A 72089-nucleotide genomic window follows, 5' to 3' on the forward strand; every position below is an offset into this window, starting at 1 on the left:
CCCATATGCACATATATACACCCATGCACACGAATATGCATACAGGACACACACACACACACACACACACACACACACACACACACACACACCACATACACACACCACACACACACACACCACACACACACACACACCACACACACACACACACCACACACACACACACACCACACACACACACACACCACACACACACACACACCACACACACACACACCACACACACCACACACTGACACAAAGCTGCTTACCTAAGGAGATGCTCGTTATAACGATATGATAATCCTGGACACACCTCAGAAATACAGCTGTGGTGAGTGAGGCTCTTCATTGAATGAGAGGTACATGGCCCAGCACTGCATAAAAGTGGGTGTGCTGGAACCCCAGCACTACAATCCTTGGGGCTAGAAGTTCAAGATATGTTCTTTATCATATAGGAAGCCCAGAAAGCTGAGATCCTGTCTCAATCCGATAGAATAAAAATGAGGCTGGTTGCCTTGGGTGGTACTGGGCCGAGGAGTCTTTAGGAGGTAATTAGGGAACTTGGAGGGAGGAGGTAATTAGGTTACTTGGAGGGAATGGGTTAGCTCTTGGGGAGTGAGGCTGCCCTCCTAGGAGCAGACTATTAAAAAGCAGTCTGAGGCCACCCACCACCTACACTGTGGCCCAAGCCAATTTACATTCCTGGGACTTAGCCTATGTATTGATTGTTTTCCAAATGTATGCCTCTGGCCTTGACTGCACTCCAGATCAATACATCCCGTTGCTTACTTGATATGTATTGAATAAAGTTATGGAAGGTCATTGCTTTTGATCAAGCGCCTATGCTGGCCTCCCGTGGACCAGGCAGACCACAGATGGAGCCGTGCTGAACTCCTTCCATGTCACGAAACTGAGGCTAAGCAGTTACCTGACCTTCTAGGAAATCGGGAGACAGACATTTCCTCAACAGGCCAATCAATACAGCAAAGGAACTCCCTCCTTTTAATCCTCACACATTTAATCCTTTAATCCTCACCAAAAAGGCAACCTGAAGCAACCTGGTGCAGAAAGTGATTTTTCTATTGTCCTGTCCACCCCTCCTCCCCATCCCCGCCCCCCTCCACCGCCCTTATAAGGAAAGCTTTGACACAGCCAGTCTATGCTTTGTCCTTTGCTCCTGCCTTTCCCTCCCCTGCTTCTCTGGCTACGAAGGCAACTTCTTGGGTCTTGGGGTTTAGCCATGTGGTACAGTGCATGGCTAACATGGACAAAACCTGGGGTTCAGCCCTTAGCAACACACACACACACACACACACACACACACACACACACACACACACACACATACACACCCCGTCTGTTGCTCTGTCCATTAGAAAGTATTTGATCTTAGGGGATAAAGAGCTACCTGTTGTATGATCACAAGATACAGGCAATTAAAATTTTTAATAGGCTTACTTGCATTTTTTGCTTTCAGAGGAACTGCATCAGAGACCGGCCCCAGCGTCGCAACACATGCTAGATACGTGCTCTACCCCCAACCCTTCTACTTATAATTGAAAGCTGAAAACCATACCTTGGACGTTTCCATGTTCGCCTTCCCATTGGGCGGCACCAGCAACCCCCAGAATCTTAGCTCACTTCGCTGAGAGTAAGCTTGACCGGCTGCCTCTTCCTCAGCTTCCACAGCCACATGCGGCAGGCCTCCCACAGAGATCTGGATGCTCTCCCTGTCACTGATGTCACCATCATCTTGCACGTGGTGACAGACCCCACAGTCTCTTCTTAGTAATGCCCCCTTCCTCCTGCCTCTGCTTTTTTAGTTATCAGCCCAGAAAGTCAAATCGTGTCAGGCCACGAAAGCCATTTGTTGTTTCCGTTTGACTTAGGAACACCTTCAGAATGCGAAGCACATTCTTGGCCCTGCGTGACAGTGCTTTGTCCCTCTGACTTCCTCTGCTCCTTAGTTCCAGCCACGCTGGCCTCATTTCAGTTCTTCAGGTATTCCGTCCTTCTCCAGCCCTGCGGACTCTTTGTCTGTTTATGTGGTGGAGGTGGTAGAGGTGGTGGTTGAAGAAGTGGTGGGGAAGGTGGAAGTGGTGGTGGGGGCAGAGGAGGTGGTGGTGGTGATGGGGGTGGAGGGGGTGGAGTTGGTGGTGGAGGTGGTGGTGGGGGCATGGAGGTGGGGGGATGGGGTGGGGTGGATGGTAGTGGTGGTGGTGGTAGTGGTGGGGGTGGTGGAGGTATGGTGTGTGTGTGTGTGTGTGTGTGTGTGTGTGTGTGTGTGTGTGTGTGTGTGTGTGTGTGCTGGTGATTAGACCTCCCCAGCCACTGAATCTCCCAATTTTCATGGAAAGATCTTATCTTATTCTACTCTCTCATGGATCCAGTAAATCTCAGTTGAAATGCTCATCCCCCAGAAAGGCCTCTGCTGGTCTTCTTCTAGACATCACTTTCCTTTGAAGCATCCACCACAGTTCTTCAGTCTAATGCACCATTACTAATGGTTATTCACGTGACTACTTAGCAAGTGTCCCTCCAATATCCAGCCAGACATGTGCACACACGTGCATTTGAGACACTGCTGTGCACCACGACAGACCTGGAGCTGCACACAGACTGTTTGTCACAGAGTACCATAGATCTTTGATGAGTCAGTGTGACACAGACCAAGAGAAAGAGAGCTGAGAGAGTTCAAAGGAATAGGGATGGTCTCTGAGTTGCAGTGCAAGGAAGGCTTCAAGGAAGATAAAGGATTTGATGGAAGATTTGTAGGAAGGGAGTGCCCCTGTAGGTGTGGGTGGAGGGAGGGGCTGTCCAAATGGATGGGCAGTCCGGTTGGAGAAGCCCAGGTGGTGTCTGAGAACTGATGAGTAACCGGGATGTCTGGGGCAGAGAGCTACATGCAAAGGGGAAGTAGCAAGAGTGTGACCAGAGTGGGCTTTGAGACCTATTTTTAAATCCCCAGGAGAGTTAATGGGTGGCTAGGAGTCCTTCCCTAAGCAGGGGGTGGGTCCCTTTTCTTCATATGGTTTGGGAACAGATGTATTTTTTTTTAAACTAGTTCTCACGTATGAGGCAGGCAGTGGGCAACAATTAGCTCCTTCCTACTCCAGTATCTACCCTGGGTGCTTGAGTAGCAGGCTGGGGAGAACGAGGCGAGGCGGTGAGCAGCACGTCCTGTCAGCCTCTCCACTGGGAACTCTGGACAATATATAGGTGTTTGGGGGAACTGAGGCAGAATTCAATCAGTTTTCCATCGGGATTTTCAGTAGACCCCCCCTGGGTTCCTTCGCTAAGGTTAGTAAAACAAATCCCTTTAGCTACACGCGTGATGGGAAAGCATGTATGTTTCCTCTCAGCAGGGTTACAGGGGATGTTTGTGGAGGGCTCGCCACTCACTTTGCAAGGTGCTTTCTGTGGGTTGTTGCCTTCGTTTTCATGCCTGCCCTATCCAGGAAGCACAGAGATCTATGTCCTAGATAAAGGAAATAAAGTTCACCGGAATTAAGAAACTTGCCCCAAGGCAAACAGCTTATTAGCAGTGGAACTTGCATCTGTGTCCAGGTCTCGGTCTAACCCTTTACTGGAGACTTTCGTCCCCAAGATGCCAACTAGAGACAAGTGGCGATGAAAGGTAGGGAGAGGAAAGTCAGTCAGTATGAACACATTGGGGTGAGGCATGAGTGGAGAGGTAAAGCCACTGTTTTTGTGGTGCTGACAAGAAGTGTGGTCTTAACCAGAGATGGAGGGGTACGCACAATTAACAGGTCCCTGGTCAGGGTGTGGTCCTGCCTATCACTGACCCATCACTGTCTTCACACAGTCTGTCCTGCAAGGTGGTCTAATAAGTGGGCAGAAGTGTGTAAAACCTCTTTCCAGGAGGCAAGGTCCTCCTTGGGCTGGCATCAGGCTTCCTTCTCAGGAACTGAGAGTCCTGGGAAAGTTTTCGTTCTTTGGGGTCTGAGGTTTCAATAGCTGAAGTGGGGTGTGCAAGTGTTTCTTTAGGGCTGTATCCTCTCCTGCCCTGGTACTTACAACAGCCCAAAGCCTGTAATTATTTTTTCCAAGACATATTGGCACACTTAAATTGTGTGTGGGGTGTGTGTGTGTGTGTGTGTGTGTGTGTGTGTGTTGGAGGTCAGAGGTCTAAGAATCAAATTTCAGGCTGTCAGGCTTTGTGTGTATGCGATGGTTTTGGCGCCAGATGTATGCAAGGGGGCACAGTAAAGAAACTTCTGACATGACTGTTCCATGGTATGGTTATGTTTTTTTATTGTAGATCTGAGAGAGAGAACAGCCAGAGGCATCTGGAAGAGTCCAGAGCAGAGAAAGTAGACTGAGCATGGCCTGCAGACTGGACGTGGCCAGAGCTCTCTGCAAGGGACGGGAGAGTAGCATGGGAGAGAGGGTAGAGAAAGCACAGTGAGAGAAGCAAGGGCAGAGAATGTGGAGGATAGCCGGGTTATAGGAGGAGGAGGAGCTGGGGGGTGTGGAGAGCCCAGAGCTGGAGGGAGTTCAAGGCAGGGGAGGGGGTAAGCAGAGCTGGGGTGCTAGTGTGGACTCTGAACTGTGTAGCAGGCACTTATGACCCTGAGGGAGCCTGGAGGCCAGCATGTGCTTTGATATGCTAACAGGCACCACTGATGGCTGTGCAGCCCTAATTGCACTTCTGCCAGAGGTAGGGGAAAATGGCTTCTTTTGGCAGATAGGAGCCTGTTTCTTTTTGTATTTGATAACCTTGGGAGCCAGCTTCACAAGTTCCTGAGGAAGGCTGGCTTTTATCTACCTGCCAGAAAGGCTCCTCTAGTCCAGGCCGAGCTCACTTCTGGATAGTTGGACTGCCTTTTTTTTGGGGGGGGGGGTGGTTAGGGAATTGGAGTCTCCTTAGGGCCTGGCAGGTGGCAAGCTCCTTAACTGGCTGAGCTATCTTGTCCACCCAAGACAGTAAAAACAAAACAAACAAACAAAAACAACCAAGAAATTATAAATTCATAAGAAGTTGAAAAAAAAAAGTCCTCACTCAATTGTCCTGTGGCAATGTAACTATAATACAGATGTCAACTCAGGAACTGGTATAAGAACAATCTGGACTTATTCATCTCTCTGTGGCTTTACTGCGAGGTTACTTTCAAAACTGAGTGAGGCTGATGAAAGTGGGAACAGGGCTCTGGCAGGTCCTTCAGAGCCGTAGCTCCTGGGATGCTTTGAGTCTCTCTGACATTCCGGGACTGAAGAAGAGCAGACTTGTTGTTACTGTTAGAGCCCTAAGGATGTCATATTCCTCCAGGGAGCCCCGGAGCCCCTGCTGCTTTAAAACAGAAAGGCCTGGAGCAGCAGAGGCCGAAATGAAATCCCTGTCGTGAGAGGCTTGGTGAGGCTGCCATGCTCGGCTGTTTGGAAGCCTCTGACGTCCCCCGGGACTACCCCAGGCTTGGCTCAGCCGTCTGCCCTGCCTCTCTGCCCCTTTGTCCGTCTCTTGGCAGCTGAAGACGAGTGATAAGCATGGGAGATAGAGCACATCTGAGTTGGAATCGCTGCGTGCCCATCTGGAGGCCGGGGCTGTGAACCTGCCCGTCACTGGCAGCCAACCAGGCCCTTTTTTTTTTTCTTTTTTTTAAATCTGGAAAAACTGCCCTGAGGACAGCCGAGTGCCTCAGTGAACAATGGAGGGAAATGGAGGCCCGAGCTTCAGTGCTGGGACCCTGCCACCCACACTCCTTTGCACTGTTATTCCTGGCGAGACAGAGGTGTGGGAAGAGGAGCAGGCGAAGCTTGGGAACCAGGCGGAAGTGGAGGTCCAGTGACGTGAGGGAAATTGAAGATCGTTTTGCCTAGGTTTAGGGACTTAGTTACGAATGAGTCCGAGAGCGGCGTTAGTGGGTGTAGGAGGGTGGCTGTTAGAGCCTGTGTCTGGAACATCCCCGCTCAGGCTCCTGTGTGGAAGGCTGGTGCCCAGGGCAGCCATCCATGCTCAGAGGTGGGGCTCTGAGGAAGTGAGAGGATCAGGAGGGTTCAGACCTCAACAATGAAGCGATCCACTGAGAGAGGATTTTTGCATTTGATGGGGTATGGGGCATGATGGGAAGTGATGAGGCGGGGCCTCGCTGAAAGAGGTCCTTGGCGGTGTGCGCTGTGGGGACCATATCGTGTCCTTGCTCTTGTGACATTCTGACCACCTGTGAGGTAAGCTGCCTCGCCTCCTCCAGCACACACTCCCACGTCTGCCTCACCACAGGCCTGACAACAATGGAGCCAGCTGCCCTTGGGCTGAGTCCTTGAAACTGGGCCAAATAAATAACCCTCTCAAGTTGATTTCCTCGGGAACTTTGTCACAGTGACAGAAAGCTGACGCACAAAGTTGCCATTCTGGTAACAACAGCAGTCCTTCACCATCAGGCCAAACGGATCCACTTGGGGTGAGTGTCATCTCCACGTTAGCTCCCATGTGGATCTCAGGGACTCTGGAACCAATGAGAAGCTGAGCCTCATGACGAAGCAACAAGCACCCCTGGATTTGGGGTGTGGCTGTTAGAAGACACATTCCAGGGGACTTGGTCACTCATCTGTGGCCCTGTGACAGTAAGAAATTTGGTCAGACGGACAAGGTTGGTCCTTGGCCATACTGATTCCTGGCAACAGCAACCATTTCACCAGCTCCTGGGAAGGTCTCCTGTTATGCTTCTGCCTCCCCACCCCCCAAATTCCTGTGCTGAAGCTCTGACCCCCAATACTGCAGAATGTGACTTTATTTGGAAATAAGGTGGTTATAGATATAGTTAGATGAGTTCGTATTGGGGGGGGCGGTTTTGTTGTTTGTTTTGTATTTTGTTTTTTTCTTTTTTTCGCTGCACTGGAATGGATCTTACTATATTTATCTCAACTCTTCTTGCTTTTTCTAATATTTCTACAAACAAAGCCAAACATGTCCCATGTAATGTCTTGACGCATGGCATTAGTCTCTTCTTTCTGGAAATAGGCACAAAACCAGAACCGAACTCTACTCGTAGCCAGCATTTTCAGTGGATTCTTATAGTCTCAAAGGGATGAAGAAGCCCAATGGCACCAAAATACTGTCATATTCTCAGGAGACATTTTGCAGTTTTCCTCAGATTGTAGAGGCAAACAAAAGTAAGAGTTGCATTGTCTTCTGAGGAACAGCAGCTGTGACAGGAAGATGACCTAAGAACAAGAGGTCAGATAATCAAGTGTTGGAGAGGAAGCCTTCCCACTCAGAGGTGCCCTTCAGACCAAGACAATAAGAAACCTGCTCCTGCCCCCACCCCCTCACCGTCCACCCCCCATTCCTATCATGAACCCCTGGAGCTTCTGGCCCACCGCAAACCCTATTTGTGTAAAGGGCTGGCGGGTGTAGACATAGATCAGTTAATCCTGAAGAAATTGCTCAAGCGCCCAAGGTACGTCACCTACGTTGAGATCCTCTTGAGGTATGCTCTCTCTGAGTGAGCCAGAGCTTGGGCAAGTGGCTGCCAGGCTCATCAGAAGGCACGGAGACATTTCTCAAGAGTATCTCATCCCTGACTCAACTGAAGACCTTTGCACGATCTCCGCTTTTCCTGCTGTGAGGCAAGTGACTTTGTTACCAGTGGCAGGTGAGAGGGTATAAGGCGAGGTACGAGCTGTGGGACTTTGTCTGGAGCTGGGGCCTGCAGCTTTTTATACGTGGCACCAGGGTTAGAAACACAGAACGGAGCACTCAGATGATCCAGCCAGGATCTTCTAGCATCTTCCAGCCCTCACCACAGCTGCCCTGGCCTGCCTTGCTCTTAGCCTCATCCACAGCTGACTCTTGTCTCTTCAGAATGCATGAGGCAGAAGATAGGCAGGCAGGAGGTGGAGAGGGTGCAGGAGACTGCCTGAGGAGCTCAGATGCCCCTCACCAACCAGAGAACCGACCCTCATAAGGACCTTCGTGCTCCTGAGTGCCATGGAGTCACTGAAGAATCCCACAGGTGCCGCCTTGCACGCACTCAGACCCCTCCCATGTCTTAATTCTCACCCTTGTCACATCCCTATAGCCACCTGAGCCTTCTGCGTCTTTCTATTCCTTACCAGACCCCAGTTCCATTCCAGAAAAGTGAGGGTCCTGGCTGCCAGGTTCCTGGCCACCCCCAAAGACTTCCAGTCCTCGTTGAACAGTGCTAAAACAAACCATCTCTTACTGACACCGACAGCCTGGCCCGGCTTGGCTCTGGGGACCTACCCTACAACACGTTTGTGGAAGCTGCCTTACAGGAAAACCCGAGAAGCGAGGTGAGAAGAAAGCTGTTCTTGCCACAGCAACCAGGCAGAAGAGACTCTGGCTTGGCTACATTAGGTGAAGCAGAAACCAGCCTTGTCATAGGAGCTGGCAGCTGGCTCCTGGGCCCTGGCAGTCTCACCTGCACTTTCCAGGGGACATAAAGAGTTAAGGAGATGCATTTTCAGGAGACTGGAGCTTGGGTTTCAAGCTCTTGCAGAGCCCAGAGCTAGGGACTGTGTCCACTGTCAACACCACCACCAGACCAATAGCGAAGCAGATCAGGGGCCTCTGCCTCTCCTTGTCACTAAGCAACAGGCACAAAAGAGGCAGGATCTGGCTGAGGGCTACCTACGCCACCCACAGTCCCACCTCCCCCAGCTCCTGCCCAGCACAGCCAGGTGGGAGAACCTTCTCCACTCCGAAAACTTCAAGGTCCAATTACTACCAGCCTCAGGGTTTGGGGGGAAGGGAGTGGGACGCTGAAGAGACTTCCCTTGGAAACTGCAGAGTTGCCAAACGCTTCACTGAGGAACTGGGCTGATGACAAAGGCGAAGACTTGTGGGGAATGTGGGAGCATTGCCAGCTACTGTGATATCCACCTTTCTCTGTGAGTTCTTACAAGCCATGGGTGGACACTGCCTGACATCCTGCACCCCTCTCCCCATAGCTGTCACTAAAGGTTGCTGCACAGGGTCTTGGATAAATTTTCTAAATCAGACTCGAGGATATAAAAAGAAACTGAGTGACTGCAGCTTGTTCCTCCTTCCTACAATGTCCCCTCTTCTCCGATGGTTAGAGGCAGAGTCCCAAACAATTGCCTGTGTGAAGCCTTCTTATCTCAAAACCGTGCAGATAGGGAAGGGGAATGGGGTGAAAGCGGGAGGGAGGGAGGAATGGGAGGATGCACAGGATGGGATAGCAGTTGAGATGTAATGAGTGATTTTATTTTTCAATTAGAAAGAACAGTGCAGAGTTGGAGAAAGCTTTTTGTCTCATCAGATACCCGTAGCACATCCGTAAGTACCATGCGGCAGTGGACAGGCTAGGGGCTGCAGTCCCAAAGCCCCCTGACTAGAAAGCTAAGCGCGAGGCACTTCCTGGCAGCAGGAGCTGGCTTGAGGACTTCTTGGGCCTGGGTTTGTTGAGTACACTAGAGTTCATTAGACAAACTCCCAGGGCAGGGCAGGACCTACACAGAGAAACTGGAGATTAAAGTTTTTGTATCTATTTCCAGCCTTAGTCCATGAGCTACTGTGAGGGAGGGGACCACGCCTCATATGTACTCTTCTCCCTGTGTGTTTTGAATGGCACTTGTCACCTTGCGATGACAAAGGAGTAGAAAGACGTGAGGCAGGCTTGACCTTGTAGTTAGAACAAGCCATGAGGAAGAAACAAAACAGGAGATGGACCCACACGCTGTTATGAGCATAAATGTCAGGAATTGGGGCTGCAGAGATGGCTCAGTGGCTAAGAACACTCAGCACTCAATCGTGAGGACTGGAGTTCAAATCCCAGTACCTGTGTCTGACAGCTCACACTTGTAACTCCAAGGTACCTGATGCCTTCTTCTGGCCTCATTAGGCACCTCCACACATATGTGCACATACACTCACATATAAACATAAGTGAATAAAGGCAGAGCTCCCTCAGTTTCCCGTCAAGCCCCACTATGAGCTGGACATAATGACTCATACTGATGATCCTTGAGGCAGAAGAGGTTTCATGAGTTTAGGGCTAGCCTGGGCTACATAGTGAGTTATTAGGGAAGTCTGAGCTACAGAATGAGACCAAGTTCTCAAAACACAAAACAAGGGACACAGCTCATTGGTTTAGAATTCTTGCTGCTCATGCAGAGGCACAGAGGTCAGTCCCAGGTGTCCTTGCCAGGTGGCTCACGACCATCTGCAACTCCAGCTTCTAGTCTCCATGGATACCCACACACACACACACTGGGCATTCCCCCCCCCCACACCACACACAAGCGATGTGAATAAACAAAGCAAATCAAACAAAAGCCACTGCTGTTACAGGAAGCCTCTTGTAGGTGTGAAGTAATCCCAGGCTTCACTCCTGCTCTGTGAATGGCTTCCTAGCAGGTGTTCTGCCTGCTTTCGTCCATCCATGTCCCTCCTTGAGTCACTCCTGGGATCTACCAGCTGTCTTTTGCAGTCACTCGAGCATCCTAGGCTCATTAAAAATCTTTCCCTCGCTGCTTGCTTTTGCAAAATACCACATGCTCCTTCGAGCATAAAGAGACTTAAAGAGACTCCTGATAGCAGTATCAAAGTTGCTCGTGAATACTAGATAATTTATGAGTTTGTTCATATCCTTTGCTAAGCTCCAGATGACAGCTTGATATGCCATTATCAAACAAAACAAAGCCTGGTACCAGAGCAGATCTGGGCTCCTCCCCTCCAGCAAATGGGAGGGCAGCTGCTGCCAGGTGTGTTGAGAGAACAGGATCTAAAGTTCAGAGGTGGGGATCAGGCCACAGCATCATTCGTACTCTGCTGCTGATTGTGAGGGTGGCTAAGGCTTCGTTCTATGAAGCCAGGGTTTCCGTGGCCCCTTCCCAGAGCCTGCCCAGCAGTGCTACAGGCAGACCTTGGGCTAAGCAGTCATTGAGCATTCCCCGGAGTACAGCCTTGGATCCTGATAACTTTGGTATCAAAATCCCCATCAATTCAAAAGCTAGGGAGACCCCGCCCTGCCCCTCCACACTCTCCTTCCCACGTGGACTCTTTAGACATCTTATGACATCTTCACTCAGTGGCACTGGCAAGGTTAAATATCGAGATAAGGTTAATAGTAGCTCACGTTAATCATAGCCAAAACTGTGAGACACTGAAACTAGACTACATTTCCGTAGTCTAGATAATGCCTGCCTAGCCTGTTGGCTGGTTCTTCACACGTGTGTTTACTTTTTTTGTTGCCACTACTAACATATCTGACAAGAAGCCACTTCAGGAAGGGAGGGCTTGTTTGGCATAAGAAGGGATCCAGATGTCATGAGAAGGAAAGCATGTTAGCAAGAGCACAAAGGAGCTGGTGACATTATGGCACCTGTCAGAAAGCAGAAGTGACAAGAAGTGGTTCTGGGCTATTAATCCTCATGCTCCCCCACACCCCAGTGATCTACCTCCTCCAATGAGATCCCATGCCCTAAAGGTTCCACAACCTGGATAGAAATGGGGGACCAGGTGTCCACACACATCTGCCCGTGAAAGACAGTTTACGAGTGTCTGTTTAATCTTTGCAATAAACTAAGTATCACTATATATAATATTTTTCGCATGAGGAAAAATCAGAGAAGTTGAGTGCCTAGGTCAAACAGGTAAGAGGTAACGGGACCAGCGTCTGAGTTCCAGTGAGTTCCAGTAGCAAGGCTTGCTTTGGCCCTTCAACAGCATTCCCCCCTCCCCTAAGTGTCACCTACAACCCGTCAGGGTGTCTAGACCCCGAGCCATCCTCTCCCTTAACCCACACAGTCTAGTCATGTTGCCTTTGTGGCTGCTGTTCACCCCGCCATGCTTCCTCCCGCCACGGAGCCTTTTGTAGACGGTTAGAGTCAAGGGCTCCATTTCACTCTTCCGCAGGTGGCTCTCCAGCTGTCCGCAGGCTGCCTGCTGAGAACTCTTCCTCCTCGTGGGAGAGAGTTTGGTTCCTTCTTTCCCCTCGAGTACTGGCTGGGCCTACCAACTTCCAAAGCATAGAGGATAGAAAAGAGGTTTTTTTTTTTTTTTTAAAAGAAGCTTTTCAAGCTGGTGGCTCCATGGTTAGGAGTGCTTGCTGCTCAGAGATGAGGCCCAAGCTCAGATCCCAGCTCTCATCACAAGCCACAAGCACCAGAGACTCCAGCTCTGAGGGATCTGATGGCCTCTTCTGGCCTCCATCCACACATCTACACACACACACACACACACACACACACACACACACATCCATATACATATACATCCATATACCTACACACACACACAGATCCATATACATACACACACACATGCATATACACACACACACACACACACACACACATATCCACACACACACACACACACACACACACACACCCATGTATGTGCATAAAAACTCTTTTTAACATTTTAACTTCTGAGCCAGGTGTGGTGGTGCACACTTTTAATCCCAGAACTCGGGAGGCAGAAGCAGGTGGATCCCTGTGAGTTCGAGGCCAGCCTGGTCTGCAAAGCGAGTCCAGGACAGCCAGGGTTACATAGTGAAATCCTGTCTTGAAAAACCAAAGGAAAAAAAAATTTCACTTTTCAGCCAGGCATAGTGAGTCTAGGACAGTCAGGGCTGTTTCACAGAGAAACCCTGTCTCAAAAATACTGAAAAAAGAAAAAAATTGTTTTAACTTTTCAGGGGCAGGTGGTTAAGAGCACATGTTGCCCTTGTAGGGGGTTCGGGGTTCAGTCCCCAGCATCTGGTGGCTCACAATCATATTAACCTCAATTCCAAGGAACCCAATGCCCTCTTCTTACCTCCACAGGCACCAGAGCGAACACACAGTATGAACTGTACACACAGGCAAAACACACACACACACACACACACACACACACACACACACACACACACACAAGTAAAATTGATAAATCTAAAACAACTTAATTAAAAGTAAACTTTCCGTGAGAGATCTTGCTGGTACCGCCTTAACCAAGTGGCCAAGGTCTGTGTCATGTCAATATTATGACCTCTGAGAGAAAAGCGTCTTACCTCAGTGACATTTCTATATCCCACACACCCTGTTCCATCAGAAGAAAAGAGACAAACCCAGATTAAAGCCACAGACTGGGAGAACACATTTCAAAGTGACTCTGCTGTTAAGGATGTGCTACACAGTAACTCTTCACAGTAGTGAGAAACCCTATGCAGTCTCTGAAGGCAGCCTATGGCTGTCTGGGGACAGGAGGATGAAGGTGGAGCGACCGGTAGGCAGGAGGAAACAAGAAAACCCTGAGGGTGCTAAATATGCCATCTGATTATATGGTGTATAAATTGCATATGGCAAGCCTTGTTAAAGGGGACACTTAAAAATATTTATTTATTATTGTTATGTATTGAGTGTTCTTCCTGCATGTACACCTGTAGGCCAGATCACATTACAGATGGTTGTGAGCCACCATGTGGTTGCTGGGAATTGAACTCAAGACCTTTGGAAGAGCAGGCAGCACTCTTAACCACTGAGCCATCTCTCCAGCCCCAAAGGGGACACTTTAAATACTGTATTTTTCAGACCGTAAGACACACCTGACCATAAGATGCACCCAGTTTTTAGAGCAGTAAAACAACAAAAAAAAATTCTGAACCAAATTAGTACTGGTATAATAAAGTATTTATTAGAATAGAACAAAATACAGTAATATTAAACAGTGTTAACTCAATAGGAAGAAAGACTTAGAGAGACTCAAACACTTTTCTAGTTTTCTGGAAACCCCAAAATGTGGCCCCAGTGGAGTCAAGGATGGACAAACAGTAGCTGGAGCTTCCTTCCTTATTGGTACATATTTTACTGCACTCGCCTTACCCAACTCCCTGCAGCAAGCTGCCATGTACCTGCTTACCTGGCAGGCTAAGATCAGTGTAGTTCAGCTCAGCTCAGCACGATGGGGGAGTGGTGGGGGTGGAGGGGTGGGGGGGGGTGGGGTGGGGGGTGGGGACCAAGCTCTGTGTGATCTCGCCCACGCCTCTTCCTGTTCTCACCAACACACTGAACCCTGCGTGCGTTCCTCCTCTGGCACACTGAAAACATCAGTAAGTGACCTCTTTGTTGATGCCGGATGGACAGCATTTGGACCATAAGGTGCACCATGACTTCCCCCCACCTTTTTTTGGGGGGGCATGCATTTTATGGTCCGAAAAAATATAGTATGTGCAGCCTCAATAACTAGCTAGACACTTCCCCCCAGTTCCTCTGAACCCAGGGGTGAGGGATGCGGTCTGACCAGCAAGACACGATTGACTGTCACCTTTTGTCTGTGCACCAGTGTTTATGGAGCATGTACTATGTTCCTAGGGCTTTCACACAATTATCTCAATTAGTCCTCATAGCAACCTTAAGAATCAATAAAAGTACTTCTGTCTTTTAGATCTGGAAAATGAGACATAGGCTGTTAAATAACACAACTTGTCATGGCTGGTGAATAATGAAGATGAGATTTGAAAGCAATTTATTCAGAGCCCAGGGGAAGGATGGGGCGGTACAGAAATTCTGCGACTATACTATTGTATATTACCTTAATCTTGATGAGGGACCTAATGCTATACAGTTAGGAGAGAAAAATGAATGAGACAAAATTTAATTTCCAATAAATCAAAGTAACATAAAAGAGTAATGTATAACAGCTCTGTGTTTGAAAAGAAAGAGTGGCGTGGAAAATGAATTTCACGTTGTGTTTCTATTGGAAGAGGGCTTTTTAAAAAATGTCTCCCACCTCCATAAAGTGAAGGTGGCGCGGTTATGAAAGCAAATTAGACCACGCAGCCACACCACCGTAGGGCAGCCTCGTGACTTGGTGTGGTCCATCCTTACTGTATTAATCGTGGCTGTGGCTGGATGTGTGTATGAGTTTCTGCTGCCTGTGGAAACCTTGCTGTAGGTGAGATGTCTGCTTGCCTGTGGTCAAAGAGGCCTTCTGGAACTCCAGCCCGACGCCCCTCGGGTACAATGATGGTTACTTGCTAAATCACCTGCTGTTCCCCTAAACTACATCCGGGGACTGCTGCACTAGCAGACATCAGGCTTGACCACTGGTCAGTCTCTCCGTGTAGCTTAAGGTCAAATCAGGCGTCACTGCCGTGGTCGTTTGAATATGAAGTACCCCCCCCATAAACTCAAGTTGTGCCAGTTAGTTTTTTTATTGCTGTGATAAAACACCACGACAAAGGCAGCTATCAGTGGGAAGGGTTCGTTTTGGCCTTAGAGCTCCGGAGGAATAAGAATCCATCACCAGGACTCTGAAGGAAGGAGGAGTCAGGCATGGTGATGGGCACAGACCACGAGCTCCCATCTCAAACTGCGAGCAGGAAGCGGAGTGAGCTGGACCTGATGGGAGACCTTTGCAACGTCAAAGTCCTCCCCCAGTGACACACTTCCTCCAACAAAGGCACACCTCCTAAGCCTTCCCAAACAACCTCACTGACTGGGGACCACATGCTCAAATGCCAGAAAATGTAAGGGACAGCTCAGTCAAACTACCACACATATGTTTGAACTCTGGTCCCAGCTAGTGGTACTGTTTTTGGAATGTAAGTGCACCCGTAGGAAGTAGAGCCTCAGTGGAGGAAGTCAGTGGGTGGACCTTGAGACACAACACCTGATGCCTACTTCCTGCCTATTGGCTGCTTCCTTTCTGCAATGCAATATGACCTCTGGCTTCCATAGCCTTTCTACTTCTTCCACGAAGATCTTTCAGTCTTGAGAGGAGGGTTGTGATAAGTATGTCCCATTCAACATTGGGCACTCCATAGCCTCCTGTTCTCGGCATGTTGGTCAGTTGAGGGCCTCTGTGTTAACTGCCATCTACTACAAATAGAAGCTTCTTTGATGAGGGTTGAGAGATGCTCTGAACTGTGGGTATATCGGTAAATCATCAGGAGTCACCTAAATACCATGTCCATTTCGCAGAGTCATAGCATTGGATTCCACCCTAGGGCCTATGAGCTATGAAGCCACAGGCTCTCGGTCCCTCTAACAGTGCCAGGTGTAGTGGGTTCTACCTCAGAGAATGGACTTTAGAGCCAATCAGAAAGTAGTTGGTCACTACTACAACACTCCTGCCACTATTGCACCAGTGGGCGTGTCTGCCAGGTCAGTTGTTGTCGTTTTCAGAGGTCACAGTAGCGTGACACTGGTAACTTTTTACCTCCAGTAGCATCTGGGAGGATCATGAAAGCCAGCCAGCGGACGACATGAAGCTTCTAGGTCACGGCAGCTTTATATCACAGTGGAGAACTTACCAGGTGAAATGTTCCCCTTGGCCACACCATAATCAGGGAACACTTTCCCTTTTCCCTATTCCAAAAATATCACATTGTGTTCCTTCATCTATCATCTGCGCATCTATCCATACGGACACTTCAGCTTTTTGTGACTATAACAAAATATCTGTCATGAGCTGCTTAAGAACAAACAGAAGTCTATTAGCAGACAGTTATAGAAGTGAGAGGCCCAAGAGGGGTTGAGAATGGTTGTTCATGCCTATTATTGAATATGAAAAATAAGATAGCAGGCAACAGATATGATATGGAGAAGTTTATTGTAGGAGTGTGGGAGAAGAGGAAAGGGGAAGAGAGCCCTAATGGAGAGACAGACAGACAGACAGACAAACAGACAGACAAACAGACAGGTAGAGGGAACAAGAGAGGTAAGAGGAAGAGAGAAGAATAGGTTTGCCCTTTTTACATCCTGGGGAGCTGGAACACCTATGGTGGGCAGGTCATAGGTTGCTAGGCTGCCTGGGGACAGGTATGCTAACACCTATAATCCCAGATTAAAGAGGTAGAAGAAGCAAGAAGGTCAAAATTTTGAGAACAGTTTGGGCTACACAGTGAATATAAAGAAAGCCTGAGGCATATAGCAAACCCTGTCCCCCAAACACATGCAGCAGCGAGCTGAGAATGCAGTCCAGGGGCAAGACATACGCACAAGAGGTCCTGAGTTTAATCTCCAGCAACACACACACACACACACACACACACACACACACACACAAACACACACACAAACATACACACACACACACAAACACACACACACATAAACACACACACATATACACACACAAACACACACACACACAAACACACACACATATACACACACAAACACACACACATACAAACATACACACACAAACATACACACACAAACACACACACACACACACACACAAACATACACACACACACACACACACACACACACGCACACACACACTTCCAAAACGGACAGCTCCATTCATTCTCTGGTTTCTTGTGAGCGAGGTGGATAGTGGGCCCCCCGTGATGGGAGTTCATGGAAGAGCAAGTGGCCATATCTCAAACAGGATGCCAGAGAGTATGAATGAGCTAGGTTTGGCTCTTCTGTAACAACTCTTCCTCTCTCAAGGACTTCGAAAGGGGTAAAGCAAGAACCACCACAGGGGTCATGTGAGGAACATCTCATGTGCCCAACACCTAACAGCCCCCATAAGCTCACCTTCTTAAAGACCCCACTACCTGCCAGTACTGCCCCTCTGTAGACCAAGCCTTTGATCACCATGGACCCTTAGGAGACACTCGAGCAACAGCTATAGTGACCAGTACTATTTTTTAGTAACTGATATTTAAAATGCAAACAAAACACAAGGGTGAAAAATACACGTCCTGTGCCCACTTCTGGGAAATGATTTCTTTGAACTATTTGAATTTTCTAAACTTTGAACTCCTTGACCTTTGACTTCTTGTGATTACTATTACGCCGTCACCTGCCATCCTCACATATTTGATTTATGCTTTCTCCGTCTCGGTATCTACTGAGTCTCCGCGTGTGAGGACATCAGCATCCCTGCCTCACTTCCCACTCCTTTTCCCGCTCTTCCTCCTTCATCTTTTTCAATGATGCTCTTAATTGAGTTCTTCTGATGGTTATCATTAAACGACATGCTTAATCCTCCCTATCTTGCTCCATCAAATTTATACAAATTTATACACTTGCTCTCTATTAAAATCAATGTACTTTCATTGTAGTCTTTTTCTCCTTTGGCATTCCCTCTGCTTCTGTCAATTAACCAATAAAAAATTTTCTAGTGTCCAGGTGTTGTGGTGCACGCCTTTAATCCCAGCACTCAGGAGGCAGAGGCAGGTGGATTTTGTGAGTTCAAGACCAGCCTGGTCTAGATAGTGAGTATCAAGATTGCCAGGACAACATAGAGACCCTGTCAAGATATATGAGACGTGTGTGTGTGTGTGTGTGTGTGTGTGTGTGTGTGTGTGTGAGAGAGAGAGAGAGAGAGAGAGAGAGAGAGAGAGAGAGAGAGAGAGAGAGAGAGAGAGAGAGAGAGAGAGGGAGAGAGGGAGAGAGAGAGGGAGCAAGGGGGAAGGGGGAGCGCTAAGGACAGCTTGCAGGAGTTGGTTCTCACTGAGGATGGGACTCGGGTCATCAGGCTTGGCAGCAAATGCCTTTGCCTACTGAGCCATTTAGCTGACCAGAGCTCATCACATTTTAATGTATTAAGATGTTTGTACTAGTTATGTATGACAGTACATTTATAATTTAGTTTGTGGTGGGTTTTAAAAACAGAAAATCAGTAAAAAGAATTCAGATTTGGTGAGAAGATGACTCTGTTTTGCTGTGACACCATGTGTTGTGGCTGGGATGTGAGAACAGTGAAGGGAGTGTCTCTGCCACTAACCTGTGAGTGGGTCTAAACCTGGGGCCTCTTCCCGTTGCACGGTCTTCATTGCCTGTCAAAGCCATTGCTATATCTGACTCTCCGTCTTCCTCTTGGGTCAGAGTTGGTCATATGTGCTGTGTGGGAAGTCATCCTTTTCTCCTTAAGTTTCGAATTTTAGTCATACCGGTGAGTCTGCTGTTGTTTTGGTGATAGGGGGTGGGGGTAGAAGAATCCAGACAGACTCTCTGTAGCTCAGGCTAGCCCTCAAATAAGGCAGCCCTGCCTCAGCCACTTGAGTGCTGGGATTAGTGGCATGAACCATCAATCCTGGCTGTTTTCTTTCATTATGTTCTTGGTTTTTTGTTTTTGTTTTTGTTTTGTTGTTGTTGTCGTTTTTTGTTTTTTACTCATTCAAGCTTTGAACTGTTTGAGCTATTTCAATAAACCAGATTTTAGGTTTATTTAAAGCTTTTAAGTTTGTGTTAGGGTTTATTTAGTTTAATAAATAAATACATTGAAATTTAACTGATTCATATATAATTAGTGTTACCTTTCACTTTTATAAACTTCTTCCTAGTTTCCTTTGGTTTGCTTAAAACCTTTTCTTTTATGACATTTTAATGTAATTATTGTGTGTGTGCATACTAAAGTACACAAATTCGTTTCCTCTTAAACAGCTAAGATTTCCCTCATCTTTTATTATCTTTTTAAAAATTTTAACATGTGAGGATTAATGTTGACTGTCAGCTTAATGAGATTTAGGATCACCATAGAAATAAGCTTTAGCCATGTCTGTGAGGAAGTTTCTAGACAAACTAATAGAAGAGGGGGAAGAGCTCGCATGTGGGCAGCACCGCACTGCAGTCTGGGGCTGAGGGCATTGCAGCAGCAGTCACCACTCAGGGCTTCCTGTCGGCAGACGCAGTGTGGCCATCTGCCTCAGGCTCCAGCTGTGGAGCCTTCTCTGCCATGGTGGACTGTAGACAATGAGCTAAAACAAGCCTTGATTGCCTCTGCCAAGTGTTTTGTCACTAATATATAATGTCTTTAGATTATAATCAGGAAGATTGCCTATAGAAAAGAAAAAAAAATCTGACCCCATGGCCAGCCTAGTGCTGCCACCCCTTAGTGTTTGACCTGACGGGTTCTAAGTCAGCAGACCACAGAGACACCTGTTTGTGTTTATTTCTGTACTCTTCACAAGAGCCAAGCTGTGAAACTGGCCTACATGCCCACCAACGGATAAATGGGTAAAGAAAGCAAGGCAGATAATAGTGGAGTTTTAGTCTATTTTTAAAAAGTGAAATGTTATTTGCAGGGAAATGGGCGAAACTAGAGATCACCATATTAAGCGAAACAAGGCAGATTCAGAAAGAGAAATATCACATTTCCTCTCATGGAACATCATAAGAGAGATTGTGCTGTGGGGGAGCACTGAGAGAATAGTGGGGACAGAAGAAAAGCAAAATACCCCCTTCTCTGTGGAATACAGATTTAACTATACATATATATGTCATGTAGCATGAAAGGAAAAAGAGAAAGAAGGTGGGGAGGGAATGAGAGAGGTAGGAAGAGGGTTGAATAATGATACACATGTTTTAAAATATTGTGATTCAACTCATTATTTTGTACAGTAACTAAAGCAAAAAAAAAAAAAAAAAAAAAAAAGATCTGTGTCTTCTTATTGGCCCAGCAAGTGACTATGGTCATTATTTAAGACGTGAATACAATCTTCAACGAGCCTGAAGGGAACACAGCTTCCATGGTTTCTAATTAAGCTTCACGGTCAGCAAGTGACAATTACAGGATCCAGCCAGGCTAATAAAATGAACGGAGCTCACTTCCTAATTGGAAATGTGATGGCAGTGGGTGGCTGTGCCATCCCACCGTGTTAGCTCTGTGCCTGAGTGAGGCTCTCAAATTCTTCTCTGTTCCTTTATCTCTTAAACTCCATCTGACAATCCCACTGTTTTTTAAAGTGTTCTACCTCGGTGCTCACCACCCTGGCCCACAGCCCAACATCCTCCTCTACCCCTCCCCCGCCCCGCACTTCCCCACCTCCGCCCCCCTCCCGCCCCCAGCATCTGAAGGCCCTTCTCAGGCTTCCCAAGTGCACGCCACCCTACAGTTTGTTCACCTAGCAACAACATGGCTCTGCCCTGGCACTGGGAGGAAGTCCCCTGATGGGGTCAGGCAGGATCAGCAGTGAAGCTTCAGGGTGAGTGACTGTCTGTGTGGTGGTGAGGAGGAAGAAGAGGAGGAGGAGGAGGAGGAGGAGGAGAGCCTGCTGTTGTGTCTGCAGCTGAAGGGCTAGGTGCCGGTTCCCCTTTGGTTAGTTTTTGAGTTAACGAACGGACACTGAAACAGGCCATTTGTTTGTGGCCACGGTGACATTGTCTTTTGGGCACTAAAAGGAGGTATGGCTTTATTTTGTGGTGTCAGTATTGCCAGGCAGCCATTCCTAAGACTCCCCACAGGCATGAATTTTGTAATGGTAAAATGTCCCACCTTTTCTTTCCTAAATCTGTCTTCAGGAAATCAAGGTGGGCTCACCTTGGTCCGCAGCTGGATTCTGTGAGTTAGAAAGCAGTGACTTGACATTTTCTTCCTTCCTCCTCGTGCTACAGTGACGTCATCTGATGAACAGAATGCACACCATTCTTGGCTTTGCACTTTGTGAACCCAAAGCCAGTCCTTGGTTTCAGCCAAGCCCAAGAATAAAAGGGGATAAGTCGGAGGATGGCCACACAGAGAAAGCTGGTCACCTGATATGGCACAGTGGCTTGAACACGAGAGGCCTTTATCTGGGGCACTTCATCGCTAACCTATGCGACTTTCATTGCTTGGTCCAATGCCAGCGCTAGGAAGAGTTCCCAAGGATGCATCAGAAATGACAGCGCTCCTAAGAGTCCAAAAGCTCCTGGGTTTGCCTTGATCTCTTTATCAGGATCAGAGCCCAAAGTCATCTGTTACCTAGGAAACTAGCCCTGGGGTGTGGACCTGGGGCACTCCCAGGCTTTGTAATAGTCACCTCTGTCTACATTTGAAAAAATATTTTGGAAAGGAACTTCTTCACAATGTGTCTCAGGCTGCTTCCTGTCCCTATTTGCCTGTCCAAACACAGGGTTAGCCCTGAGAATAAGACAAAAGTCATCTCAGAAAACAGAGCCAACAGGCCCAGGGGCCACCACACTGGAGCAGGTGCCTCCCCAGGCATCAGGGGAGCCTGGACTCAGAGCCAGCCCTTGCCAGTTTATTTAACCTAAGTCTCCAGACTCAGGGACTCCTTAACAGAACCACACAGGGAGCCGGGTTATCAGAAGTGACACAGCCACTCACTAGTCTACACTGCCCCCACCTCTTCTTCATCTGGGATCTTGTCATTTTTCCAAGTGGTCACTGCAATTTGAAAGTATTTCACATAGGGGATGGAATGAAGCTTTCAGAGGACATAGCTAAAAATTCCCCTCAGCCATCTTGGACAGCCCCTGGACAGCCCCCGGACAGCCCCTGGCACAGCCCCTGGACAGCCCCTGGACAGCCCCTGGCACAGCCCCTGGCACAGCCCCTGGACAGCCCCTGGACAGCCCCTGGCACAGCCCCTGGCACAGCCCCTGGACAGCCCTGTGCGGTCTGGTCCCATGTCCCCCTCCACAGCTCCATCTTCTTCTGCCCTCTCTTCACTCCCTGGCCTCAGAAGCACGTGGCTCTACTGTATCCTCTCTGCCACATGAGTTTTCTCAGGTGATTTCTCAGGCCGGGGGGCTGCAGATGTAGCTCCGTTGGTGGAGTGCTTGCCTGGCGTGCACAGCGCCCTGGTTCCATCTCTAGTGACTCATAGAACTAGCTGGGCGTGGTGTGTAATGGCTGGAGTCCCAACACTTGGGGGATAGAAGTAGGAGAGTCAGAATTGCAACGTTATTCTCAGCTATGTATGAAATTTAAGACCAGCTTGGGCTATGGGAGACCCGGTCTGAAAATAAAATAAAATAATAATAAAATAAAATAATACACTAAGAATTAGGTCCAGTGGGGCCTTCTTCCACACCTCAGCGGCAGATAACTTGTATTCATCCAAGTTCAAAGCTTGCTTGCTCTCCCTATGGCAGGACTTACCCAGCCTGCTCCTGCCCTCCTCAACCCTTACCATCCTGCATGGGCCTCCTCCTCCTCCTCCTCCTTCTCCTCCTCCTCCTCTTCCTCCTTATCTCATCTTAAACATGTTGACTCTCTTGTGGCTTCCTCACTGGACTGATGCAGGCTGAGTCTTCTGTGTTCCTCACCAACAGCATGTTGAGTTTTAGAGCAAGCACAGGGTCTAGCCTCCGGCATGTGGCCCAGTGCACTATGAGGTTACGACTGAACATGGCAGGGTAAGTGTCCCCTGAATGAGTGGACACTGGTCTTGAGCTGAGTTCATCAACTCCACTCCTCTGCTAACTGGTAGTTTCTTTTTCTTTAAAGCCGTTGGTTACGTTTTTCTAGTGATGATCCCTTGATCAGGACAAATAAATATGAGTCTTTTTTTTTCTTCTTCTTCTTCTTTTCCAGATAGTTAAAAAGACTCAGCTGACATCAAAGTGTTCCCCTTGGGTACCTCATTTTTTAAAAAACGTCTCATACCAACTTTAAATAAGGGATTTCTCTCTCTCTCTCTCTCTCTCTCTCTCTCTCTCTCTCTCTCTCTCTCTCTCTCTCTCTCATATGTCCCCTCTGCCAGAGGTAAGACAAATGACTTCTTTTTGGTAGATGGGGAACCAGTTTCACAATAAAAACTTTTCTCTTAAGCATCCCACGGAACGGTCATGTCATCAATCTATACAATCTAGAAAGCGTGTGAGGTTAGGGCTGTTGCACCAGTGCCCGAGGCCAGGGAGTGGGTAAACACTGATCTGTTGAAGGAAGAGGAGGCAGGGAGATTTTCCTTGGGGGGTTTTGACAACTGCTTGGGTGTGGGAGAAGGCAGAAAGTATCAAACTAAACATGTCACCGCTCAGACCTTCCCCCAGGGACCACCGTTCACGGAGCCTCTGTAGAGCTACTGTGGTTCCCAGAGCATAGAGGGATTTAGTGGGTCCCTAGGTTCCTCACTGTGTAATCATTAATATCTCCCCTGCCTTCTGTCAGCCGCGCCCAGCCGGGGTCACTGTCATTTCCTGCACTTCCCAGGTGCTCATCACAGATAGTGATGATCGTTCACGACAGGATGGCCTCTTTGTGACTGTCCTAGCAGGAGGGAAGATGCTCTCCAGATACTCGGGTGCTCCTCCCTTTGGCTGTCAAACTATTGAAATGATGGACCACAACTACTTCCCTCTCAAGACACCCATGCTGGGAGAAGGGAAGGGCCGGGGCCTCCGTGCCAGCCAGAGAGGGTGCTTGTTTCCTGAAGACTAAGTTCACGTGGTTCTATCAACTTGTCAGAACATCTCTTGCAGCAGAGTCTGAAGTCCAAACAATGGGGAAGGGTGGGACCACACCTGGACCAGGGCTGCTTCACCATGCACACTGCCAACCCTCTGTTTAAACCCACCCCCCGCTTATTAGGGAGGCTGTCGGGGTTTGGGCTCTCACCATAACTCAACGGGAGACCTTTGCGAGGAGAAAGGCCTATCTACTCATTTTCAAGCACTGTTTGTTGTCAGTATAAGAGGTTTAGATGCTTGACGTTTGCAACTAAGTGGCCCTGCGCACAGCTGAGAGGGATGCAGGGCTGGCCTGAGGAGAGGCCGTGGAAGAGGAAGGAAGGTGAGGAGCAGAGGCCTGCCTCTTACCTCAGGACCAGTTCCTGAAGCCTCCTTTTCCACTGTGACCTTTTCCTCTGATAGTTTCTCATTACCATATTTATTTGTCCTCCTGTGCTCATCACTATCTCCAAATACACTGACAAACTGGCCTTGGTATCCCTGAGGGGAATTCAATCAACCCCAAAGCAACCATTCCTCCAAACCTTGAAGACAACACTGTAAAGATCTGGCTCCTAAGATGCCTTTGACTCCATCTGTGTTTCCCTTGTGAAAGCTGGCTGCCCTTCTTGTCAACAGAACCCCTGATGACCTGCCGAGGCCTGCCTGGACGTGCCTGGGATGGTGCTGTGGCAACCAAGCAACTCTCTGTCACAATCACATTCCACACTATGCTGGTACTGGGTGGGGACAGAGGAGTGGGCTGGGGGTGTGGTGATTAGGGTCCCATGCCCTAGGTTCTACTGTCTGGCCTGGGAAGATGCTGGGGACAACGTCGGGACTGGGAATACCTGGGGACAAGAGCTAGCAGATCTGATGTGGGGGCTGAAGGGGGGTGGAATCCAGAGGCAGACGAGGGCACAGCAATGAGCTCGGAGCTAAGATATAACTGTGGATCCCTGTGGCAGGCTTTAACATATGGAGAAAGACAGATGGGTAGTACAGATGCTTATAAGGGCAAGGCCTGCTGGGAAATAGAGCTAGCAGCGAAGTGTGCTGGTGTGTGGGACCCTCAAGAAGGGCCCAAGACGGCTTCAAAAGTAACTTAGAGCACTAGTTGCTCATCCAGAACACCTGGGTTCTATGCCCAGCCCCAACATGATGGCTTACAGCTGTCTGTAACTCCAGTTCCGGGGGATCCCAACACTTTCTTTTGGCTCTGAGGGCACTAGGCACACGAGCAGTACACAGACATACATGTAGGCAAACACACACAGGAGTACTATTTAATTTTTGAAAAAGTAGGAATACTGTGGAAAGAGTTAATTTAATATGGAGGAGGAGGAGGAGGAGGTGATGGTAGAGGAGGAAGAGAACCAGCAAAGAAACTGTTTCTTCTGACGTAATGGCAGTTGTTGAGGGGTTTACCTGTCTTAGAGACGAGGAGGAATCTCTTGTTGTGCAGAGGCACACATGAGCAAAGTGAGCGAAGCACACCACCACCCAGAGAGGGCCAGCAGGCACACCAGGGGCAGGACCTTCACTTGGTTTATATTCTAGGGCAGATAGTGACCCTGAGTTTTGAAAGAATTGGTGCAACGGAAAGGAAGGAAAGGGCAAAGGCCAGGAAGTTCTGGGAACCTGGTGGGGCCTTTGCGTAAATAAACGTTTACCAGGTTGGGGAGACTGAGTAGGGGAGATTTATGGAATATTGGCCCCTGAGCTACCTTTGATACAGGGAAAAAACCATTTCTTACACATGGACACCCCGTTGTTAAGAGGGCATATGGTTCGATTTCTGTGTCAGGCCTGTGCTTCCCTATTCGCTAGTTAGGGTGGGCCCTGACTCAGAAAGGCCCTGGGAATCACACACCCCCTTCCCATCAGCACTACAACAGGGCCCCTCCCCGGAAGAGGAATCACAGGTGTCAGCCTGTTTCAGCCATAGGACGCAAAAGAATTCCAAGGCGGAGAGAAACGAAGGAAGTGGGATGCCAAGGAGGGCTACTGAGGAACAGTTCAGGGATCCAGGGTGACCTGGATGGAAACTGCTGTCAAGGTGAAGGTAGGCTTCCGACAGAGGACATGCCACGCCCCACAGGCAGGTGGGAGGTGCCAACCAAGGGCAGGTGAGGGGATGGCAGGGTTTGCCTGAGGAGATGGTGGAAAAGATGGGGCTGGAAGCAGGGGCCTGGGATCTCAGGCAGGGTTCCTCCTCTCCCCCTGGGTGTCTACTTCCCTCTGGACAAGCCCTTGGCTGGCGAGACAGCGACCGTAAGGCAAGACGACACTATCCACACCTCTTTGAAAAACAAGTGTGTGGCTGAGACTAATGCCTACTCTAGGCCTCAGCGGGAGAGGATAGGTAATGCCAGGCCCTTCACAAAGACCCAGATACGGAGACCACAGCTCTCCTGCTCTTACCCTGAGAACTCCGCTGCAGGCACGGACCGAGAGCAGCACCCCATCAAAGGATGGGGCAGTCTTCCATGCGCCTCCAAAGTGAATTCTATTCTGGGGAGACGGCAAGCTAGAGGGTGTGCAGATGTGTGTGAGGTGTGTGAGTGTTGTGCCTTCATTCTGCAGCAGATGTGTGATTTCTTCTTCTTTCTATATTAGTCAGTCAGAGGATTGTGTGTGAGAGGAAACAATAGAGGTGTGTGTGTGTGTGTGTGTGTGTGTGTGTGTGTGTGTGTGTGTATGAAAGAGAGAGAGACAGAGACAGAGACAGAGAGACAGAGAGAATATGCACAATGATTTATTATAAAGAATTAGTTCATTAAATTATAGAGGCTGATAAATAAAACCTTCAGGTTGAGTTGTCAAACTAGAGCCCCAGGAGAGCCAAGTTCACGTCCAAAGGCTGGCTGACCCAGAGAGAATTCTGTGGTAGCCTGCAGGTGAGGGACAGCTCGGGGCTGATCTAGTACAGAGGCAACGAAGCAAGAGGCCATCTGCATAACAGCTGCTTCTCTCATTGTTGTGCCAAGGGCAGCCTAAGGAAGAGGAGGTTTCATTTTAGCTCACAGCTCAAGAGTACACAGTCCATCCAGTGGCCAGGGCATGGCAGCAGCAGGGTGAAGCAGCTGCAGTCAGGAAGCACTGCTCACATGGGCCTTTGTGTGCAGCCCAAGACCCTCGGCCGTGGATGACGTCAGCCACATTTATAGCCAGTCTCCTGTCCTGGTTAACCTGATCTGGAAACTTCCTTGAGACTCCCCCAGGGGTCTGTCTCACAAGTGATCCCAGATCTTGTCAAGCTCACAATCAGTTCAACAACCGCCGGGAGGGGCAGCTGTCTGCTGGGCCCGGCCTCTAACTGAGTCTATGAACCTCAAGGCACGTACAAGGGACAACCTGCTTTACTTCATCTTCCAACTGAAATGTTAATCTTATATTTTAAAAAAATATCTCACAGAGACACCCAGAGTACTGTTTGACTAACCACATGAGCACTTCACAGCACACAGCTCTGACCACCACATCTTTACAAAGGCAGCTTGCAAGCTCCGGGGATAGAACACACCTTTCCTGGCATTGTCAAGATTATGCCACAGAGAAATAGGAAAAGCCCGTCTTGCCCCAGTGGTCAGACAACCCACTTGCTAGTTGATCCCTAATGGTGTGATTATTCTCATTTTTTCCATGTTTCACCATGTTTTAACTCTTAAAGAATAGCCAGTTGCTTTGTGAGGTAAATTATAGGCCATGTTTTATTTGATATTAATCCAAGAATTAGACCTTCCTCGAATTTTTTTTTTCAAACAGTGATTTACAGTTCCTTTTATCAAGAAAACTACATGAATGATTACTATTTCTCCATTCCAAATTACCTCTCCCAAGGGAAAAAATACAAATAAAAAGCATGAGCAATTGTGGCAAGGTGCAATATAAAGGCCAGAAAGAGGCCTCAGCTGTCACCAAAGACCTGAGTCTGATCCCTGAGACCCACATGGTGGAAGGAAAGAACTGACATGCTCATGTTGTCCTCCGACCTCCACCCATGCACCTACACACACACACACACACACACACACACACACACACACACATACACACACACATACACACACACATACACACACACATACACACACACACATACACACACACACATACACACACACACACACACACACACACACACACACACACACACACACACACACACCATAGACAAATTTACGCTGCAATACTAAGATGTAATGGGCTAGACACACAGACAGGTCGCATTGCACCTTCATCTTCCAAGGGCTCTCAAAGGCGCTTGGGCGTTTTAATAGTTTTCAAGAAGAAGAGAGCAGAAAAGAGCCATAGCTCAGGGAGCTACATTATTATCTTCTAATCCAGGCCATACAGGGACCAAAAGGCAACCTATTAATATCAGCACCAGGGCCAGAAATGTAAACCAGAGATGTCTTGGCCATAGTAGGATATAGTCACTCCAGCCTACAGGATGCGCTTAAGTCTCTTCTTCAGCAATTCCATAGAACCAAGCTTCAACCAAAGTTCTTAATTTGAGGGTCATGCACTGTGGTGATTAATACTGTCAACTTGGCAGAATCTGATTCCCCTCGGGGATGGAAAGCGGCTCATTGGGCAGAGGGCTAGCTGTGCAGGCACAAGAACCTAAGGTCGGGTCTGCAGCACCACTGTAAAAGGATGGGCATGGTGACAGACATCTGTAACCCCAAGCTGGCACGCAGAGACAGGCACAGCCCAGCGGCTGGTTGGCCAGCTCATCTGCCTGAAACAGTAAGTTCCAGGTGCAGTGAGAGACCCTGTCTCAAAAAGCAAGGTGGAGAAATGATTTAGGAATGTAACATCACCTTCTGGTCTCCACACAGTGTCTGCACAGGCAAGAGCACCTGTACACACACAACACATGTGACACACGACACAAGCAAATAACCTAGGAGAATTGTGAGGGTGTCTCCCAAGTAGATTAACTGGGGAGGGATGCCCCCCTCTGGCCCTGGGCAGTGCCGTCTGAGTTCTGCGCAGACTAAAATGGAAAAAGCAGGCTGAGCATGCACACCCACAGCCTCTGCTTCCTGACTGGGGACACTATGTGACCAGCCGCCTCCTGCTCCTGCCTCCATCTTCCCTCCCATGATACACTGTATCCTTGTACTGTGAACCAAAATAAAATCTTCTTTCCTTAAGTTGCATTTGTCAGGTGTTTTGTCAAAACAAGAAAGACAATAAACGCAGGTGCCTTGTCTAGGCCTTAGGCTGAAAAGAAACAATAGGGATAGAGCAGTGTGTACCACAGTATGGGGCACTGAACGGATCCCCTGTCTTAGGTATGGACCATTCATCTGGATCCTCATTCCCAAGGGCTTTGTTGCTTGGTTACCTGTCCTGGCCAAGGACCCAGATGAGCACCATGCATCCACCATGCTCCGGCCTGAGGGTCAGCAACCTCCAAAGCCCCAAATAGGTAGTAAACTCTCCAGCTAGACAGCTAGACAAGCATTCAAAGAGACTAAACAACTGGCTATATAAATGAATTCCTTAATAATTTCTACACACAAACTCAGGATTAGAGACTACAGGATGGTAGGCAGCTCGTAAACTCAGCAGAATGTTAGATTATCAGCACTCCTCTTACTACGGTGTAAATGACAAATGAATGTTGTAACTGAATCCCCAAGGCCCATGGTGTGGGGAGTGGGGCCTCTGGGAGGTAACTGAGACCAGAGGTTACTGGGACATGGCTCCATGTGGTCTCAGTGGCTTTTTAAGAAGAGGAAGAGAGGTGGGGTACACAGTGGAACGCCTGCCACCATGTTGTAGGGAAGCCGTCACCGGGTGCCAGCACTGTGCTTTTGGACTTCCTAGCCTCCTAAACTGTAATAAGCACCTTTTAAAAATAAATTATCTAAGCCCGGCATGGTGGCGCACACCTTTAATCCCAGCGCTCAGGAGGCAGAGGCAGGTGGATCGCTGTGAGTTGGAGTTCGAGGCCAGCCTGGTCTACAAAAGCAAGTGCGGGACAGCCAGGACTGTTACACAGAGAAACCCTGTCTTGAAAAACTTAAAATAAATAAATAAATAAAATCTAGTACCAGTCATGTTATTGTAGCAACAAAAAATGGACATCACTTTTTGACTAAAAAGATGAGAACCTTTCTTAGTGATGTTGAAAGGATTCATTTAGAGAAAAAGAATAAAAAGGTTTTCTCCTAGTCTGCCACAAAGACACATGGAGAACTCATATGAATAATCAAGGAACATTCTAGAATATCTACCTAGAAAAGTACTTGGAAGAAAAGGATGATCTATTTCCCAAGAAGTAGGAGTTAAAGGGGCCACCGACAAGATGGCTGGCAGCTCTTCATCTATTGCACAGCTGGTTTGGTGCCTTGCCTCTGTTTACACCCCTGTGGCGGTTCAATTTGCACCTCTTCCCTGGCACAGACCACAGATGGCATTGTTCAATCAGCTATTGTTCGAAGTGTGTGAATTACACCCTCACGCATGACCCAGGGTCACCTCTGTGAGCTCCGTTCTTCAAATCTAACTGACACTAATGCTAGGCCTTCTACGGGGTTTTGCAAAGACTGAGGTTCGTGTGTGAAGGCAGTCACTGCACACCTGGCACATGGCTGCCCTCACTGACATCCCCCTACTCCATATCAGTCCCAACTAAAGCATGGAGTCTATTAGCAACCCCTTCCCCATTGCCAAGAATCTGTGTCTTTCCCTGATCCACAGATCACCCGCTCTGAACCCCTGTGATACCCGAGGCTCAGCCCCTCCACGTTTGGACAGTGGGCCCCGAGTTTGGACGGGCTAGGCTGAAGATCTTAAAGATTTTGGGATGACCTCAGCAGCAGACGTGCCCGGTCAGTCTATTTCCGTTTTGTTGTTTTGGAAAAGACCCTCTATAGCTATAGAGCAGATGCACACATTCTTAACCAGCTGCCAGGGTCTGCTTCTTGAGAATTGGCCTGGAACAGGGTTTGTTTGCACCTAACAAATTAAATGCCCTCAGGAGAAAACAACAGAAGAGACCATGAAGAAAAGGGGAAAAGGGGAGTGGGGCAAAGCCAAGGGGGTAGCAGCAAGTCACAGTAGAGACAGATGGCACTCAAGGACTCAGCTTATGTATCTGCAGAACGCTGGTGTCTGTTGGGGCTCAAACCAGGCAGCTGAGGTGCGTATTAACATATCAACGCTGATGTTGGCCACCAGGTTCTCCCAGAATCCCTCAGTCCCTGCCTATTGTAGGGTCCTCTTGGCTGTCGTACTCTGCCTCCTAGCCTAAACTTCTCCAGGCCGGGGCCTGGTTTGCTCTTCTCCCACACATATTCCTGTAATAATCCAGCCATTTTGGCAGTGCTCAGTCTCTTGGCCAGGCCGACCCCCTTGGTCTGGGGTTCCTCTCTTGGTCGCCCACCCTTCCTGTCTCTCCTCACGTGGCCCAGCTCTGTCTGCCATGAACTCTCCCAGATGCCTCTGCCTCTCTCTCTCCCCCTCCCTCTCTCTCTCTCTCTCTGTCTCTGTCTCTCTCTCTGTCTCTGTCTCTGTCTCTGTCTCTCTCTCTGTCTCTGTCTCTGTCTCTCTCTCTCTGTCTCTCTCTCTCTCTCTCTCTCTCTCTCTCTCTCTCTCTCTCTCTCTCTCTCTCACACACACACACACACACACACACACATACACACACGTACCTTTTCTTTAAGGTGTGTGTGTAATAAAAAACCTCCACCCTTAAGAACGGCCGTGTCCTTTTTATGTCTTTTTTCATTCAGTGCTATGGTCTGCTTCTTTGGCCCTCAGAAGCAGCAGCTGGGAGTGGCTCGTGACAAACAGAAAAGAGACACAGGGATATATGGGCAGAGTGCTGGCTGTGTCCACGACTCCAAGACTCCTCAGTGGAGGAACGTATAATTTCTGTTTCCTCATCTTCAAAAAGAAGGACTTATTTCATGAGTCAACATTTTCCAGGCTCTTCTAAGGCTATTAGGCTTGAGTGGAGCTAAAATATATGTCTCTGTAGCTCATCGGTTCTACACAGTCAACCGATAGCCACCTTGTTTGCAGGCCAAGCGGCCTCCAGATACCAGGAAACACACCAAACGCAACTTGTCCTGCCGTTCAGCCACAGTCCCTTTCACTCCAACTTTACAAAATCTCTTCGCTTGACAGGCGGTAGCGCAGGGCTCAGATTGACTTCTTCACGGGCTAGTGTTTCCATGGGCGTGGTTTCCAACCAGCCGCTTGAAGCTCCCTCAATGTCTAGACCCCTTCTTTCCCTCCAGGTCAGAATAGACCGTGAATAGCAAACCTGTGCTGTTTATAATGACTCTGAGAACATCTCCCTAATCTGCAAGGTCCCAGGCAGGCTCTTGGTTAACCCATGCTGCCTCCTGGTGACAGCTGCTTGTTCTCAGCTCTGAAGTGGCCATCACCTGCCTACTGCTCCCAGTGTCACCCACAGAAAAGGGAAAGGTCAGCAATCTAAGCCTATATCAGGATCTGGATGGATGGATTGATTGATTTTTCTCTCTCTGTTTCCCTCCTTCCCTCTAGAGATTGAACCTAGGGCCTTGTGCAAGTGTGCGAGCACTCTACCGCTGAGCTGTGCCCCTAAGGATCACCACTTTCATTCCCCCCATTTGTGTGTATGTGTGTATGTGTGTGTGTGTGTGTGTGTGTGTGTGTGTGTGTGTGTGTCCAAGTAGATCCTAGACCTACCCTGTAGCCCATGCTGGCCTTTATCATGCTCCTGCCTCAGCCTCGAAGTAGCTGGAATTACCAGCCTGTGCCCCTACTGCTGGCCTATGTATGAGTCTTCCTACCATGCTCAACCCTGAGAAGAGAGGACCTGTCACGCTTCCTGGGTTGGCAGCTTCCCAAGTATTTCAGTGGAGCAAAAAGCCCAGTCACCACCAGCAGGTGCATCCTGCACCACTGGACTCTTCTGTTCTGGCTGCCTTACAGAGCTGAGTAACCGTAGTGACTCCAAGGAAACGCAAAGGCAAAGCCTGGCCCTCCTACTTCAGCCAACATCGGCATCTCTTTCCCTCAATTTCTGTATCCAAAACGGAGGTGTCAACGTTATCCTCACTGCCCTATACACAAAGTAAACAAACACAATTTACTAGATAAGGGCCCTGGATGCTCATGGGTTTGCTTCCCATCCTCTCCTCATTTTGATGCTTTTAAAGAATTTCTAACTAACTTTGTTCAGAAAGCGGTATATAAAAAAACAAGCAAAAATCTTATTCTTCTCAGAGAGCTCTTCCTGATAGTTAACCTTTGGTTCCTTTGGTAGGCTGTTTTGTGGGACAGGGTCTCATATTTAGCCTTGACCAGCCCCTCCTGCCTTGGCCTCCCAAATTTCTGGGATTACAGGTGAGTTCCACCATGCCTGGCAAGGTTCCTGTTCTTTGTTTGTTTGTTTGTTGTTTGTTGAGACTGGCCTCATGGCGAAGCCCTAGCTGTCTTGGAACTCACTATGTAGCCAGACTGACCTTGAACACACAGAGAGCCTCCTGCCGATGCCTCCTGAGTGCTGGGATTAAAGGCGTGTGCCGTCACGCCTGGCAAGGATAAATAAAGCTCTTAGCAGTTTGCAAAAGATTATGCATACACACATCTCTGTGAGTTCATGGCCAGCCTGGTCTACAAAGCCAGTTCCAGGCCAGCAAGGGCCATAGGGTAAGACCTTGTCTCTAAGAATAAACAACAAAAAAGGCTGTACATATAGCTTAGATATATTTCATTTCACTTAGAAACACTGTGATTAAGTCTTCAAGTGAAGCTAAGGTTAAAATTTAGCCTATAGCCACAAATTCAGTTAGTACAATTTAGAGCATGACTCACATTGTATAACAGGGACATAGTACCACAGCTACTGTATTTTATTTTTTTATTTTTATTTTTTGGTGTGTGTGGGGAATCTACTTAGAATTTAAAAAGCAGGTTGGGGCTACTGAGTTGTGCAGAACACGTAGACTTGGCAGTTATAGCTGAGCTTGTGCAGGTGAATTTGGACAAGTGGCCTCCCATCTCTTGGCTTTAATTTCCTCATTTATAAATGGTGAATAATAAATACACAAGGGTTTGTTGTGCTAAACAAAACAAGGAACGCAGAGACCCCTGCCTAGTGCCTCACACAGACTAGACATTCAATAAATATTCCTTGTGTGCACTCTTCCCTGCTCCTCGTTTTTCTCATGTTTGTGGGGATCAAATTCATGAAATACATCAATGAGAATATGGGATAGACCAGACGCTCCCCAAGTGCGAGTCCCAGGTAAATAACAGCAGCATGGCCTGGAAGTTGCTAGAAAAAGCCTTGGGCCCCACCCCAAACCTAAGGACAGCCTCAGAAGCCTGTGTTTCACCTAGTTGTGATAGTCAGCTCCAACACGCTCGCTGTTGAGCCTCAGTTCCTGGAATTCATACTCTCATGTGGTCCTGCCTTGGGTGTACTGTGACTGTCTACAGAGTAAAACGCATCATCTCCAAATGAGGTTGCGACATCCAGCCTGGCTCCCTCATCTTCTCAACCGTTTTCGTCACTGACTTGGGAAATGCAGTCAGGGGCTCTAGGACATTGGCAGCTTTAAGGAGAGGCCCATGTGGCAAGAAGCAGAGTTCATGCCCAGCCAGGTGGATGAGCCTTTCAGAAATGGGTCATCCCATGCCCCATGCCACAAGACTGCAATCGACAGTCTCTCTGGTCCTTGAGGTGCCAATGTTGTGCCTTATTCTTACTCTAATAATGTACAGAGTCTTAATGCAAGTGTCAGCCCCACTTGAGGGGGTACAACTGAATGTGGGTGATAATAAAATATTTGTCAAAAGTGAAACGTTTCTGAATGTGCCATGACCAAATGGATTCAGAGTCAAACATGGAGTGAGTTCAAGGCCAGCTCTCACCCATCCATGCTGTAGTATGTAACTTCACTGCAGCCACAGTTTGGAACACAGAACATGTGTACTGTGTAAGCTGACATGTCACTCAACACCAGTGCCTGCCTGGAATACCTGAGCTCATATTTAAGATGGTACGAGGTGGGGAGGAGTGCCCTGGCTTAGCAGGTAAAGCCACACCTACCAAGCCTGATGGCCTGAGTCTGATCCCCCAGAACCCACCGGGAGGAAGAAGAGAACCAGCTCCTGACAGTTCTCCTCTGACCTTAACAGGTGCACTGTGGCATGAACTTGACCCCTCAATACACCCTGACACAAACACACATGAAGAAAAAAATGTAAGAGACTTACGTTATAAACTTTAGTGTTGTTACTGTACACACAAACTTTTCTGCTCTTAGAAACATAATGGCAAAAAAAAAAACCCAAAAACTTTTAGTATTTCCATAGCTTTATTTCTTAACATATAAAAAATTAGTTTATCTTTGGATTCTGTTGGGTTAAAAATATTTGATTGTAAAAAATCACTATTTGAGTTTCTGACTTGAGTTTTAAAAAAAAAATAAGTTTTTAAAACTCTACACCCACGCCTGACATTTTGTAGTACGTGTTTATGTAAGGGAGGGTCTCATTATTGAGGATTATCATGTTGATCATGATGAGCAACATGTTGGTCAACTCTGAAAAACACTGAGGATGTTCTATGTTCCGCAGTATCAAATAAACCAGAACAGGAAGGAGGCTGGTCCCTGAGGGCTTGGTGTGGCCTGGGAAGCCCTCCCTTCCTACTGAGAGCGAGTAACCAGAGCCATGGAAAACTGGCACTGTGCTCCCAGAAACAGACATTTTTGAAGAGATTGGGGGTAGAGGGAGGAAGGGAGGCAAAGTTTGAGTATAGCAGGACAGGGGAGAGATACCAGCAAGTCTGTCCTCCTGTCTCTCCACCAAAGTGGGGCAAGACATCATTTTTCAAAGGCCCGGTCTGAGTCCCTGGACAGCGCCCTCTGGGAACTCAAAGCAAGTACCATGGGAGGATGTGCTGAAAGCTGAGCCCCTCTAGATCAGATTCAGTGAGTCAGAATCTGTAGGGGGACACAGAGAGAGACACACACAGGACGCCCACTGGCCAGCATGGTGTCTGAAGGGATCACTGGGGACATGGCCACCAACAGACCACAGAGGTGTGTCAGCATCTGTAACCCCACCCATGAATGACAACAGCTCCACTGAGTCCTCAGGGGTGGGACTGGCACCCGGGAGCCTAAGAAGGAGTCAAAGCTGGAGCCACATTCAGACAGGACACCCACCAAGCTCTCTCCCCTCACATTCACGCCACCTTCATTAACACTCGCTGACAATTTAGCAGGCTAGCTTTGTCCTGCTGCTTTCCCATTTTTTATATTCTTTCACTTTTTTTTTAAAAAAAATTTAATCTTAAAGATATTTTAAAGTACTTGCTTATTTGTACATGTGTATTGTGTGTTCAAGTGTATACACATGCATATTGTAGTGGCACCTGCCTATGCTCCTGTGTGGAGGCGAGAAAAGAGTGCTAGCACTTTCTATTTCTTCTCTCCCTGAAACTGGGGCTTGCAAAACGTTTAGGCAAACTTATCAAAATAAAGAAAAAACCCAAACGAACAAAATTAGAGATTAAAAAAAAAAAAGAGACATTATCACAAATACTAATGAAATGCTGAAAATCATAAGCACATACCTTAAAAACATATATTTCACTAAATTGGAAAACCTAAAAGAAATGGATGATTCTAGACCTATATGACTTAACAAAATGACACCCACATGAGGTAAACAAATTTTTTTTTCGAGACATGATTTCTCTCTGTGTAACCTTGGCTGTCCTGGACTCGCATTGAGGTAAACAAATTTAAATATATTTATAACGAGTAATAAATTGAAGCAGTGTTTTGGGTTTGGGTTTGTTTGTTTCTGGGACAGAATCTTACTGTGTGGCCCTGACTAGCTTGGAACTCACTTTGTAGATTAGACTGGCCTTGAATTTACCATGATTCACCTACCTCTTCCTACAGAGTGCTGGGATTAAGGGCGTGGCCACCAAGTCTTGCTGAAGCAGTAATCTTTTTTTTAATCCCCCAGTTTAAGGAGAAAGTCTAGGTAGAAATGGATTCACTATTGAATTCTTCAAGATCCTTAAAGAAGAACTAATATCCTAAATTATCCAAAGAGTAGCTCGAGAAAGAACACCACCAAAGCCAGGCTAGTGATGCAAAACCGCACAGAAAAGAAAGTTATAGACAGCTCTCCCCCAAAAATATGGAGGCACTCCAAGTAAAAGTACTTGTAAAACAAATTCTAAAGATCATCTATCTTACATAAAAATTATCACACATGATCAAGTTGCCTTCCTTCCAGAGATGCAGGGATGGTTCAACATGTGCAAATTAACAAAGGCAGCACATCACATAAAGTAAGAGCCCTGAAGAGACCAGAACATATCCCAGTGCAACAGAGACCACTTACAGCAAACCGACGGCCAATGGTACCCAGCACAGCAGAGACCACACTTACAGCAAACCGATGGCCAATGGTACCCAGCTAGGACTGGGAGCAAGTTGAGGGTGTCCATTTCCTCCATCCTTATTCTTTAAGGATGCTCTAAAATCTTAGCTAAAGAAATAAAACAAGAGCCGGGCATAGTGTTGCACGCCTTTAATCCCAGCACTCGGGAGGCAGAGGCAGGCAGATCGCGGTGAGTTCGAGGCCAACCTGGTCTACAAAAGAGAGTCTAGGACAGCCAAGGCTATACAGAGAAACCCTGTCTCGAAAAACTAAAACAAAGCAAAAAAGAAATAAAACAAGAGAAGGAAATAAAAGGAATATGACTAAGAAAAGAAGAAGTTAAAGTATCTTCATTTATAAATGATATGATTCTATACAGAGGAGACCCTAAAGACTCTACCAGAAAACTCTCAGTGGACTACAGGAAACGTACATACAGAAAGGGCAGCCTAAGGCTTGGCTTGCAGTTCCGGTGGGTTGTAGCTCAGGTGGAGGAATGCTTGGTGTACACAAAGCCCTGTGTTCAGTCTCCAGCACTAAACCAGGTGGATACAGTGGCAGGCACTGGTAATCCCAGCTCCCAGGAAGAGAAGGTTCTGAGGAAGATCAGAAGTCACTCTCTGCTATATGGTAAGTGTCTCTCCAGTCTGGGTTACATGAGATCCTGTTTCAAAATATCATCTAAAAACTCTGTGGCTTTCCCATATAGAAATAACAGATACGCTGAAAGAAACTGGAGAAACGTCTCATTCACACTGCCTAAGCAAAAATAAAAAGCAAGCAAGCAAACTACCTTGGGACACATATAACCAAAGTAATGAAATACATCTAGAATTAAAAATCTTAAACTCAGAAGAAAGAAATTAAGGAAGACACTAGACAATGGAGAAACTTTCTATTCATAGATTGAAAAAATTAATATTGTGGAAATGGATATACTACCAAAAGCATCAGACAGGTTCGGTGCAATTCCAATAAAAAATTTAATGCCATTCTTCACATAAATGGAAAAAAATTTCTCAAATTCCATAGGGAAATACTAGAGATCCTGCATAGTCAAAGCATTTCTGAGAAATTAAATAAATAAATAAATAAAAAGATTGCTCCTGGAGGTATCACCATACCTGATCTCAAAATATACTGTGGAGCCACAGTAACAAAAATAGACCATAGGTCAGTGAAACAGAACAGAGGACCCAGATGTAAACCCATGCAACTGTAACCATCATTTTTTAAAAACAAAAATACAAAACACATACAGTGAAAAAAAGGCATTCTGTTCAGCCAGTGGTGTGGAGGAAAGTGAGTCACATAGGAGAGTGAAATTAGATCCCTATCTCTCACCCTGCACCAGAAAGTCTCCCTCACTTGGGTCAAATACCTTAACACAAGACCAGAAACACTGAGACTGTTGGAGGGAAAAGTAGTGGAAATACTCCAGAATATATGTGCAGGTAAAGATTTCCAGACTATGATGAACAGCAAAAACACCTCATGGATGCAACTGGAAATCATGGATTTAAAAGCTGCAAACAGCAAAAGAAACAGCTAATTAAGGAGAGAGCTTCAAGAATGGAAGAAAACATGTTTTTTCCATTCTCTAAATCAAAACATGTTTTGGTATAAAGATGAAGTGTTCCCCACAGGCTGACATGTTCGGAACACTGGGCTGCTGGTACTGTTAGGGAAGGTTTCAGGAGGTGGAGCCTTGCTGGAGAAAATGAGTCACTGGGACGGCCTGGAGGTCTGGTAGCCCAGTCTCACTTCCTGCAGTGTGATCAGTTAGAGCCTCCTGCTCCTGCCACCATGCCTTCCCTGCCTGCCGCCACGCTGGACTGCATCCTTCTTGAAGTGTAAGCCAAAATAAACCCTTCCTCCCCTAAGTTGCTTATTGTCAGGGCATTTTATCACAAAGGCAGAAAATAGCTAAGACACTGTACAGCTAACAGAAGATTACTCTCCAGAGTATACAAAGAACACAACAACAACAACAAAACAGAAAATCTGACAACTCAATCAATAATGGAGCTAGTGAAATTAACAGACAGTTCTCAAGAGATTAAGAACAGGGCTGGAGAGGTGGCTCAGAGGTTAAGAGCACTGTCTGCTCTTCCAGAGGTCCTGAGTTCAATTCCCAGAAACCACATGATGGCTCAGGACCATCTATAATGTGATCTGGTGCCCTCTTCTGGCCCACAGGTGTACATGCAGGCAGAGCACTGTCTATATAATAATAAATAAATCTTTTTTTAAAAAGATAGAGATTAAGAATAAATGACCAGCACACATTCAAGAAGGTTCAATCTCACAAGTCACTGGAGTCATTACAAAAATAAATATCAAGCTTTGGTGTGGGTGTAGACAAATAGGGCCCTTTATACACTGATGGTGGGACTATAAAACAGAGATTTCTCACAAAGCTAAAATGAGACCTACTATATGATTCCAACTATATGATACCAACACTTAGTTATTTACCTCAGGGTCTCTAAATCAATATATCACAGAAATACTTGCACATCCATATTTATTGTGGCATTATCCACAATAGCTAAGTTATGAGACCAACCTAGGTGCCCATCAACAGAGGAATGGATAGATAAAATGCAGGATTAATATAAAAGCAATAGATTGTTTTTACAATCCATAAAGAAGAATGGAGTTATGTTGTCTACAGGAAATGTATGTGACTAGAGAACATCATATTAAACACAAGTCAGTCCAAACACTAGGTGTTTTCTACAGTGTGTGATCCCTAGGTTTTGGGTAGATACATAAAATCGTATATGCATACATGACATTGAAAGTAGATATGAAACTAGCTAGGGGGACAAGGTTAACTAACAGGATGGGGTGGGTACAAAAGAGAGCAGCAGTCTGTGAGATATCTCCAACATACATTATACACTTGGGTATAAACATACCATGTATAGGGCATATACTCAATGTAATCTTTTTTAAAAATTAAATTAATTCTTATGTGTATGTGCATATGAGTGCAGTTCCTGTGGAGGCCAGAAGATGGAGTTGGATTCCCTAAGGCTGGAGTTGAAGGTGTTTCTGAGCTGCTGGACATGATGTTGGGAATAAAACTCAGGACCTCTGCAAGAGCAGCGAGTTCAGCCAGTTCTCTAGCCCAAATTTAAAAATGTTTAAATGCAGTTGTCCCTCCATATCTACAGGTTCCACATCTACAGATGTATCCAACCAGGAGCCAAAATATTTTCTCAGAAAAACATTGTATGTGTACTAAAGCTCAGATATGCGGCTTGTAAGTGACCTAGGGAAACATCCATGTAACATAGCACTTACACTGTGGTGGGCATTAGAAATAACCCGGAGGATATCTAAAGTGCCTGTGGGGATGACAGCAAGGTATGTGCAAGACCCATGACATTTTATATAGAGGACCTCACCATCTGTGGACTCGAGTACAATCCAGTGGCGGGGCGGAGGGGGCGGGGGAGGGGGGAAGTGATTGTGTTGTCCCAGACCCCACACCTCACAGACATGAGGGGTGTCTGTATTTGCCTCATAGCTTTAAGGTCAGAATTCACAAAATTTTGGCTTAGTAATCAGCTATGATGTGTGTATTTAAGGACTACTATTATCACAGGGAAATGGGTGCAAGTCAAAGGTGGGGGCCCTTTTGTGAGTCCAATTTCTCCATATCACTTGTGCTGTTATATTCTTAGCAATAACCTAAACTGAACCCCAAACTAGAGTTAATGTGAACCTAGATGCATTTGGCAAGTTAGTTTATAGCCAGCTACAAGGTACATGACAGATGTTGGAGTGATGCCATGTATTTTAGAGGTTGACATCATAGAGACTAAACATCTCAGCCTCAGGCACACTGTCCTTGGTACCCTCCCATCATCCACCTTCATTGTGGAACAGAGAGTCCTGAGACAGTGGGTACCAGAGTGTCCACAGGAGCAGAGGTAGACGGGGAGTGGACAGGGTGGGGGCTAGCTGACACAATGGAAACAAAAGATGATCAGTCACCCGAACAGTCCGGACTACCCTTTACCTTCAAACTGTGACTTGGCCTGGCACACTCCCCCGGCTAGTCTCCTCTTCCGGCAGCCCCTGCCCCAGAGTACAATTCCTTCTTGATATCAAAATAAACCAGAAATATGCCCATGGGTGCAAATGACACCCTTCCCTTCAGAAGCAATTAAAGATTTAAACAAGTGATCAATCCAGAAAGTAGATAATTTCCCCCACCTCACGCTTGCTACCTGTCTCACAGCTGTGCCCCTGACGTGCCTTAGCTGTTTGCCACCACAACACTATTGTTTGGGAAAATATGCCCATCTGGTTCCATGACTGTTGAAACTTGCCTGTGACATGATGAGCCATTTGCGGGGGTGCCACCACTGAGGGAATTAGTCGCTATTAAAATCGTGTTCAAGCCAGGGCGTTGCCAAGGTGCCGACATCCGGGGAAGCTGCCCGCAGGCTTTTGGCTGTCTAACAAAGGCTTGGGGATGGCAGGGGTTCTGTGGGACTTCTAAATCACCGATGGACAATGAGACCAGAAGCCGCCTGGAGACCATGCCAAACCCCTGGGTTTTTAAAAGCTTTTAACACACACACACACACACACACACACACACACACACACACACACGGAGGGAGGGGAGGAGAGAGCCAGAGAGGCAGAGAGATTCAGCCTAATATGGGCAGGGCAAGGTACGAACCTTCAAGGCAGACAGGAGGAAGAGAAGGGAGCAAGGAAAAGAAAAGAATGCCTTTGACCTGTTTTTCCCTTTCTCTAGTGCGCAACTGTTAATAAACACTTACCTAAATAGCGATTAATACACAAAGTAGCATGTTCTCGCTTGTAGCCAAAGTTGTAAATGTCCTAAAGTCAGCCGAGTGGATGGCAGAGTGACGTGTGTGCCGTATCCCTACCCCAGACATGTCTACACTTCTCGTCTGAGTCAAGTCTGGATTGGCCTGGCGGAGGGCCCTGGCAAGAGGCGTGAGCAGGGATGTTTGCTGAGGTCCCCCAGGCCCCTCTGGTTTGAGTTTGGGGTACCCCAGGGGTACCCCAGGACACTGGTCCTCAGCAACCGGCTGGTGCTGCCACCGGTGGTTCTGTCCCAGGCTGATGTTTAAGCTCCTCTGCCGTCCCATCCTCCGTCCCACCCGGTTCCACATCTCCTGGCGAGGGAGGGGCTGTAAAGTTAAAGGGGGAGCGAGCCTGAGGTTGAGGTGGGCAGAAGCCGGGTTTGAGGTTGTTCAAAATGCTTGCTGGATTGGCCCCTGGATAACTGATGTCCCCACGGTTCTTTCAGGTGGGCCAGAGAGTTGCTCGGTGGGTAAGAGCGCTAGCAGCTCTTCCAGAGGACCCAGGTTTCGATTTCCAGCACCTACATGGTGGCTCACAAGCATCTAGAACTTCATTACAGAGACCCCCATGCTGTTTCCTGGCCTCCTTGGGTACCTGGCACACACCCATGGCCCACAGACATAAATGCAAGCAAGACACTCATAACAAAAGAAAATTTTTTTAAGTTTGAAAACACGTGTTTGAATGTGGCTGTGGAGGCCAGGGAACAGCCCTGGGTGTCACCCTCAGGACGCCATGTCCCTCCTTTGAGACAGGGTCTCTCATTGTATCTAAAGCTCAACGATGACACCAGATTGGCTGGCCAGAAAGGACCAGGAATCCTCCTGTCTCAGCCTCCCCCACGCCCACCCCCCACTGCTGGGATCACAAACCTGCAGCACCATACCTGGATTTTGTACGAAGGTTCTGGGAACTGAACCCAGGTGGTCATGCTTGCCCAACAAGCACTCCCTGGCTCAGCTATCTCTCCAGCCACACATGGTTCTTTTTCTTTTGAAAACTAAATAGTTTCATTTCCAAGGAACAGCGCCACCCAAAAGCCTTTGTTCAACACGCATCACGGATAATGAACCCAATTCTTGTCCAGTAACTCAGTCAGGTGGGGAAGGAAAAGAAGAAATAGAACCAAGCCTCTTCATGATGTGAAAAAGCAAATCATTATTTTATTTTATTTTTGGCGGCAGGGGGCGGGGCTAATTACAATTTTAAGATCTTCTGTGTGTAAGTCCACATGTGCAGGCATGCATGCCTGGGCACAAAGGTGGAGGGCAGAGTTAGTTTTCTTCTTCCACCATGTGGGTCTCTCAGGTCAAACTCGGGTCATCAGGCTCAGTGGCAGGCCGGTGTGTCCACTGAGTCCTCTGGACAGACAGCCCACAAGGCATTTTATGTTTGTATTTAAAGCATCCCATTGTTAAACAGTTTTCCCATCGCAAAATGTACGGCACAGTGTTGATCTTTAGAGCTGATACGTAAGCAGTTTAAGCATATTTAAGGGGTTGTGAATGGCAGACACGTAGCTCCCACAACCCTCTTCAGAAGGAGGGGCACCTGTATGTCCGTTTTAGGGGGTCAAACAGCTGACACTGTTGGTTTGACTTTTCGATCTCACACAGTATTTTGACTTGATGTATTATTGTCTTATTTAATTTACTTATTGCTCAACATTTTTTGACAGCCAAACTAAGTCTGTAAATGGAAGGCTTTTATTTGTTTTTATTTCCCATGAAGTAAGTATTAAGCTTTTATCAAACAACATTTAGGCAAAAGCAGACAAAAGGGAGTCTAAAATAAGCATTCAGAAAAACAAAATATATCATTTTTGTGCTAACGAGGTGTTATAGAACCTTGTGTTGGGGTGACAAGCACACCATTTTTTTTTCCTTTCTAGTCTCTGCATGATCCGAAGCTTCCAGAAAAAAAAATGGGGCTGAACGATTTGATTCTCCTTGTGAACACAAATTAAGTGTTATATTTATGAAAAATAAGTTAATTTTGTTTGGGGGAATGTAGCCCATTGCTAAGAGTGGTTGCCTAGGGTTCAGTCTTCACTGTGGTATAAAATGGCATGTAGTTGTGAACGCCTGTAATCCCAGCACTGGAAAAGTAGAGGTAGGAGCATTAAAAGTTTAAGGTCATCCTTGGCTACAAGTTTAGGCCAGCCTGAGCTACATGAGACCCTGTGCAAAAGCAAAAAGTTCCTGTTTCAGAACTAGACTGAAGTGTATCTATCACCTTTTCTTTGAAATGCAAAGTATACAAATAAGACGTGGGCTCAAGACCAACTGAATGAGCATTTTTGGCAAGCTCTTTCCCTTTACTGAAAATGAACGCAGAGCGGGCACACATCCGCAGAGACCAGTTACCTCCTGACATGCCTCTCATGAATGCTAAGCATTTGAATTTGAAGGAGGGAGAGAAAGGGACAGTAGAGCCCTACCTGAATCTGTTGGTTTCCCTTTTCCATCTATCTATCTATCTATCTATCTATCTATCTATCTATCATTTATCTATCCGTCCATCCATCCATCTCTCATCAGGGCTCCAATGGGCTTTATGCTTTTTAAAGGGGGGATGGGGCCCTTGTCAAGGTTAGCAGACACTCCAGGGATGTTGATATGGACTGGCCATCAGTCTAGGGCCTATATGAATTATAACATCCTGAAATGTACTAACCATGTCTTCTCTAAAACTCCCAGTCATCGCTGTCATCGTCCCCACTCTCAAAGAGGAAAAGTCTCATGGTTTTGAATTTGCTATGTAGCTGAGGCTGGCCTTGGACCCCTGATCTCCTGCCTCCACCTCCTGAGTGCTGAGGTCAGCATGTTCCACATCACACAGGGGAAGAGAGAAATCCAAGTAAACCCATACAGCCCAACCAAAGCAGAGTTCACAAATGCTACTGTTTCAAATAGGAAAACTGTCACCCCAGGGTGAAGATCTGTAATACGTTTCTGTATTATATGTGCAGGGGGTGGGGACTGATGGGTGGGTGGGATTGGCAGGTACACTTTTCCTTTGTAAGAGAAGGCCAGCTGTGGCCTCTACTTAGATGCTGAAGAAAGCCCCCCATCCTAGAGAGAGCACACTGGCTGGTAGAGACAGAAGCAGCGGAGGCATGGACCCCATCTTTTCATGCTCCTTCCTCACCTGCTGCCTTTAAAGTCTGAAGGCTGTGACTGACAGAACTTGGGTCATGCAGACCCCTAGCTGTGTTGGGATGACACGCATACCATTTCCCCCCTTTCTAGTCTCTGTGTGATCAGAAGCTTCTAGAAGGAAACGGGCTGAACATCAAACGATCTGATTCTCCTCATGAAGACAAATGAACAAGCTGAAAAATCGATAACCAGACCTTGAAGGAACTTCAATGGGGGCCTCTAACTCTGCAAAGACAAGCTAAGCTTCTGTCTCCAGTGCTGCTTTCTACGCCTCTTAGCAGACTCTCACTTTTCCTTCTCCCAGGTTCCGTGTTTCACTGAAGCCTTTCGGCATCTCTCAAGAATCCTGACTACCTGCCTTGCTTCTTCCCTCTGTCACTCCACTCTGCCTCTCTCTCTCCTTTCAAACCACGCCCACATTCTCCACCATTGAGTGGAGAGTGAGGTCTGACTTTCATATGAACTCTGGTGCCCCATTTTTGACCACGTCTCCTTGATGGGGAGGCCTGGTGGCACTCAGAGGAAGGATAACAGGTCACCAAGAAAAGACTTGATACCCTATGAGCATATACAGGGGGAGGAGGTCTCTCTCAGTCACAGACATAGGGGAAGGGAGTAAGGGGGAAGCGGGAGGGAGGGAGGAATGGGAGGATACAAGGGATGGGCTAACAATTGAGATGTAATATGAATAAATTAATAAAAGGTTAATAAAAACCACACCCCACGCCCCTGCCACCTCACCGCCAAGGTCTGATGAAGGCCCCCTTTGTTGCTTCATCTGGAGATTTGTTCCCCATCCTCTCATGTCCCCCAGCTGCCATCTCTCATGTCCCCCAGCTGCCATCTCTGACCGTTTGCCTGCCGGAGCACTATCATAAAAAAAAAAAAAAAAAAAAAAAGTAAGTCAGTTTTATTGCTCATGGATTCTGGCTCCTTGAGCAACGGTTCCCAGCCCAGGCCACATGTTAGAACCAATCACCTGGGGTAATTTTAAGGCCCGAGTATCCCAGCTGCTCCCCAAACCAATTACAGCAGGGTCTCCGTGTGCAGTCAAGGCGTCCGTAGTTGTTTTCACACAGCTGGCCAGCTGATTCTCTGGCCAAGGCTGGGGGGCTGCTGCTGTGCACAGGCCGCGCTCAGGCTGTACCCCGCTCCTAAGCTCCAGCCACAGAGCCATCCTCATGTTCCCTGACCTGGCATGGCCCCCGGGAGCTCCCCTCTTCCCTCATGACCTGAACAACTTCTATCCATCTTGTGGGATAGAAAGTCTCTGCGGACTCCCTTTTTACCTACATATCTTCAAAACCCGCCAAGTAACAGACACCATCTCATGCCCGTGCAGTGGTCAGTCGCCTGTGTTTAGCCCAGCCATCGATCTACCGTCCGACAATACTCCCAGGTCCATCCCCAGGTCGCTCTAGGATGTCCCAATCCACCCTGCTCTGGACCCAGGTTCACACTCACTCATGGGTGAGAGCCTCGAGCATTGCTGGGGCCGGGGCCCCAAACTATCTTCCTGTTCAGCCTCCTTTCTGCTCAGCTTTCCTCTGAGCCCATTACTCGGCATGGTCCCTTTGCGTGAATGCATGGATGCCACTGCTGCCAACACACTGCTGGCACAATGGTCCCCTTGATAAAAAGAACATCGATTTTCTTATTGTTCCCAGCGTAGAAACCACTACAGATGCCTGCTACTGTGGCTCCATCAGTGAGAGAAAGATCTGAAGATAAGCTGGTCTGAGCAGCACTGGGATTCAGCAAGGGTGATGTGAGGAAGATGAGTGAGAGTCACTAGACCAGAGACAGGAGACACATCGCCAAGCATCCCCACCCAGCCACAGCAGGCAAGGCGAAGTAATCCCGGCCTCTTAACTCTGAGCTCCAGAGTGCTTTCAACACACACACACTCCACCCATGAGCAGCTGAGACGTATTTACCGTCTTGGCGTTAAACTTCATGCACGGCCAGCCTAGTCCTTCGCACACCACAGACTCATCATGAGCGCCCAGGTCCTACAACCGAATTGAGGCTGCGTTTGAAGAGCTGAGCTTGTAAGTTCGGCGGTAGAATGCTTGCTGAGCACACGCAGGGCTCTGGGCCGGATCTCCAGCGCTGAAGGGAAAACAACAGAGCTAGATTTGAACTTAGTAACAAGGAGGGGGCCAAGGTTAGATACCTGCAGGGGAGAGCATTTTAGAGAAGTTCATTGTAGACGCAATTTTAAAAGCTGAGGAACTGAAGGGGCACAGCCCAGGATAGGTCCTAAGTGATCGCCCCAGCTCTAGTCTGGAGCATTTTCTGAGGCCTCCGCTGACCTCCCATCGCTTGGGGGCTAGACAGGGTACTCTCACTTGCCGTGACTGTCAGGCCCAGCCCCTCCCTGTCACCAGCCTCACATCCACACGTCTCTCCCTGAATAGCTAAACGCACTTCGCACACGCCTAATCTTCTAATCTTCACCATCCAACCATGAACCTGGCTTGTTGGTCCAATTTGATAGATGAGAAATTCTCACCTGATCCTCAGGGAGGTTATGGGAGTTACCTCAGGTCCCAGGTCGGCCAGGTTCTGCGCCCCCCACCCTCACCCCCGCCCCGTGGGCCTTTGAAGCCCTTGCTGGCTGCTGCTGAGTGCTGCATGTGCCTGTGGAATTCAGCTTTGCACTGACCCATACCTGAACAAAGCAGAATGGAACTGGCTACTGGTCCATTGGAATTCATATTGAGAGAGCAAGGGTGGGCACTGGCCAGTTGAGTCACTCTCACCCCCTTGTGTGGCGCAGTGTCAACTTTGTAGCTGTGTGGTATGTCTCAAGAGCAGAATGGCCAAGCGCACTGTTCTCTGATATTTCCCACTTGACTTTCTTTCCTTTCTCATCTTCACCTTCTGATTTCATAGTTCTTCATGTTTTAATGCCCGAAAAGAGGGAATATTGGCGACAGCTGGAGGACGCACAGCTGGCCTCTTCTCGGGCTCTGTCTCCAGCTGGAACTCTCACCTGTTTGGGTCTGCATGACATCTGATTATGACAACATAGGGAGTCACAGGACCACTCCACCAGAGGAAACCCCCTCCTTTCGGAATGCAATTGTCCAGCGTCTTCCCGACTGCCTGTCTGAGAGCATCCTCCCAACAAAGGGCAGTGCCTTCTCCCAGGCAGTGCCTTTGGGCTCAGCTGGAAAGACTAAAGAACTCAAGCCCCAAAGGACGGACATACGCTGACCACGTAAAGAACAGTGGGTCTTTCCATCCTGCTGTCCTCTGTGGTCCCTACAGTCTGTCTCCTGGGATCCTAGGGTCTGTAGATCCCAGCCTGACTCTGCAAAGCAGCAAGAGGCTGGAAGTACAGAGGTGTGGAGCTGCACACACCCTCTACCCACACCACACACACACACACATACACACACACACACACCACACACCACACACCACACACACACACACACCACACACACACACACACCACACACCACACACACACACACACACACACACCACACACACACACACACACACACCACACACACACACACACACCACACACACACACACACACCACACACACACACACACCACACACACACACACACACACCACACACACACACACACACACACACCACACACACACCACACACCACACACACACACACACCACACACACACACACACACACACACACACCACACACACACACACACACCACACACACACACACACACACCACACACACACACACACCACACACACACACACACACACACACACACCACACACACACACACACACCACACACACACACACACACCACACACACACACACACCACACACACACACACACACACACACACACCACACACCACACACACACACACACACACACACACACACACACACACATGCACCCTCATCGCCACTTTGTCTCCAAAGACAAACAGCACACCCTTTCCCAGAAGGGGCTCCGGTTGCAACACATCACAGCTATTAATCAGGTGAAGGGCGCAGCAGAGCTTCTTCCTCTGAGGGGAGGTGCACTGGGTTTTGGAAACTGGGAAGGAGTGAGGGGGAATTTGACACACCTGCGTGGGCCTCTGACTTTGGGTAATTTTTCCCTGTGGGTTTTTCTTTGTTGCTCTGAAAGGGCCTGGATTTGTACTAAAAATAAAGGTTTTTTTTTTCCAGAACCTTTCATTTTTAAAAGATTTATTTTTACTTATTAAAATAAATGTGTGTGTGTGTGTGTGTGTGTGTGTGTGTGTGTGTGTGTGTGTGTATGGGTGGCATATTTAATCAGGTGCCTGCAGAAGCTGTTGGGTCCCCAGGAGCTGGAGTTACAGGGTGGTAAGCTACCTGACATGGGTGCTAGGAACAAAACTCAGGTCCTCTTGAGCAGCAAGCCCCCTTAACCACTCAGCCATCTTAGCTGCCCCTTTAGAACCTTCCTTAATAACCAAAGCGGGCAGGCTAGAGAAAGCACGTGTGCCTGGACCTACAGGCTCTGGGACTCAGGACAAAGGAGTTGCCACACATCTTGGAGCTGGCCATGGCCTCCCACATCCCACTGTGATCAAAAATACTATAGAAGAGAGCTACAAAAGAGGCTAAGAGATTGTCAGGGCCTGAGTCTCTCTCTCTCTCTCTCTCTCTCTCTCTCTCTCTCTCTCTCTCTCTCTCTCTCTCCCTCTCTCTCTCTCTCTCTCTCTCTCTCTTCCTCCCTCCCTCCCTCCCTCTCTCTCTCACTCTCTCTCTCTCTCTCTCTGCATGCGTGCGTGTGTGTGTGTGTGCGCATGTGTGTGTTTCTGCCTGCATGTATGTCTGGTGCTCACAGAGGCCAAAAGAGAGTATCAGATCCCTTGTGGCTGCAAATGCAGACAGCTGTTTGCTGCTATGTGGATGCTTGGAATCAAACCTGGGTCCTCTGGAAGAGCAACCAGTATGCTCGTAACCACTGAGCCATCTCTCCAGGCCCAGGGCCTAAGTCTTAAGAGCTGCTCCAGAGACTGGGTCTGTGGAGTCCAGCCTTTAGCCAAGCAAGGAGACCAGTTCTGAAAGTCTATCTTCATATTGTAACTACTGTTAATAACATTATCATATTATGTGGCCTCAAAACATACATTCACATGCATGAGCACACACGTGTGCACACACATGCGCGTACACACACACATACAAACCTATGAATGTCTTACTGATTCATTTTTCTCCTTACATCACATCACAGTGATGTTTATTCTCTAAATATTTTTAAGGTCTTGAAGGTTTTTTTTATGTACAAAGACTAGCATGATCTGTTTCACTGCATAATCGGTTTTGAATAATCCATTCAAGATCGCTTAGTCCAACTTAATGAAGCCGGTGACCTTGCCTACTGACAGACACGCTGACTGCACAAGTTCGGCCATATTTCTGGGTCAGACCGTGGAGGTTAGAGCACATGAAGAAAAAGCAAGAGCCCTGGCCAAACCTCCATGGTGACAGAGCTGCTGATGACACATCTTAACCTCCATGGGTGACAGAGCTGCTGGTGACACACCTTGCCTTCAGATGGCCAAGGAGGAAACCAGTAGTTTTACACTATAAATATTTTAACTTGTCAATTATGCCTTCGTGGAACCGGTGATGAAGGTAGAAATAAACGAATCTGATAGAAGGAGGAAGAGGAGACAGGGAGGAGGGAGAGGCAGAGGAGGAGGAAGTGGGGGGACATACAGTTCCTGCAGGATGCCCAGTACGCGCTACAAGCCTGTGATCTCAGCATGGAGGTAGGAGGACCACAAGTCAAGGCCAGGCTGCACTGCGTAGTGACACCCTATTTCAGAGAAGAAAAGCTTCTGCCGTGAGTGGGTGACCCACCGTGTCACCCCTGAAGTAGGGGGCTTCCTACATAGCAACTGTGGCTGAGAGCATCGGGGATCCAAATCCCATCAGAGTTACCCTGAGGCTACCTACAGTAATCCTCTAACTTTAAATGGGCTGCAAGAGGGATGAGCTGACACAGAGCAAGGCCACCTAAGGGAAAAGGTGCACATAGAATTGGCATTTCCGTGTAATTGGGCCAGTGAAGCCAGAGCCTAAAACTAGATCAGCATCCTTAATATGTCTGCTTTACAGGACCCAGGCTAGCTGTGTCTCATTGCCTTCCAGGAAGAAAAACTGTCCTTGACTTAGCAAAGTAGAAATTGAGGCTCGGAGAATTCCCCTAAAAAAGTCTTGTGTGTGTTCATGTTTGTGAGGGTAATTGCATGCATGTATGGAGGATTCTTCCTTTGTTGCTGTCCACTTTATTAATGCATTTTAATTTTTATTTCATTGTGTGCATCCGTGTGTGTGTGTGTGTGTGTGTGTGTGAGAGAGAGAGAGAGAGAGAGAGAGAGAGAGAGAGAGAGAGAGAGAGAGAGAGAGTTGGTTGGCTTTCAGGAGTTAATTATCTCCCACCATGGAATCTGGACGCCTCGGTTTGCCAGGTTTGTAAGACAAGCACTTTACCCCATGGAGCCATCTTTCTGGCCTTCCATCTTATTTTTTGAGACAGATTCTCTCTCTAGACCTGAAGCTCACTGACTGGTTAAACAATCTGGTCCACGGGCCCCTGGGTGCCAGCCTCTCTCTGCCCTCTAGTGTGGAGGTTACAGATACATGCAGCCACTCCTGGATTTGTCTGCGGGTGGTGGGAAGGAGAATTCAGGTCCTTGCCCATCCCAGGCATATTGCTGTCCTCCTGAGCTGCATCCCAAATCTTTCTACATCATGCATTTTTAAGGAAAAAAAAAAATACATGCTTAACTCCGACTTTACTTATATAAAATAGCAGTGGCTAAAAAAAATAATTTTACATGCTGTGTGTAAATGTGGGCCTGTGTACACATGCATACACCATACCATTGTACACAAGATGTCAGGTGAGTGAATGGCAGATCCTCATGTGCTTGTAGGGTAATGTGGGTGGACTGGTGTCTTTGGTTGGCAGTAGCACATCGTCATCCCTTCTGCCCTGTCTTTCATCAGCTCTTCTGCCCTTGCAGTCACCCACACCTAAACATTGCTCTCTTGGCAAAAAAGAACGTCTTTGATTCTCCCAATCCCAGTCTTCTTTCTGCTTTTTGTTTTCAGACAAGATCTCACTAAGTTGCCTGGGCTGGCCTTGAACTCATGTTGTGGTCCTTGCTAGCCTTGAGTTTGCTGTTCTAGCAGCAAAGGCAGGTCTGCCCACTAGTTCCAGCTTCACTCTCCCTTTTGGATTTTATCAGCGTTTGCTGTGTGCCTCCTGCCTGAGAGGCCTGTGGCTCTCCCTGTCCATCTCCTATGCGCTAGCTGCTCACAGCCCAGGAAGTGCTATGGTTTAGGGGTTTGGTTACATTTGTTTGTTTTGAAACAGTCTGACTTGGTATTGCATGCTGGCCTCAAACTTAGGATGATCTTCCTGCCTTAGCATCCTGAGAGACAGAACTCTAGGAGTGGCCCACCGTGCCAGGAATAATACACTTTGTTGTTGTTGTTTTGTTTGTTTGTTTTTTGTTTTTCACTTTTAGTTTTTGGTTTTGGTTTTTCAAGACAGGGTTTCTGGGTGTAATGGCCCTGTAATTGTCCTGGACTCGCTTTGTAGACCAGGCAGGCCTCAAACTCACAGAAATCCGCCTGCCTCTGCCTTCCGAGTGCTGGGATTAAAGGCGTGGGTTGAAGAAAAGGCCAACACGATCCAAGAGAAATGGAAAGGGCAGTAGCCAGTGCAGTTGCTTAGACAAGCAGGAGCTAAGTCACGGAGAGCTTTTTAGGCAAAGGAAGGGCTCCATAAAAATGCAAATGCTACAGCATTTTATCCAGGTATGAGTCAACTTACTGAGAACATTCACAGGGGCCTGGCTGCCGAGAATGCTGGGCTCCACAGAGAAAGGCTTTGCATTGGGTGGATCCCCACACTGGGACTGGACACATACAGGTGACACAGAAGAAAGCTGGCGTGATGCAACCCTTTGTGTTCGTGGTCCTCATCGGTCGCCTACAACAGGAAGATGTAGTCATTACAGAACACTAGCAAATATTTATTCAATTTAACATTAAGGCTTTCGTGATGGTAAAGGGAAGGGTCGAGGCGGCTGGAAAGGAGGTTGTCCTGGCAGAGTGAAGGTTCCTGAGAGCCATCCTCCTCCAGGAAAAAGTCTTTCTTTCTTTCTTTTCCTTCTTTCCTTCCTTCCTTCCTTCCTTCCTTTCTTCCTTCTTTTTTTCTTTCTTTCAGATTGGTTGTTTGGGCCTTCAGCACTTACTGGCTAAGCTCCTTGCCAGGGTCCTCGGGGAGACCAGAGGGATTTTGCTGGTTCTCAGGGACGTGGCAAGTGGCAGCAGAATCCTCTTGCTAATATTCTCTTTGTCTCCTAAGCATTAAGAAGCCAATGGCCTTATGCTGTGACACTACTTAGCCATGATGTTCTGACTCACCGGGAGCCCCCAAAATGGATAAAAACTGACCATGGACTGAGACCTCTGCAGCCACAAGCCAAAATAAAGTCTTCTTCTGAGAAGACCAGACTTGCTAAAAGGCCTGTGGCCGGAGTCATGCGGCCTCCACCCTCACCAGCCAATTCCAACTGGAATCCTGTAGCCACAGATAGGATTCCCCTAGAAAGCTTTGACAGAGCCAACGAGCTTCCCTTTGGGTCGCCACCATTTTGTACGGACCCCTGCATGCAGGCTGTTTCTGCAGAATAAATGCTATTTGTTCTTACGTACTATATGAGTTTGGGGTCTTCCTTCAGCAATTCCAGGACCCTTACACTTCCTTTCACCTTAACCATCTCAACTGCACCACCACAGTGACAGGAGACTGGCTGACACCCACCTTCACACGCCATTGTTTTCACAGAGCTATAGCAAGCATCCAGAAATACCTGCTCAGGGACCTCTGCCCTCTGGCCCTCTGTAACACTTAGAGCAAACCCCTGTCCTGGTTAGATGTCATCAACTTTCCTCCATCGAATTGGTCCATGTATCAGGGAATCATTTTCCTGATTGTTAATCACTGTAGGAGGGCCCAAGCCACTGCAGGTGGGCCTAGGCTGCCTAAGAAAGATGGCGGAGCCAGCCAGCCAGCGGAAGTGAGCCAGCAGGTGGCACTCCTCCACGGTCTCTGCTTCAGTTCCTGCACCCAGGGTCCTTGCCTTGCCTTGGCTTCCTCCCATGATGAGCTATGACCTGTGTCTTAAAGTTGATTGGGTCTGTGTTTTGTCACAGCAACCAAGAGGCAAGCTGGGAAAATCCCTGTTTCCCACATCACTTCCACTGAGTCATCCAAAAGGAAAAAGTTATCTTATGCCATTTTGATCAAGCGTCACCAATTTAAGGACAGCAGAGAGATTATTGAGTCACCTGTCTCCATTCACTCACCATAGAGAGTTCTCTGGGTGCCCTTTTTTGTTTTTGTTTGGTTGGTTGGTTTTGCTTTTTGTTTTTTTCTTTTTTTTCCCCGAGACAGGGTTTCTCTGTGTAGCTTTAGCTGTCTTGGACTCACTTTTGTAGACTGGCCTCGAACTCACAACAATCTGCCTGCCTTTGCCTCTGCCTCCCGAGTGCTGGGATTACAGGCATGCGCCACCACGCCCAGCCCTCTCTGGGTGCCCTTTACCAAGGCACTAATGTCATTTGGGAGGACTCCACCCTCGTGGCCCTCAAGGCCTGTGCCCTAACACTGTCCTAAGGCCATCAGAACAGAGTAGGGATATCAGCACAAAAACCCAAGCGAGCATGGCTCTGCTCCTAATTAGTACTTTTCTGAACATCTCTCTGGTCCTCACCTCACATGAACCAACCAGTGTCCTGAGGCTTCCATGTGCTTGCTTCCAAATGTCCCCATTTTACAAAGTGACGAATCAGTTCCACAGCTGTAACATGCTGAATGTACCCAGTTTTGTCTGATCTTGGATGCTAGGAATGTTGGGCCTGGTTAGTACTCACTGCAAATCACAATTACAGGAAAGAAGTTTTTCTGAACAGGACCCTGGTGGCCCAGGCGGAAAGACCAACAGTTGGCACATGGGATCTCATGAAACTAAGAAGCTTTGAAGGTTGAATGTCACTGGTCAAACTGAAACAAGATGTACCTTTAAGTTTAAAAAAATTTAATTTATCATTATCGTTGTGTGTACATGGGATGTGGGGTGTGGGGTGTGTATACATGGGCTGTGGTGTACATTCAAAGATCAGAAAACAACTTTTAAGAGTTAATCTGAGCCAGGTGTGGTGGTGCGCACCTTTAATCCCAGCACTCGGGAGGCAGAGGCAAGCAGATGGCTATGAGTTCGAGGCCAGCCTGGTCTACAAAGAGAGTCCAGGACAGCCAAGGCTACACAGAGAAACTCTGTCTCAAACAAGCAAACAAACAAAAACAAACAAACAAACAAACAAACAACAACAACAAAAGTTAATCTTCTCCTTCTACTGTGATGGCAGAGATCAAATTCAGCTTGTCAAGCCTGCACAGCGAGTGCTTTTACTCACAGGCCCATGTCACCAGCTCAGTAGGATCTATCTTAATGACCTCATTTTAATGTGATTACCTCTCTAATGACCCTAGTTCCAAGTATGGTCACATTCTGAGATATTATTTTGGGAAACACAATTTGCCTCATAACATGGTCTGTCACTATGACAATATAATCCTACTTAAGAAAAACACATGAGCCCTCAGGTAAGAAGAGGCAGGTACAAAGGTGCAAGGGACTGTGAGGATTAAATAAAATAAAGCCCAGAAAGGCCTGCTGTTGGGCTGGGCGTGGTGACCTACACTTTTAATCTCAGCACTCCGCAGGCAAAGGCAGAGGATCTCTGTGAGTGTAAGGCTGACTAGCCTCAGCTACGGAGAGAGCTCCAGACCAGCCAGGGTGGTCAACACATTTTCATTTACATTCTTATGGGTCATCAGCCAATTCTGTCTACAAAATTAAAGGCTAATTTTCAAAGCCAGAATCATGCTATACAAATACAAAATGAAAATATATTAAAGGCCTTATCAAAGAATGTACCAGACAGGACACCCCATAAGCATACATGTGCATAAAATGCACACATTCAATATACATATATGTGACACTCAGAGCCATTTTCCCAACAGGCAAGTCTTAGACAAATAAGTCTTTTTGCTTTCTCCTGTTTTTCAAACAAGAAAGTGCCAAAGCTAAACCCACAAAGCTCCCAATTATAAAGTTGTTTAAAAACAACAATAACAGTGTTCAGGACTCAGGGGATGTTCAGTGCGTAAAGCACCTGCCACACAAACTTGAGGATCTGACTTTGGTCCTCAGCACTTACATAAAAAGCCACGGGCTAGAAAAAGTAGAGCCTGGATCCCAGCAATGGGCAGAGAGGAGACAGGTGGGACTCCAGAGCTCACTGGCCAGCCAGTCTAGCTGTATTGATGAACTCCTGGTCCAATGAGAGACCCTGTCTCAGAAAATAAGGTGGCGAACAACTGAGGAAGACAGACAAGCACACAAACACACACATATGCAAATGTGCCCACAAGTATGTGTGCTCAAACACACACACAATAAATGAATAAAAAAAAAAGTTTTAAAACAAGGCCAGCATCTCAATTTGATAGATCAAAAACATTATTAAGAATACACTAAAGGCACACACCTTTAATCCTAGCCCTCAGGAGGCAGAGGCAGGCGGATCTCTGAGTTGGAGGCCAACCTGGCCTACAAAGCAAGTCCAGGATAGTCAAGGCTACCTAGAGAAACACTGTCTCAAAAAACCAAAAAAAGAAAAAAAAAGAAAAAGAAGACAAAGAAGAAGAAGAAGACAAAGAAGAAGAAGAAGAAGAAGAAGAAGAAGAAGAAGAAGAAGAAGAAGAAGAAGCTATTGAGAGGGGTTGGAGCAATGACTCAGTGGTTTAAAAACTCTCACTGTTTTTACAGAGGACCCAGGTTCGGTTCCCAGCACCCACATGTAGGCACACAATCCTGTAACTGCAGTTTCAAGGGATCATCTGACACAGTCTTCTGACCTTCACCTTCTTACCAGGCATATGAGTAGTGACATACATACATGAGGGCAAACACTCATACACATAAAAATTTTTTTTCTCAAGACAGGGTTTCTCTGTGTGATCGTCCTGGCTGTCCTGGACTCACTTTGTAGACCACACTGGCCTCAAACTCAGAGATCTGCCTACTTCTGCTTCCTGAGTGCTGGGATTAAAGGTGTGTGCCACCACCAGCTGGCAAATTTTTTTTTAAAAGAAAAATGTACTGAGAGGGGCTAGAACAACGGTTCAGCAGCGAAGAGCCCATACTGTTCCTCCAGAGAGACTCCAAAGTCTGTTTCCAGCTCTCACGTCAGGTGGCTCACAGTCAAGTGCCTGTGACTCCAGCTCCAGAACTGTCCAGCAGCTGTAGCCTGTAGCCTCCATGGGCCCTGCACTCATATGCACACACGTCTACACACACACACACACACACACACACACACACACACACACACACGCACGCTTACATACCATCAAAAGTAACAAATGCAAATTGTTAAAGGAAGGAAAACCTCTTTATAAGCACATGAGGATATCCAAACCCCTGTGCCAGTGGCTTTTCTAGGAGGCGACTCTGAAGAACAGTGAAATGTCAGCCTGCATTCCTCCTGCCTCTGAGGTGAGAAGCAGGCCCTAGGATCCCTTAGGCCCACTTGGAGCACCCACTCACGCACTCGGAGCGCCCACCCACGCACTTTGAGCACTCGCCCACGTGCTCAAAGGACCCACCCATGCACTCGGAGCACCCACACACACACACATTTGGAGCACTTGGGGGCATGCTCCCTCTTTCCCAGAGCCACAGCTCTGAGAGGTCCAAGGCCGGTCATCTCTGTAGTCCTTGTACCTGGCAGGATGCCCGGCTGAGAGCAAACCTCAGTTTACTTAGCCAGGTTAAACTGCATTCAAGCTAACAGAATCCCTTTTTGGGTCTCTGCCTTCACAAGAGTGGGCGGCGTTGCTCATGCCTCACCCACAAATGCAGCTTGCTTTCAACTGCTCGCTCTTACTTGAAAGGCAACTGCATAAACACACCTCAACAAGACAAAGGTCAATTGCCTCCCCTTTGACTAGGCTGCTGCATGCAAAGCTTGGAAAGCCACAGAGGTACCACTTACTGGAAGAAAAACCTACACAATTAATCTGATTTTTAACTGCTAATTACACATTAGTGCTAAGTAATAATTCCCTCTTCTCGCTGGGCATATCTGAGCCTTCCATAAATGCATCCTTCCCACTGCAGAGGCTGAGAACTTTGTGGGAAAAGAGCCCACGCCTGGATGAGTTAGAATCCTCAGAGCCTAATAGTGTTAATCATAACCGGTAGACGTTAAGTACGTTACACTTTACAGAATCCTGCTTTTACAGGGCATCATTTTTATGCCTGCCAATCATCCTGTAAAAGGTGGTCTTCATTCCCGTCTTAAGCACAAGATCATGATAAGCCGATGAGGTGAATATAAGTGGGAATAGGCAAGGCTTGAGCTCATATCATCTAACTATACATCAAATGCTCTTCTCGTGGAATAGGGAAAAGCAGAGAGAGGCTCGCAACATCATGGGCACAGAGCATAAAAGAACCAGATGAGATCTCCATTTAGGAAGCCAGTGGTGTGACCCCTCTACACAGCTATCAATAAACTGACAGGATTTCCTCCACTTTCTGGCATCAGCCTCACATTACCTGGTCATAGCAACCCCCCCAGTGTCTCATGTGTGCAAGCCAGAAAACTTAATAGGAAACAGGAGCTAAAAGTTGACCTGCTGTAGAGCTTAACATTTGCAGGGCTTTGTTTTAAAATTTTAATTCTCATGACAACCATTTTAAAAAAGATTTTTAAAAATTATGAATATGCACATGTGTCTATGGAAGGGTGCGTGTACATGTGTCTATGTTAGGGTGTGTGCACATGTGTCTATGTAAGGGTGTGTGCACATGTGTCTATGTTAGGGTGTGTGCACATGTGTCTATGTAAGGGTGCATGTACATGTGTCTATGTAAGGGTGTGTGCACATGTGTCTATGTAAGGGTGTGTGCACATATGTCTATGTAAGGGTATGCACACATGTGTCTATGTAAGGGTATATACACATGTGTCTATGTAAGGGTATGTACACATGTGTCTATGTAAGGGTGTGTGCACATGTGTCTATGTAAGGGTGTGTGCACATGAGTGCAGAGTGAAATGCCTGTGGTGGCTAGAGAATAAAAAATACTTGAAGACATAATGGCTAAATTTGGCAAAAGAAAAGCCTACAGATTCAAGAAGCTTTGTGAATAGCAAAGGATAATAGCCTCTCCCTAAAAAACAAACACACAAACACCAAGTCACATGATAGTCAAATTTCGAAGCTGGTAAAGGTGTGAGTGGGAGGCGATCTATAGAAGGAAAACAGTTCAAGTGACAGTGAATTTCTCATCAGAAATAATGGAACCTGGAACAAAGCAGCCCAATAAGATTCAAGTTTGGCAAAGAAAAACAACAACAACAACAACAACAACAACCAAAATGAAAAACCCCCTGTCACCATGGAATTCTATGCCCAGCAAAACTATCCTTCAAGAATGAAGGTGAAGTCAAAACACCTCAGATGAAAGAAAACCAGGGAAATGTGTTCCCAGAAAACTCACTCCAAAGAGTGGCTAAAGGAAGTGGCAAAAATGGAATCTTAGAACATAAGTAAGATAGAATCCACATTTCTTTGTATTTTTAATAAATATGTAGATTCAATATGAGTAGACACACTGACTTACTATCTTTTTAATTTTCTTAATTATGTGTTATGGTCTCAACGAAAATGATAACACAGTCTGATACTAAAGTGAAATATTTTATTGGTTACATTATAAGCAAATAGGGCAACAAAACATAAAGGAAATAAGGGTCTATACTTTACTTGGACTAATAAAATAATGTGGCATTTAAAGGGTTATAAATGATATAACATCTCAGATAGGTTAGTAATAACCTAAAAAGCAATACACTCAAAAATTACATGGGTAAATCAAAATGTCATTCCAAATATTAGTCAAGTAATTCACAGGAAGGCACGTGAAAAAAAACAGAAAAGCCAAAATGAGAGAATGAGGGTGGGGAAGGCAGACTGAAATTCTGACATCAAAGGCATTAATTATAATAGAATAAATACACCAATTAAAAGACAAATTGGCTGAGTAGATTTAAAAATACAACTTAGTTGTATGCTAGCAATATGAATCTCACTTCAAAGAGAGTAATAGAGGTAGGTCAACAGCAAAAAGAAAAGCTGAACTGGTTTTCCACCACTACTATTACACAAACTCGGTAGCTCCTAGTAATGTTATAGTATAGTTCTGTAAATCAGAAATCTGAGAGGAGCCTTAGTAGGCTAAAGTCAAGGTGATAGGAGGGTCTACATTCATTTCCAGAGGCTGCAGAGAACTTATATCCTTGTCTCTCCCACCTTGCCAGCATCAGGAGGGCATCTCAAGTCTTTGGCTCAAGGCTCTCTTCATTGTCAAAGTCCATAAGAACAGGTGAGTCCTTCTCACATTGCATCACCCAGACCTCTTCTTCTGCCCCTCCCCCATCCACTGTCAAGACCCTGTGACCACACCTGGATAGTCCCAGAGCCTCTCTCCTCCTTGAAAGCCTTAACCACGCCCTCCACATTTTTGCTTTATAAGGTCACACATTCATAGGTTCTGAAAATTAGGATAGTAATATCTTCAGGGGGTCGTCTTTCACCTGCCATAATAAAGCTGTGTCATGACAACATTAATCTGGGGGGGGGGGTGAAGCAGGTAAGATTAAGTAGGTCCATGACACAGTGGAGTGGACTGCAGAGAGATAACACATCATGTCAATTCACTGAAAGCACAGCTTCGAAATATGTCCTCCTCCATCTTTGCTGCTGTAGTAAAGTATCTGTGGCTGGGTACTTACAGAAACATCTCCTCCACTTGGGATCCTGAAGTTCACAAACATCCACTTATGTCCAGCCACTGGATGCTTCTCTCTGAAGTGCCATGTTCAGGTGATAGGTAGAAACCCTGCTGTCCCTGTGCTAAAGAGCTCTCTCAGTGACCATCTTTTCATCAGCAGCAGACATCCAAGGAAAGCAGGGAAGCCATCATCATCGCTGATTTACAGAAAGGAGCATCAGTGTGTGATGTCAGCTCACCGTGGTGTCAACACTAGGACTGGGGTCCTCTCTGCCTTTTGTTTTTCCCATTTCACCCACACTAATGCAAGATGGCTCATCATCCAGGCTTGGAGGTACCAGGCTCAGCTCTACCACTTGGCAGCTCATACCCTCAGAGGTGCTTCTTAATGGCTCTCCAATTCAATTTCTTTCTCTGTAGAGTCAAAAGATAATAGCTGCCACCATACTAATTGCTATAAAATTTCAGTGTGTCAATACTATAGCACTCTTAAAACAGTGCCCTGACCCTTATAGCTTAAGCCCAACAATTGGCAGTTGGCATTAAATACTGCTCTTATCCCAATTATCCCAAATAAATGCATGATAGAGTATAATGCAGGAGCCGGAACAATGGCACAACAGTTAAGAGCACTTACTGGCTATTTTTCTAGAGGTGCCTAGTTCAGTTTCCAGCGCTCAAATCAGATGACTTAAAACCATCTCTAACTCTGGGTCAAGAGGGTCCAACACCCTCTTCTGGCCTCTGCTGGTACTGCATGCAGGTGGCACACAGGCATGCATGCTAGCAAACCACACACATAAAAAACAAGTGTAACACAGCAATTATTTCCCGATGTAGAAAGGCTGCTTCTTCCTGCAGTCCCTCCCCATCAAATGCCCATTACCATTCATCAGTGTAAGTGAGTAGAAACACAAAATTATGCTTGAGAGACAGAGACTTAATAAATTTGTCTGACGCTTCAAAACACCTCAAAGGATAAGACTTTCTACATGTCCCCACCCCACCCCACCCCCCTTTTTTTTTTAATTAAAAACATGGTCCACTTCAAACCCTCCCCTGCTGGGCACAGAGGGAAGCTCTAATGTCTGTCACTGGTTTCTTGCATCTCTCTCTCTTTCCTCTGGGCCAGTGACCATATGTCAGGATGAGCAAGTATTTTAATGCTGCCAGGTGGGCAGGACAGTCCTCGGCTCCCACAACAATCCTCCACTTTTCATCTGTTGGGCAATCATGGATTAATTATGAGCCTCATCTCTCCAACAGGTGGTACCTGTGGCCACATGGCCATAGCAGAGTCGCCTCTAAAATCAAGCAGATAAACAGTTCTATGCTAATTTCAAATACAGATGTCCTTCAGCTGTGCATACAAGGGTCAGGGCAGGCGTATAACTTACCAGAATGTTCTTTGTGCATGTATTAGGTCCATGCTTGCTGATGGTGATGGTGGGGCCATTCTAAATAGCTCCTCAATGGCATGTCTGCCTAGGTCAGACCAGGTTATTTCTAACAGTCAAAGATGTGACTGTTTCCAGCACATCACACGTCACGTGAAAGTCCTTGTCTTATTGGCATTCACCAAACCGGTGGCTTAAAGAAGCTCTGATTTCAAGCATTCTCTTGATCACACAAATGACTAAAGCAAGTATTGAAACTGTATCTCATTTTTCAGACTGTGTGTTATGATATGGGAGTTACACAGTGGTGTAAAGAGTTGAGGTTTGACGTCCAGAGAAAGCAGTTATGTTTGAGCCACGACATGGCCCCAAAAAAGGTGACGATAGCACTGCCCATGAGGTGACCAAGATCAGGCAGTGCTTTCTTGCAGGACAACCACTTATTTGAAAGACACACAGGTGGTGGTTATTCAGAATTGGGTTTTGGCAGTCATTTTCCTGAAAAAGAAATGAAGCCCTCTCCTTACTTTCAGGAAGGGAAATAGCTTCTTAGTTTCTTGTTTCTTTGGTTAGTTTGAGCTGTTAACTTGAAGTTAGAGTTTTGGAAAACTTGTATTCACAGCTATATTGTCTTGATGAATGTCAAGCCAGGGAGCTGGGCATAGTGGCTCCTGCCTATAATCCTAGCACTAGCACTCAGTAAGCAGAGGCAGGAGGGCTGCCATATGTTTGAGAGCGACCTGGTCTACATAGTGAGTTCAGGATCAGACAGAGATCCTGTCTCAAAGGAGGAGGAAGAAAAGGGAGGGTTGAGACAAAGAGATAGAAGGAAAGGTCATCCAAGAGGAAGGCCATGGAAAACAAGAGAAAAAAAATCAGAACCACCAAAAGCCATGGAGAGCAAGCCAGAGCATCTCTGTAGGGGCCTCAGCCATGAGAATGACCCGGAAGCTATTCTATCTTCCTTCTGTTGCTGGACAACTACCATGAATGAAGCAACTTGGGGGAGGAAAAGGTTTGCTTCACTTATACTTCTAAACCACAGTCCATGACGGAAGGCAGTCAGAGCAGAAACTCAAGCAGGACCTCAAAGGCAAGCCTGCTTGCTAGTCGGCGCAGTAGTACCTCGACCAGGGAATCGCAGAGCTAACATGGTACAGCAGAAACCACAGAGGGGCGATACTTGGCGGCTTATGCAAACACATGTTTAACTGTCTGTCTTACACAGCCCAGAGCACCTGGCCAAGAAGTAGTGTAGCCCACAGTGAGAGCAATCATGGTGATGCCCCACAAACACGCCCACTGGCCAGTCAGATGTGGGCCCTCCCACAGCTAAGACTCTCTTCTGAGGCAATTCTAGGCAGCCCCCAGGTGACAGTCAAGTCTAACTAGGGCATAGGGCGAAACTGAAAGTGTACGTTGGCGCAGAAGGTGCCAGGTCTGGAGCAGCAACAGCAGCAGGCAGTGAAGGCCTGCTGGCAGCTGACCCCTGCAGTCCCTGCTCTGGCTAGCCCTAGGCCACACTTGTACACACAGTCTTCTGTGTTCAGTCTAGAACTTCCTTCACATTGGCTTTCAGAAAAGTGTGCATTCATTTCAGCATTTCCCATAACTTGTATGAACTCTGTTATTTAATATATTAATGTTCCACTTCAGGTACCTTAGGAGGAAAGACTGCTATACTTGATACCAGCGTGGACACAGTTGTGTGTTCCCGTTAAGCCTGCGTCGTCTTCTGCTGTGAGGAAGCCTGCGCTAGCCAAGACACAGCTCTGCCTCCCAGGCCTGATCACCATCATGGCCTTCAGAATAAAGGACAGTTCCATGGATGCAGCTCACACTGTCTGGGCTGACAGGCATGGATTATTCTCCTCCTCCTCCTCCTCCTCCTCCTTCTCCTCCTCCTCCTCCTCCTCTTCTTCTTCCTTTCATTGATTTTATTTTATGTGCATTGTTTTTCCAGCATGTGTGTCTGTATGAGGATGTAGGATTTCCTAGAACTGGTGTTACAGAAAATTGTGAGCTACAATATGAGTGCTGAAAATTGAACCCGGGTCTTCTGGAAGAACAGCCAGTGCTCTTTACCACTGAGCTAATCTGGATTCTCTACTCTCCAGCCCATTCGACAGAGACCTTTGTCAAATGCAGTAAAAGTGAATAATTATTTAAAAAAGAAGTATAAATAGATAACTAATACAAATTTCTAGTTGTGTTTAAATTACCTTTTGATTGGGGGGAAAAATGGATTCCAGGCCATCCAGATGGGTCATTAGGTAAAGGCACTTGCTACCAAGTCTAACAAAATGAGTTCTATACCTGGGATCTACGTGGTGAAAGGAGAAAATGGACTCCCCCAAGTTGTCCTATGACCTCACAAGAGTTCATGCATACACACACAGACACACACAGACACACACAGACACACACACACACACACACACACACACACACACACACAATCTCGCCCCAATGCTTTTGTCGTTACTAAATGGAAAATACAATTTGTAATGTATTTCTTTTCATTGTTGATACACTGGGGACGGATCCCAAGGCTTTGCTCATGCTAGACATGCATACGTTGCTGCTATACCTTAGGCCTTTCATTTTACTTTTGAATTTTTAGGCAGAATATCCCCATTTTTCCCTTGAGCTCTCTACTCTCCTGCTTCAGCCCCTTGAGTAGTTGGGATAACAGGCTTCTGCCACTGGACTTGGCTTTTAAATATATTTTCAAATTTAATCAGTGTTGTTGATAGTGTCTCACAGGTATGCAACCACAGGATGTCACCGTTTAATGGTTGTTATTACATTCTGGGCTGTGACCTAACAATCTGTATAGAAAGATGGTTCTTCCAAATGTTTCCTTTTAAAAAATGTCTTATATCTTTTATCTACCAATGGAAGAACATATATATGCTTTACTCCTTCCTTGCATGGAAATATTCTGATACTGAAAATTGAGATGTTAGATATAGTGGTTGGAGTGAGAATGGCCCCCATAGATCAAGTTTGAATATTTGGTCTCTAGATGGCAGAACTGTTTGGGAAGGATTTGGAGGTGTGGCTTTGTTGGTGTAAAGTTTCAAAAGTCTCTGTAGTTCCCAGTTCTCCCCCCTCCTCTCTCTCCCTGCCCCCTTCAGGGAGTTGGATCAAAATGTGAGCTGTCAGCTGTTTCTTCATTCTGCTACCACAAGTTTTATACCTCTGTAAGGCCAACTAAACTCTTTTTTGTAAGTTGCCTTGGTCATAGTATTTTTATCACAGCACTAGAAACGTAACTAAGACATCAGACAATCAAGCAAGCCTGAAAATCAATTCAAATCATTTTCAAGTTGACAAAATGGGGTTTATCCCATAGTAGAAATACTTTAGAGTTTTTCTCCTCATAAAATTACTTATTTCACTGGACAGTGGCACATGTCTGTAGTCCCGGCACTTGAGGAGACAGAGGCAGGCAGATCTCTGTGAGTTTGAGGCCAGCCTGGTCTACAAATAGAGTCCAAGACAGCCAAGGCTACACAGAAAAAAAGAAAACCCTGTCTCAAAATTTTTCTTATATCTGCATTCAGCATAGCTTTTTCTAATTAGCTTTTGTATTAACACATAAGGAGAAAAACATATTTACTCCATAACTCAGCAGAATGTGGGAGGGGGGAGAAGAGGTCTATATGATATCTAGATGTCTGAAGATATGTGTGTATCTATATGGTGTGTGTGTGTGTGTGTGTGTGTGTGTGTGTGTGTGTGTACCTGCTTGTGTGAGAGTATGGGCACATGTTGGGCACACACATGCCATGGCACACATGTGGGTCCTTACTCTCCACACTGTTTGAGACTGGGTCTCCTGTTATTGTCCACAAGCTTTCAGAGGTTCTTCTGTCTGCCTCTCCTCTCACCGTGGGGCAGCTGGCACAGCAGGTGCGGGCTACCATGGCTGGCTTTCTGCAGGTCCCAGGGATCTGGAGGCTTCGTCTTGTGTAACAAGTGCTTACCACAGAATTGCCCCACCAGCCCTCAGCTGACTTTTTCAATAGCAGAACATTATCAAGGAAAGGAGCTGGCACATTGATTTACAGCCTGTCCCAAGTGCTTTAACCTGAATAACCATCCCATAATGCTGCTGCAAAGAGCACTCATACTTCCAATCAAACTTAAGCTTTAAATCACATTGGTATATAATGGGAAATTTCATAATTTATCAGTTCAGGGCTAATTGGAATTGTTCAAGGTGGAAAACATACGATTGTTCCTTCCCGTTACCTCCAGTGTGAATGCCAGAATGACTTCCATGTTAGCAGGTTCTGTGTTTGTCACAACTGGGTAGAGCGCGTTTCCACAAGCTTTTGTGTTTCCGGAGTCAGATTTCCATGTCATTAAAATACATCAAGCTGTAGCCTTTTAGAGTGTCACTTGAGCCACTTTGTCACAGCTTCACCCAAAATTTGCAATCCAGCAAGGGGAGTGGCTCTCTTGGTAACGTCTCAAAAACTGGACTTTCAGAGCAAGCGACGTGAGGTAGCCCTTTTCATGGAGTCATGAGGAACTAACAGTAGGGCAGGGATAGGGCCACTGCTTCTGTCGGCTTTTGAATATTGTGTCTGTTTTTCAACACCGTCAAACACTCTGGGGTGGTTGTTGTTTGTATGTAAGCCCTACATAGGTTGGTAGGTTTATTTGTTTATTATTTCTACAAATGGAAGCATATGGGTTTAGATTTGCTTTGTTTTGATGTGTGTGTGTGTGTGTGTGTGTGTATACACACACCCAATGTGTACACACATACCATATATATACGTATATATATTGTGTGTGTTGCGTGTGTGCATGGATGTGTGTGTGTGTGTGTGTGTGTGTTTGTGTGTGTGTAGCACACATGGGAGTCTGAGGACAATTTGCAGACCTAGCTTTCTTTCCACCATGTGGAACCTGACGTTCTAAGTGGTTCTAACCTTCCTAATGCTGTGACCCTTTAATACAGATCCTTATGTGGTAGTGACCCCCAACCATAAAATTATTTCATTGCTACTTTATAACTGTAATTTTGCTATTGTTATAAATTGCAATGTAAATAGCTGATATGTGACCCCTATAAAAGGGCTGTTTGACCTCCCTGCCCCCGCCCGCAGCTGCTGCTTGAGCAGCTTGGCATCATGTGCTGAGCCTTCCACACACCTGAAGCCAACCTATGAAGTATCCTCTTTCCCCAACCCACTGCCATGAGTGCTTTTCACCCTCAGTTTTTCAAAACCACTTCTGTTGCTGTCAGAGGCTTACTACAGCCACACTCAGGAAAGTGGCGTCTTCTCTTCATGAAGCCATGTGGGTCATGGGGGTGTTCGGTTATCTGTGTGTTACACTTCATAAAAGCAATACCACGGTTACCTCCTTGACTCAACCACCGACAACGCAGAATTTCAAACGAGCTTTATTGACATTTGAAATGATTTCAAAATAACCATTTTAATACCTTCGCATTGTCTCAGATTCTTATAAAGTTTTGGGTTGCAATCAATCAACTTTAAAATACTGTGTCTTCCCTTGAGCTCCAGTCTACAGGGCAAGCACACAAGCTCGTTCGGGAAGTTGCAGCAAAGTTAAAATGCTGCTAAGGTGACGGAAGTTCCTGGTTAAGCATTGCCCAATATCTTCTCTGGATTCCTGCCTAACAGGATGGCCCTGGTGTCTATGAAGATATTAGATAGAGCCATCTTTCATGAGAAGCATTTAAGGAAGACAGCTGTGGAATTTCTGGTTTCCTCTTGCGTGCGGGTTTGAAAATAGCTTTGTGAAGTCTGCCCTCTACTGGTCTTCAAGGTAAATGCAGCCACCGTCCACATTGATCCCAGGTGAACTGAACCGTTCTGCCTACTACTCACTGGGTACCCTCAATGTGTCAATGAGTGCAATACAACATCTTAATTTCTAATTAATTTTTACTATAGTCCTCTGGGGCAAATAAGATGCTTCTGTTCCTATTCCACATTAGGGAAAATCCTGCCCAGAGGCACCAAGAAAACTGTGGAGGACACACAGCTGATAAAGTTCTGCAGCTCAGCCTGACACTAAAGCCCATGGTCCTTCCTCTCTGCCTTGCTGCCTCCGGTGTGCTTGACTTCTGGCAGCTTCTAAGAAGCCGCAGAAAGCCACGCAGACACACGTGCACGCAGAAGTGTTTGGCATGGCCACAGCAAGCACTGGAGACAAGAGAGCCACTCAAATGCTGACTAGGGAAGCCGGCTTTGTGTACGTCAGTGTACCCAGCAATGGGTACGGCACGGCAATCTCTTCTTTCTTTCTTTTTTTTTTTTTAAACAAATGTTTTAAGTTGAAATGATATTTTAATTTGTGTGTATGATGATGGAGGGAGGATGTGTCCCACAGTCAGAGGACAGCTTTTAGGAGTTTATTGTCTCCTTTCGCCTTTCCATGGGCTCTGGGGCTCAGACTCAGGTCATCAGAATTGTTCAGCAAGCACCTTTACCTGCTGAGCTGTCTCCTTCTCTTTTCCTTTTTTTTTTTTTTTTTTTTTTTTGGTTTTTGTTGTTGTTTGGCTTGGTTTCTGAGACAGGGTGTCTCTGTTTAGCCTTGACTCTCCTGGACTCGCTTTGTAGAACAGGCTGGCCTCGAACTCACAGAGATCCGCCTGCCTCTGCCTCCCGGAGTGCTGGGATTAAAGATGTGAGTCCCATGCCTGGCTTCCTTGTTTTGTTGAAGCAAGGCCTCACTTCATAGCTAGGCTGCCTTCAGCATTGTGCTTTTCCTGCCTCAGTCTCCCAACAGCTAGGATTAGGAGCTGGAGAGATGGTTCCATGGCACAAAGCACTGGTTGCTCTTCCAGAGGAGCCGAGTTCAATTCCCAGCACCTACATGGAGGCTCATTACCATTGTAACTCTAGCCCCAGGGGGATCCAGTGCCCTCTTCTGGCCTGCACAGGCAAGGTACACAGACATTTGTGCAGACAAATACCCCTACACATTAAAAAAAAAAAAAAAAAAAAAAGCTAGGGCTGTACCTGTGTGCTTCCACGTCCAGTTGGCTGACCATTTCTAGGTGATCATCTGGCCCCATGGGGTGTGAGTTTTTACTTGACAATCACTTTTACCCAACTGAGCTACAAGGCCACAACAGAGTGAATTTTTAAGACACTAGACACTGGCATTGCTGTAGGAATTCAAAGAAGCTGCACAGACACCTTCCAGCACAGCAGGACAGGACACTTTGCAGGGTTGGTGATGATCACAGAGGACCACTGATGTGTCCACGCCTCCAAGAAAGCCACAGATCCCTAAGTGGGTCATTTCCAGCCAGCCTGGGCTCCCAACAAGAGCAGCTTTGGTGCCCAAAGACAACGGTCATGAGATTTAACAATGATGAAGACGCCACTTTGTGTCACTGTGACTCACAGGGGTGTGCACTATGGTGTTCTAGGCTCACAGTTTTTGGTCTTTGGTTGCTATGTGTTTGAAACAGTTCACCCCAGAACAATGCTAGGTCATAGCGAGTGCAGAAACCTCAATTATCACCGAAAGCCAGTCTCCACTCCCTGCTTCTTACCTACCAACCACACCGTCGGAATGGAAGTACATTATATGCAAATTTTTTCCAAGGGAAATTTCACTCCACTTCCCAGCTGGGCCTCATGAGAGCAACCTTCCTGTTTTGATATCACATCTCCTAGTGTCATTCATCATCCAAACACATCTGCTGGCTGAACAGCAGGGACTTTCCCAGCTCTGGGCTACTATCGGGGACTTCCATGACGTGATGTAAGGGCTGTCCCAGAAGCACAAGGGCGGGGGGGGGGTGCAACAGGGAACATGCAGGGCAGAGTGGCAGGTCAGAGCTCTGAGCAGTAGACTCCATGGTGGGGCTAATGCCAAGTCCTGATCTTAAGTCTGAACATTCTCCTTTTTGGGTTTTTTGGTTTGTTTGTTTGTTTGTTTAGTTGGTTGGTTGGTTGGTTGGTTGGTTTGGTTTGGTATTTTTGAGACAGGGTTTCTCTGTATAGCCTTGACTATCCTGGACTTGCTTTGTAGACCAGGCTGGTCTCAAACTCACAGCAATCTGCCTGCCTCTGCCTCCCAAGTGCTAGGATTAAAGGCGTGCACCACCACTGCTCAGCTTGTTTTTTTGTTTTTTTTTTTTTTAACTCTGGTTGAAAATCTGGCCCCGCCCTCAGGATGGTCAAATCTAGTGAGCAAGGTGGCTGCAGGTTATCAGGGGGGAAAAAATTAGTTGTTCGGCTCCCAGCAAGTTAGAGTATAGGGAAGAGATTATGAATAATGGTTATGGGAAAGTGCAAAGCATGGTGATACACCTGTACCTTACGAAGCAAGGAAGCCATTACCACCCCAGGCCAGAAGGGAGGGAAGGAGGGAGGCAGGGAGGGGGGAGAAGGGTAGGATGAAAGGAAGGGGTAGATGATCAGAACCCAAAGAAGCCAGCAGGGCTTGTGGTCATCTCTTGAAGGACACGGCCAATCTGTTGCTTGGCAGAGGACACTTAGGGCAGTAAACACTCTGCTTTCTTTCTTCCTGCCCCGTGTCCCACTTCTTGCTTATGCTTCCTGTTGGCCAAATCCAGCCCAGGGGACAAAGGGATAAAGGGCCACACAAGCCAGGCATGAAGAGCTCAGAGCAGGATGGAGGTGAGTTCCAAAAGACCCACAGAACCATGAGAAAATGTAGAGTCAAAGCCCCTCCCCGCCTGTAGGACTGTCAGGTGAGGTAGTGTTGTGGACTGGCTACAGACTTAGGACTACACTCAAAGTGACCAGTATCCCAACACCAGGTCTAGCAGTTGGCGTGACCTTGAGTTCACCACTGACCCCCTTGAGCCTCAGTTTCTTTATTCATGTAATGGAACACAGTTCTTACTGTCTTGTTCTACCTAAGTACCAGTGCTGGGGCTTCTGTTTTGTTGGGTTTCTTGTTGTTGCTGTTGGTTTGTTTTGTACGTTTTCTTTCTTTACTTTGTTTTTTTTTTTTTTCACTGTACCCACTGTTCTTTTCAATAGACTCCATTTTGAAAGAAGAGCAGGGACCCTAGGAATGTCCACATGGTACCGTTTAGATGGAGACCACCAAGGTGACATGATGGAGACATGCCTCCGTCTCTCTCAGTCTAACATCAAGAAAGTCCTCGCTTTCATGGAGAACACCTACCACAGGGTAATAATGAAGTAAAATCAGGTCGAGGGCAAGGGACATGGAAGCAGCTGCAAACACTGGCTTGATTCCACCCAACT

At 47.0% G+C, this 72089-nt stretch overlaps 1 long non-coding RNA gene across 1 annotated transcript; it reads right to left on the reverse strand.

The window, feature by feature from the left end:
* Positions 1 to 5008: 5008 nt before the first annotated feature.
* Positions 5009 to 48468, reverse strand: LOC311588555. The gene is made up of 4 exons (XR_014776254.1): positions 48175 to 48468; positions 47438 to 47612; positions 46242 to 46369; positions 5009 to 7167 (listed from the first exon to the last, which is right to left on the reverse strand). It is a non-coding gene; the product is annotated as an uncharacterized lncRNA (long non-coding RNA).
* Between the last annotated feature and the right edge of the window lie 23621 nt (positions 48469 to 72089).

The sequence above is a fragment of the Acomys minous genome (assembly GCF_964271855.1).
Source record: "Acomys minous genome assembly, chromosome: 2".
NCBI classification, from domain to species: Eukaryota; Metazoa; Chordata; class Mammalia; order Rodentia; family Muridae; genus Acomys; species Acomys minous.